We start from the raw sequence: 72,089 nt of genomic DNA, 5'->3' as shown, positions 1-72,089 counted from the left end.
AATTGAGGTCCTGAAAGTGCTCTGTTGTCCTTACTTTACTTCATTTGTTGATAGGTTGAAATAATGTTGTTGAAGAATGAATTTTGAAAATGAGAAAATAATGAAGAAGTGTTCTCGTACGCAAAATAAATAAATAAACTAGATGATACTCCGCATGTTGCTACGCGAATCGGTTGCAACACATTTTAGTGAGATTTGGTTGTGTTGATTGTAAATATTTAGATTAATAACACGTGAACCAAAATTAAAAATACATACAACTTACTATATTTGATTATGCGTAGTTACGAAATATTTATTGAATATAAGTAGAATAATAGAATGAAACATATTTTCACATGCATTGTTGCATGTGGTGGTGGGTCTTTTCCCATTCATGTTGCATGTTTAGGTGGGCCTTATCCATCCATAATTATATAGTGATGTGGCATGCTTGTACGTTGAGATAAATAAGTTAGCGGGGATCACTCTCATATGTATAAAGAATTCTTATATATGAAATAAATTTTTCATAGTGTATTTTAAATGTTTATGTCAAAAAAATATCAATGTATTCAAAAAGTTTGCATTTTTTATACCCATGGATAAAAAAAGCATATATGGAATAAAAATGCTCGCACATATGAATGTGTGTATGTGTGCGTGCGCACGTGAATGCACGCGTGTTTAGGAGTTCATCTTCTATACAAAGTATATAGATTTTAGAAATTTGTATATAAGTGAAATAAAATGTTAATCACATATTTGAAACATGTTCATGTATACAGAAAAATATATTTGTATATTGAAAATGTACATATTTTTATCAACTTCAGGTGTGTAAAACAAAATATTCATCGCATACAAAAAAAACTCTATGTACACAAAAATATATTCATGTTTTAAATTGTTTTCTTAAAATTTTGGATCAATGAAAGGGAAGGGATATAAAAAAATAGATAAAAAATCGAAGGAAGACAAAAAGAAGGAATCAAAAAGAAAAACCGGCGATAAACATGAGGAAATAAAATGCTGGAAAAATCAGAATAGGAAAATAAAAAAGCTGGCCAACCGAGGGAATGGCCCAATCCTATCCTCACTCCGCGTGAGTGTTTTCTCACCCATCCATGGCACTAAGGGTGAAATAGGATTTTCCTAGAGGGAGCGATGCCCCAAAGCTATAAAGGTTAGAGAAAGTGGGTCAGGAAGTGCCCCCTCCCCCGCGTCGCTCCCGTGGAGCGGCTCAGGCGGAAACCTCAGCGGCCACCCACCGCCGCCGGCAGACGTCGTTGGGCAAAGCCCCGGCGGTGGCTGGCGGCAGCGGGTCTCGTTCCTCACGCGGTTGTCGGCTCTCTTGTGCGAGAGCTGTGGCGTTTTGGGCGATCCGGTGGTGGTGCATGCGTGCCAGCCCTTGACTGCTCCCGGCGGTGCTCCGGTTCTTGCGGCCGTCCTGCGTCCATGGTTGCGGGGTGGTCCGGCGTTGGGGGGCTCTTCGCGGTGCGGGAGGTGGTTCCCAGGCGGTGGCGCTCCGCTGGGCTCGCCCCAGATCTGTCACTGCCCGGGCGTGCTTCGGCGCGCGGCGCCGGATCCGGCCGGGTCCGGCGGATCTATTGTGGGGCGCCCCCGTTCCTCTTCTCTGCTAAAGTTCGGGCTTCCCCTGTCGCTTGCCTCGTAGGCGTTGGGTGGTGCTTGATGGGTGGCCTTGGGCTTCCCGGTGTGGTGTTGGCCGGCGTGGTGCCGGGTGACGCCGTTGGTCAGCTCTTCTATCGTCTATCGGCCTGCTGCGTTTGCACCGGTCTGCGGTTCCTGGCAGGCAGATGGCGGCCATGGATGCGGCTTGCTCTCCACGTGGGGTGTAGCCGTGGGCGGTCGGAGAGGTCCCCCTTGTCTTGCTGTCAGTCTGGATGGACGCTTGTCCGTCGGGTTGTCGAGCTTCATGGTTTCCTTGTGGCGGCCATGGATGCGGCTTCCTCCCACCCGGGAGGGCCGTGGCTTGGGGCTGGCCGTCTTTCCTTCCTGACGGGACTTCATTCTCGTTGGTGTTCTTATGGGTCGTGCTCGAGTGCTCCTTCGTGTGTCTCTGCTAGGCGGTGCCCGGCGACCTCACCGGTGGCACACAGGTGCTGTGGCGCCGTCTTATCCTCACGTGACCATTCGACTGTGCCCCACGGCACAGGTGGTGCCGCGGCGTTGTTTAGTCTCGGAAGCGTGTCGTCTTCGATTGTGTCGACGGTACAGTGTCTTGGTTGGGTCTGCCCGGCGATGCCCTTCGACTTCGCCGGCGGCGCACAGGTGCCGTGGCGCCATCTCGGCCTTGCGTGTCCTTTCGAATGTACCCCACGACACAGGTGGTGTCGCGACGTTGTGCAGTCTCAATGCGCGATGCCTTTTGATGGCGTCGATGGTGCAGTGTCTTGGCTTGGTCTCGGTTGGCCAATGTCGTTCGACTACACTGGTGGTGCTTTTGTTTGTGTTGTGTTGTGTTGTGTTTTCCCTCTTTGTCCCCCTGTGAGGTGTTTTGTCGGTGCTTGTTGTTTTCTTTTATCTCTTCTCCTCCCGTGTCTCCTGTATCTCTGGTTCACTTGAACCCATCTTGCAACAGGCTGTAAAGCCCCATAGGCAAATGAATACAATTCAGGTGAGGAGTTCCTACCCCCCCCCCCCCCCCCCCCCCCCCCCCCCCCCCGCGTGAAAATTCAAAAACAAAAAGGTTAGAGAAAGTGCATATTGTGCTCTGAAAGTTGTGGGTGACCCTCAACCAAATCTGAATGAGCCTCCTTCTTCAGAGGCTCCTCAAGATTCTTTTGTGTGTGTGTGTGTGTTTGTGGAGTCGAGTAGATAGTTCTAACTTCTAATAATCTAGAAACGGCATTTGGAAAAAACAGGGACGCCTTTGAATCTAACGGCTCCCCTTACCCAATTATTTGTTTCGGCACACCTACTACACTTCACATGGATGGCCATGGCGCCCGCCATGGCGCCCATGATATGCGGCTCCAGATCCGGATCTCTGAACAGTTTGCACAGAATCTGTTCATCTTTTAAATTACCATTACACCATGCTAATGCCGCCGTGATCCATATTCCGTAGCAAACCATGTGCAGGTCCTGCCCCCATCGGAACGGCAAAGCAAACTGAACCAAACCAAAACTATGGCGTAAGTATTTGAGGTGAGAGGCCTCTGGGAGGAACGAGTTAATTACACAGAAGTATCATAATTGAGGCATTACATGCGGATTTATATCATTTTTCATAATTTTTACTTGTCAGTATCAAGTTTGGTGCTAGCCGTTACAAAAAGGTCTAAATAGTGTATCTGACCGGTGGGGCTTGCCTGTCGGGTGCCAAAGTGGCGTGTTTTTTTCAGAAAACCCCCTTGGTTTATACATAATCACATAAATGCACGTTATTTTGCGGGGAAATGGTTTCCGCTGACTAGTTTGAAAGTTTTCGTCGAATTGAACAAATAAATAACAGAAACTAAAAATCACGTGCAGGGAGGATTCGCACTCTCGACCTTTTCGTAAAAGCGTTGTGCGCGCTAGCCACCACACCACAACGTCGCTGTCGATAGAAGTCAGGCGAAAAGTTTATTATACTAGCTTAGGGAAAGTATCTGGTGCACCGGAGTTTGTGGTGCTACAGGTGCACCGAACTCACATTATGCTTTTAAAATGTTCAAAAAATTCTGGAAAAAAATTAACACACTCATACAACATCAATGTAGGTTGTCACAAAAATTCAAGTTAAAATTCAAAATATAACTCGAAAAACAAAAATGACAAATTCAACACTAAATAGTACGTAACATAATTTGGGCTTTAGATTTGGCCCATTATCACACTGATGTCAAATTTGTCCATTTTGTAGGTCAAAAAAATATTTCAAATTTTTGTATAAATTTTTGTGACATCATATATTGATGTTGCGTTAACGTGCTAGAATTTTTTTCAGAGTCTTTAAAACATTCCATAGCATCCGGTGCACCGGTAGCACCACAAGTGCGGGTGCACCGGATACATACCCTACTAGCTTAGACACGCTGGGCCGGCGGTTAGGCCCAGCGAGGCCTGCAATTTTCTTTTCCCGTTTCGTGTTTTACTAGCGCGCGTGTTGGGGCGTGGTATTTTTCATCTCGTTTATTTATTTCTCCAATTCGGCCAAAACTTTCAAATGAGTCCGTGAAAACTTGCGAACGAAAAAAAAAACTCTCATGGGACCTTTTTCCCGTAAAATAATGAGCATTTATATGATTACGTATAAAGCAAGGGGTGTTTCTGCAAAAAAAAGCATGCCACATAGGCACCTGACAGGCGGGCTCCGCCGGTCAGACACACCGTCAATACGTGTTTATACGTGATTTAGACCTTTTTGTAACGGCTAGTCCTAACTTAGTACGGACATGTAAAAATTACGAAAAGTGGTATCAATCCGCACGTAATGCCTCAATTGTGATACTTCCTTGCAATTAACTCAAGAGAAGCGCCAGTGGTGAAGGATCGATTCGATGCCAGCAAAGACACACGCAAAGCCATAGCAAACGAAACATATATCTACTCCTATAAAAAGCACACTTGATGGTGATGGTGTGCCTGCCTTCTAGCAATTCCGACCGTTTGAACAATATCAGGAGATGCTTGGTCTGCTGCAAAACTTCCCCATTCGGGATCAAAATGACACTTGGCGATTCCCTTCCGGTGTAAGGTCCTATGTTGTGTCAAATACATACAGAATTCTTATGGGGCAATTTCATACCATCCCTGCCATCTCCTGGTTATGGAAAGCTAATTGCTCTCAGTTGAAGTACAAGATTTTCTTCTGGCTTCTCATCAATGACAGACTAAATACTAGAGGGATGCTCCTGAGGAAGAGTTTCTTCATTGACGACTACTCTAGGCACACCCTACTGAACTAATACCAGTGACCCATGTTCATCAAATTGATTTACGCTCTTCTGTATGGGCATGTTTTAGCTTGGACGAAAGGATTTATCATTTGGAAACATTATGTTTGATTGTGCTCTTTATATACCTATCGACAATATAACATCACTTGATCAATGTCTCATACATTTTTTTACCATTTGTTAGCAACATAGACTCCTCACTTTAAACAATGTTTCACCTAATCTCCGATCTTTGTGCTTCCGTAGCGTAGCACGGACATCTTACTAGTATAGACTGAAAAGATGGTGACAGACGCCATAGGAGTACATTACATTAACCAAACATTGATCAGATTTCGCTGCTGCTCACGGTGCTCGGCTACGTCCCCAGCATCGTCTACTCCATCTATGTCATCTTGAAGACGCGGCCGGAGCTGCCGGGTATCGACGGCGACCGCCCCTACTACATCCTCGGCTGACAAGCTCCTCCGTGCATAGACGTACGCACATACATATTGCTCTAGTGTAGCTTGCTGCGCACTGTGTCGACATTGGTTGGATTGGAGACGACATGTAATTAAGTATCGCGTAGCTAGTGGTTTAAGGGGGTTCATTGTGTAGCGGCCGGTGGTTGTACCTGTAGTGCTGTTTCTTGATTAATTGAATGGGGTGATGGCATGCTGTGTAATTGGTTGAGCTGTTGATTCATTAAGGAAACTAGATGATTCCCCGCGCGTTGCTGCGGGAATTTTTTGCTAAATTTCTAATGTTAAGAAAAAAACATGTAAATAAAAGTAGTGACTTTCCTGTGCACCGACACATTTCCCTTCTTGTGAAGAAACAATATCTTTGAAAGGATGTGCATATAATCATTGCTTTCATTGAATGGTAACAGTAGTGTTTATACAAAGAATTTGAAACAGAAGAAGCCTTTCAATGATAACACTTGCATGTTATATACATGAAAATGGTGCATCAGGTTATATACATGAAAATAGTGCATCAGAATCATCATAGTTATAGTCAAATGTAAAAGGAATACTCCCTTTGTTCCTAAATATAAGTCTTTCCAGAGATTCCAATATGGACTACATATAGAGAAAAATGAGTGAATCTACACTCTAAACTACGTACATCCGTATGTAGTCCATATTAAAATCTCTAGAAAGACTTATATTTAGAAACGGAGAGAGTACTTTTTTATGTCAGATCCCTGTATGTGCAGTTATCTTGTTCCCTAAGCTGAATATCATCAAAATGAAAGTAATTCCTTAACTATCTAGAACAAAATAACTATTTGAGACAAAACAAATGTTGCCACACACACGAAAACTTGTAGGGAAAGGCCACCTTGTTTAAATGAACTTAAAATCTACCAATTCAGCAAAGCCAACAATCACTAACCTGCAAGTATCAAGAACAAACAAAGTACCATTTTTAAGATGTGAACTAATGGAAAACAATATAGCACAAATGAAAAGCCAGAGGAAGAAAAATTATTCCAACAGGAACTATGTATGTGTCCAGTGTAACTTCTAATATATGAAGACGAATGCATTCCTGAAAAAGAAGATAGATCATGGAGTCAGCATCAGAAATACTAAAGAAAAGGTAAAAAAAGTCATCCACAAATGAGACTGCAGCCATGATGATTGGCTCAACACCAGCATATCTCAGTTACCATGCAGCAGGGTGGGCTGGGGACGTCAACATTGTTAGAATAAATCCGAGGCATACTGTAGATCATCCGAGGACCAAGCAATCACACGAGGCACGATACCGAGATTTGTTAACGAGGTTCACCGATATGGCTACATCCCCGGAGCTTGACTATGGGCGCTCCTCCCCATGACACCGCTACAATACCGCACCCGGTCGCCCTGGACACCGGCACATGCCGCCGGCTTCCCCTGCGTTCCGGTGCTATTATGTTGGTATAGGTTACATCGTGTGTCTACCCCCACTATATATGAGAGGCCTAGGATACAAGTGTCCTATTAGGACACGACTCCATATCATATGTAAACACAATACTACTCAGAGTCCAACTGTAACCTACCTTGTACACAATATTCGACACAACTCCAACAAACATAAGAGAGGAGTGGCATAAGAAGTCCACTGGACTATAGCTGTCCACACTCGTAAGCTTACCATCGATACAATGGAGCAGCATAGACGACTTCCTCCCTACTGCAGAGGCAGCTCACCAAAAAACACTACCATCACCATGCTAGAAGCTCAACGAAGAGGTCATTTTGAATGCTCACCTCACATACGCCAAGTCAGAGACCTACATACAACCTGACAAAGATTGGGTCTGGATCCAGCACTCCTCTTGATGTCATTTATTTGGCCCCAGAAAGATAGAGCATGAATAAACTGTCCTAAATCACATTATCAATCAAGTAGTAAAAAGTAAACTCACTGATGCACTAACTGTACCTGTACTACATAAAAGATAGTATACTGGAATTCTAATAGGAAGGTACCTGTACTACATAAAAGATAGTGTACTGGAATTCTAATAGGAAGGTCTGTTTCAAATTGCCAAAGAACAAAATAATTCAATTGGACCTGATTATTTGTAAGATAAGAACGTAAACATTTGTAGCTAGTAAGACAACCCACCCTCACGCTCCACCTGAACCCAAAAAAAAATTACAGATATGCAAACCGATCTATGCATGTTTGGAACCAAAACACAAACAGATTTGCCTTGTTTAATTTGACCAGAAAACCAACAGCACCGGCGCGCGCACACACAAAACACGGGATACTCTCAACACTCAACACGCATGTGCGTACCAGCGAGAGTAGGCAAATCAGCTCACCGTGGCTCGGATGTACTCCTCAAAGGACTCACGGTAATCGTCATATAGCTGCTGCGAGTATTCGTGCTGTGTGACAAAAGATACAAACAGGGGCGGGCCGAAACCCTAGATCAATTCATCACCGGATCAGGTCAAATCAGGCCAAGCCTAGGCATGGAAGGAGGGGGACGGGGGAAGCAGATTTTTACTAACTCGTTGCGCGCGCAATGTATATCTGATCCACCCATCCATCCTACACGATCAAATCAACATGCAGCTGGTCCCATGCATGCATGTCAACATCAATAGGCCATATACTCGTACTAAAAATCTGACACAAGGTACAGAAGGCATCCGTGGTGGGCTACTTCACCATATTTGCTAGCAAATTAATATGTCACCATAACTTCTAAATAAACTATGCAAATTTGAATTCGTTTATGTATTTGAGTTTCTCGCGGCTAGCTCTACGAAACAAGTTTAATATTGATATATTTCCAAAAAAGTTTCATAAACATTTCATCAAAGTTCAGACAAGATGTTTACAAAGTTCTTCGGTTCTGGATACATTTTCTAGAAAAGTTCTTTAATATTTCTAACAAAGTGCATATAACCTATTTATAAAGTTCCTCAGCTCCTGGTCATGTTTATTTATCACTTTGGAAATGAAAATGAAAAGTTCTTCACTATGTCAAGCAAAGTTCCTCACTGAAAACACTGATAATCGTCTAAAAAAGCATATTTCAATTCCAGTTAAAAAAATGTGTCAGGAGTTCAAATATATATAAAGTTTCAAAAACAAAATTTGATTAAACTGCTAAAAGACAAGGAAAGTCAACCTACACTAGTAGAAAACATGGCTTTGGTTCGACCAGAAAAAAGCATTAATCCCGGTTGCATTACGAACCGGGACTAATGTGAGCATTAGTCCCGGTTCGAGCGGCTAGGGCACCGTACATACATTAGTCCCGGTTCAAATGGGACCTTTAGTCCCGGTTGGTGCCACGAACCGGGACTAAAGGGTGCGATGCCCATTAGTACCGGTTCGTGGCACCAACCGGTACTAAAGGTTAGACCTTTAGTCCCGGTTCGAGCCACCAACCGGTACTAATGGGGTTTGAGGCATTAGTACCCGGTTCATGGCATGAACCGGTACTAATGGTCCCATTTTCAAACTCTACCCCCCCCCCCCCCCCCCCCCCCCCCCCCCCCGTGGATCGCCTTTTCAGTTTTGTAAAAAGCAAAAGAAAATGATAAAAACTTCAAAAATTAAAATCCTTCTAGATGTAGTTATGTTACTACATGTACTAGTTACAAAAATTTAAAAACTTAAATTTGAACATGTTTTGCAAAAAGTGTAGGGAAAATGTAAAACGGCTATAACTTTTGCATACGATGTCAGAAAAAAACGTATAATATATCAAAATGTTCAGCACGAAAATCCGCATCCGATTTTGACAGCCTACGGCCTATTTGCAAATTTTTAGAATCCTCAAATTCTAAAAGGAAAAAAAGTTATGCTCAAATTTCAGTTTTTTTTGAATTTTTGTTAAATCTGGTCAAACTATGGTCAAACTACTTATTCAAGAAGTATTAGTTTTACTAAATAATTATTCAAGAATATTAGTGTTACTAAATAATTATTTCAGTTTTTTTGAATTTTGGTCAAATCTGGTCAAACTGTGGTCAAACAATGATCAAACTAATTATTCAAGAAATATTAGTGTTACTAAATAATTATTTCAGTTTTTTTGGATTTTGGTCAAATCTGGTCAAACTGTGGTCAAACTACTTATTCAAGAAATATTAGTGTTACTAAATAATTATTGTTTTTTAGAACAATAGTTTCAAACTCAAACAGTGAAATGTGTGACTTCATGCGCAGGCTAAATTCCTGAGGGTTAATAGGATTGGCATCTTACTATTGTCAGGAAAACAACAAGTGCAGACTTGGAAACGAGGGAGAATAGAACCCGGAAGTTAAGCGTGCTCAGGCTGGAGTAGTGAGAGGATGGGTGACCGTCCGGGAAGTTAGATGATTTAGAATGATGAGGGGTGATTAGAGATTAGAGGTTAAATTGAGCAGTGATGAGGGGTGATTAGAGATTAGAACCCGGAAGTTAAGCGTGCTCAGGCTGGAGTAGTGAGAGGATGGGTGACCCCGCCATCGCCGCCGTAGCTGCCAGTCCTCCCCGGCTGCTGTTGCAAACCCTAGAGAAGGCTGGGTTCTGTACCTCTGTTGCGTCTGTCGCTGCGTGGAGTCTGTGTCGTTTGGAAATAGATATATTATGAGGGATTGGAGACCGAGCGACCAACTTATGAGGTGGTCCGTCGTGAAGACGTTTCGACTGGATGAAGGTCCGCTTCCCACTGGTAGAAAATAGGCCTTTAGTCCCGGTTCGCAAAGGCCATTAATCCCGGCTGTGCAACCGGGACTAAATATGCGCGACTAAAGGCCCCCCCTTTAGTCGCGCCTCTTACGAACCGCGACTAAAGGCCCGTCCACGTGGGCACCAGGAGTCCGTCGGGGCGGAGGACCTTTAGTCCCGGTTCTCGTGGCTAACCGGGACTAAAGGCCTCCTCCGCAGATTTAGGGTTTTAGCCCCCCTAAACCTGGTTTCTTTTTAATTTGTAGTGTTTTATTTCTTTTATATTTTATTTTGTGTTTTATTTTAATTTTGATGAAGTTTCAGTACACATATTCTATGCTACTATATACATGCATATGAAATTTCAAACAAGAAGAATTCAAGAGGAATATATAATATATATTCAATCTCGGGTGACCATATACAACTTCGAACAAGTTTCCATACACAATTAGGATGGATGACCATATACAACTTCGAACAAGTTTCAATCTCGGGTATGCATATAAATTTCTTCGTCCTCGGTATAGTGTTCTCCTTTAGGATTGATGACTTCCCTCATGAAAAATCCTGCTAATTCATCTTGAATTGGTCGGAAGCGAGCTTCTGGACTAAGCCTCCTCCGCAAGTTATCCGTCGCCTTCCGCACGCTATCCGATGCCTTCCGCTCAGAGGTGTGTCTCCGGATGTTCTCACAAACATAGTATCCACATAGATTGGTCCCCGGTGGCTGCTTATCCACATTAACTAACCTTCTAAAATCTAGCTCATGTTTGAATTCACCGACAATTTCTTCTGAGAACCGTCTCCAAACCCTACAGGGCAAAGAAAATTAAATGAACAAGGGAGTTATTAGTTACTTGATATTAGGAAATGAACGAAAGAGACCGATCGATATAGAGCTCAAATGATTGAAAATAATTACTTTTGCAGCATTTTTCTCATGTCGGCCCAACGCTTTGAATCCGAATCCATAGAGTCCATGATTAGAACTCTGGAGGTGTGAAGTTCAATATTTAGCAGAATCCAGTGGAACCTGCGGACACGTTACATGCACAGTCATGCATAACTCATCGATTAGACATACCATGCATGGAGTAAACAAAAGAGAATGGGCACAAGAGAGAAACACTCACCCAAAATGGTAAGGAAATAGAATATGACTTTTGAGTTGATGCTTTCTAAGAAACTTGTACAAGTCTTTCTCCACGTCTTCGGGGTGATTTTGTAACACATGTCCATTAACGATATGTGGGTCAATGAACCCAACATCATGGATGTTTCTTATTTTGCATTCCCAAATCTTCAATCTGCATAATAGCGTACGCAACAATATAGTTAGGACAATATATATATATATATATATATATATATATATATATATATATATATATATAGTGCAGGCAATGAAGAACGAGATGAGGTAGAAATAAATCACTTACAGAACGTAGCAACTCAGGATAGATTTGTCGAGCTCGCGCAGATTGAACAGCTGGAACAATTCACTCATATGAACTTGTACAGAGTACCGTTTGGTGTGATGCTCCTCTGTAACATCCGCATAAACATATTCTTTGCCGGCCCATGTTATGAAATGCTTGTACCAACGTAGCAGATTTCGCATTTGTGGTGGTAGACTCTTTTCCCGCGCAGGCTCGACGAGAGGCCCATTCCGCACATATTGTAATGCTATCTCACATACTGGCGCATCCTCAAGGCCTAACGAGGCACGAAGAGTCAAACCCATCTCGGACGCTTGTTTCATGGCACTCGCTACAGTCAATCCAAGTGCTGCCGCAGCTGCTATGATCTCGGGGTCCTCTTCCGGACCGGCTTTCACTATGAGCGGGGGGATCGATTGTTTATTCTGCATCCCGAGCTGGTCAACTTGTTTCCCGCTTTTTTTACTTTCTTCTTTCTCCTCCTTCAATATTTTTGCTTGCCTACGAAGTTCATGTCCATAGTCGTCAGGCATATTCAGCTCGGCTTGGGACGGTGTCGTCAAAAAATCCTTAGCCCACTTCTTTTGCTTCTCAGTGAATACTTGCTTGGGCTCAGGCTCTTTTATCGCCTTCGTATCCGCCTTCCATTTCTCATAATGAGCAGACGCGGCCAATTTGGTTTCAGCTTCACTAAGTTCCCAAGGCCTTGGGAGGAGAGGCTTCAGTGATGGCTCCGGTACCCTTGTGGTCTTAGGTACATAAGGGTCCGGGTTAATAGTCCAGGAGCGGGTTTCCTTGCTGTCCGCCTGCTTCTGCTTCTTCGCCGGAGGTGGATTGGGGGGCGTCGTACCCGCCGGAGGAGGATTGGGGGGCGGCGGCTGCTTACCCGCCGGAGGTTGTGGATCGGGGGACGGCGTCGAATGGCGTGAAGGAGGTGTAGGTGAACCACCACGACCACCACCACCGCCACCACCACCACCACCACCATCGGAGGGGGGTGGACTTGTTAGCCTTGGCGCCTCGCCTGGAAACACTATGTACTTCTTTTTCCATAGAATGATCTGGCGCTTGACATCTCCAAGTCTTCTCTCCCCTTCGGGTGTAGCTTTGTCAATCTCCAGGTCCTCAAACTCTTGGACTATGTCTTCCACCGTGACACGAGCATAGCCATATGCAATGGGGTTGTTGTGGTGGAGTGCTCCAGGTGTACAGGGTAAAGCACTGCCGGTAGCTACCTTCGTGGAAACGTTCCCCACGGGATAATGCAGATCACATTCTTTCATCTCCTTTACATCATCCACGGGGTAGTGAGGCTCCGGTGCACGAATCTCGATCGTCGGTGCATTAGCACCAGGCGGGGCATCCGTGGAAGCCACGCTGCTTCTCCGCTGCTGGCTTCCGCGATCCGCTTCATGATCTTCATGCGGCCCTGCAGCCGATTTTTCTTTTACTAGTTCATGCACGGTCTGCTTCAACTCATGGAGTTCCGATGCAAACTTCGCCAAAAGATCTGCATCCCGGTCCGTCTTTCTCTTACGGCTTCTGTAACAGTACGGGTCATTGTCCTGGGAAAACCCTACTTTCCACGGAATTCTGCCTTTGCCTCGTACATGTCCTCCGTGTTCATCATTCCCGAGGGCTGTTGTCAGTGCGTCTTTCTCTCTGTTGAACTTGATCAAGCCCTCTTGAGCTTGGGTCATTGCGTCAATAAGGGCTTGGGTGGGAGCAAACTTTTTCTTCCGGTGAACACACACCCCTGTCTCCGGGTCTAGCGATCCCCCATGCCCGTACCACCAGCTTTTGGCCCTTGGGTCCCATCCCTCTGTACCTAGAGGGATTCCTCGCACCCTCAGGTCCTCCTCCATCTTCTGCCACTTAGGCTCCGAAAGGCGGTATCCTCCTGGCCCCATAATATGATGGTACTTTTTCTTACTCGCATTATCCTTATTTTTTCGATATTTCCTTGAAATGCTCCGATTTCTTTTGCCTCACAAATTCTGGCCAATCATCTTTCAGTTTCTCATGTTGTCCATTGAAATCCGGAGTCTTGCCCTTGTTGACATAGTCACGGGTTAAATTTTTCTTGAAGTTCCGGAATGCTTCGGCCATCTTCTGAAGAGCGAACTCTTTAACTAGCCTCCTCCTCTCACGTCCACCCGGAACCTCGTTACCGAATTCATCGACTTTGTTGTATTCCGGAGGTAGAATGAAATGTTCCATAAGCTTTCTCCAGCAATCCTTTTTCGTTCTCTTGTCGACAAAACTGAAACCAAGACGTGCCTTCTTTGGCTCCTTCCATTCCTGGACGGTGATCGGGACGTTGTCTCTAACAACGACTCCGCATTGGTTGATAAACTTTGAGGTGTGCTGTAGGGGCTTGCCGGTTTCACTGACAAAATCAATGGTATATGTTTCTCCTGTTTTCATCGCCTTGGATTTGCCACGCTTTGTCGTACTCGATCCGGCCGAGGGCTAAAAAAAGAAAGAGAGTCGCGCGCGTTAATACATATGTATTCACATTTCAGTAAGTTTGTATCACGAGAGGCTCAATGTATATATATACCTCGCCGGAGGTGGTTGCTACTTGCAATTCGAGATCGTCGTTTGTTGACGGTTGACCTCCGTCGACAATGTCCGTTCCTTCACCTTCTTGATCATCGACAATGTCTGTTCCACCGTCAAGGTTCAGAAAAGAAGAGACTACATCCTCTTCTTGCTCATCTTCTGAGCCCGGCACATAAGGAATCTCGTTGTTTATGATGCCCATTAAATAACGTTCAGCCTCCGGATCCCTAAGCGGCTCGGCTCTATCGTCCGCCATATGTCACTCCTGCATGTAGTAAAAATTAATTAAGTATAAAGGAATTAAAAAATAAGATTAAGGGGACATAGAGGAGGAGCAGCGACGGTTGAATGATTAAGAGCTATTAATTTTGGTTTCATTTCAGCCATTTTTGGAAAACAACAAAAACAGAAATACTTTAGATGTCAAACTGCATGTATAAGGTTGAAAACATGTGCCAAATGTTTCACTGAACATTTTGAGGTATTAAACATAATTTTTGGATACTTATTTAATTAGTTATGCCATTTTCTTTTTCCTTTTCTTTTATGACCAGAACAGAAAATTGATTTTTTTGGGTCAAATTTATACAATTATTCCCAAATAAAATACCATTGTGTATATTTTGTTAAGACAAAATTTTAGAGCTCAAGTTTGCTCAATTTGAGTTAACAGAATTCAAGTTATGAATTTTGCAAGTTTCCATTTTTAGTTCCCTCTCTGCTCTCTCTCTCTCTCGCTCGCTGACGGGTGACCACCAGCACGGGTACGCACGGCGGCGTCGTTTCCGCACGCGCGCGAGGCTGGCAAGGCGCGCATCCAGTACGCGGCGACGAGGAGGACGGCAGGCGGCGGAGGACGGCAGGCGGCGGCGGGCGAAAAGGCGGGCGAGAAGACGACGGCGGCGGTCCCCTCTTCTTCTAGGCACGCGAGGAGGACGGCAGGCGGCGGTGGGCACTTACCGGAGACGAGGGCGGCGCGGAGAAGACGAGGGCGGCGGCACGGAGAAGACGAGGGCGGCGCCGCGGAGAAGACGAGGTCCTGGATGCGTTTGGTCCTTAGCGCGGAGAAGACGAGGGCCGCGGAGAATATATAGGGCAAGCCTTTAGTCGCGGTTGGGGACACCAACCGCGACTAAAGGGGTACCTTTAGTCGCGGTTGGTGGTGTCACGACCCGCGACTAAAGGTTCTTTCGCGCCGTTTTCGTTCCCGCGCGGAAAGAGCCTTTATTCGCGGTTCGTGTCACGAACCGCGACTAAAGGTCCTCTTTCAAATACTTTTCATTTTAAATCTTAAAAATACAAATAATAAATCAAAAAATTCAGAAAAATAAAACTAATTCATTTTAAAATCTTAAAAATAGAAATAATATACCAAAAATTCAAAAAAATAAAACTAATTCATTTGAAAATCTTAAAAATACAAATAATATATCAAAAAATTCAGAAAAATAAAACTAATTCATTTGAAAATCTTAAAAATACAAATAATATATCAAAAAATTCAGAAAAATAAAACTAATTCATTTGAAAATCTTAAAAATACAAATAATATATCAAAAAATTCAAAAAATAAAACTAATTCATTTGAAAATCTTAAAAATACAAATAATATATCAAAAAATTCAGAAAAATAAAACTAATTCATTTTAAAATCTTAAAAATACAAATAATATATCGAAAAATCCAGAAAAATAAAACTAATTCATTTTAAAAATTCAGACCGATTGTTTTGTTCTACATCCTCGATCCCTTGAAGGTTTGACAAAAGGTTTGATACATCATTCAGTTCATCGACCAAATACAAATCATCCGGATTCGCCATCATACGTCCTGCCGTGCATTTGGTATGCATATATGCACTCAGTAGCCACGGCAGGGCTGTATGATGGCGATACCGATTGTTTTGTTCTACATCCTCGATCCCTTGAAGGTTTGCCAAAAGGTTTGATACATCATTCAGTTCATCGACCAAATACAAATCATCCGGATTCGCCATCGTACGTTTTAATTCACATGATCCATTCAACAAAGTTTGGTACAATAAATTATTACACATCAATTCTTCCCTTGTGTCCCTGCTTGCTTACGATTGTGCCGTATCCATGGAGCATCCTCATCATTTAACTTAATGCTTGGGTCAGTGTTCACTTTGAAGGGCGGAATTTCACCAAACATATTATAATCTTCTGACATGTCTGTCTTGTCCTCCACTCCCACGATGTTTCTTTTCCCTGAAAGAACAATGTGGCGCTTTGGATCATCGCATGATGTACTGATCGTTTTCTTATCTTTCCGTTTCCTCGGTTTGCTACTCATGTCCTTCAAATAAAAAACCTGAGCGACATCTTTGGCAAGGACGAATGGTTCGTCAAGGTAACCAAGATTGTTGAAATCCACCATTGTCATTCCGTATTGCTCGTCCACCTTTACCCCACCTCCTGTTAGCTTGAACCATTTGCACCGGAACAAAGGGACCTTAAAGGAGGGTCCATAGTCAAGTTCCCATATCTCCTCTATGTAACCATAATATGTGACCTTTTGCCCATTCTCGGTTGCTGCATCAAAGCGGACACCACTGTTTTGGTTGGTGCTCTTTTTATCTTGGGCGATGGTGTAAAATGTATTCCCATTTATCTCGTACCCTTGGAAAGTCGTTATAGTCGAAGATGGTGTCTTGGCCAACATGTACAGCTGATCTCCAACATCATTGTCATTCATTAAATGTTTTCGCAACCAACTGCCGAAAGTCTCCATGTGGGCCTTTCTAATCCAGGATTCAGGCTTCCCCGGGTTGTCCGAGCGTAAAATATTCTTGTGTTGCTCGAAGTACGGAGCCACCAAGCTGGAATTTTGCAGAACTGTGTGGTGTGCTTCAGTCATAGAATGACCGTCCATACATATCGTTGATTTCCTTCCGATCGTGCCTTTTCCACTTAGTCTCCCCTCGTGCCGCGATTGAGGAATACCAATCGGCTTAAGGTCAGGAACATAGTCAATACAGAACTCAATTACCTCCTCATTTCCATAGCCCTTGACGATGCTTCCTTCTGGCCTAGCACGGTTACGAACATATTTCTTTAATACTCCCATGAACCTCTCAAAGGGGAACATATTGTGTAGAAATACAGGACCGAGAATGGAAATCTCTTCGACTAGGTGGAGCAGGAGGTGCGTCATAATATCGAAGAAGGATGGTGGGAACACCAACTCGAAACTGACAAGGCATTGGACCACATCGTTCTGTAACCGTGGTAGATCTTCTGGATTGATTACCTTCTGAGAGATTGCATTGAGGAATGCACATAGCTTCACAATGGCTACTCGAACATTTTCCGGTAGGAGCCCCCTCAAAGCAATCGGAAGCAATTGCGTCATAATCACGTGGCAGTCGTGAGACTTCAGGTTTTGGAACTTTTTGTCCGCCATGTTTATTATTCCCTTTATATTCGACGAGAAGCCAGACGGGACCTTCATACTGCTCAGGCATTCAAAAAAAATGACCTTCTCTTCTTTGGTAAGAGCGTAGCTGGCACGACCTTGAAACCATTCCGGATGCCGGTCATCTGGGTCTTTCAAAAGTTGCTGGTCCTGCCGTGCTTCCTTTGTATCATTTGTCTTCCCATACACGCCCAAGAAGCTTAGCAGGTTCACGCAAATATTCTTCGTAACATGCATCACGTCGATTGCAGAGCGGACATCTAGGACTTTCCAATATTGTAGCTCCCAAAATATAGATTTCTTCTTCCACATGGGTGCGTGCCCGTCAACTCCCCGCGGAACTGATTGTCCGCCAGGACCCTTTCCAAAGATGACTTTCAAATCCTTGACCATATCAAATATCTCAGCACCAGTACGTTCCGCAGGCTTCGGCCGGTGATCTGCCTTGCCGTTGAAATGCTTGCCTTTCTTTCTTACGTTATGATTTCGGGGAAGAAATCGACGATGACCCAGGTACACGTTCTTCTTACAATTACCCAAACGTACACTTTCAGTCTCATGTAAGCAGTGCGTGCATGCATTGTATCCCTTATTTGTCTGTCCCGAAAGGTTACTGAGAGCAGGCCAATCGTTGATGGTTACAAAAAGCAACGCTCGTAGGTCAAATTCCTCTTCTTTGTGCTCATCCCAGACACGTACACCAGGTCTGCCCCACAACTGTAAAAGTTCATCAACTAATGGCCTTAGGTACACATCGATGTCGTTGCCGGGTTGCTTTGGACCTTGGATGAGCACTGGCATCATAATGAACTTCCGCTTCATGCACAACCAAGGAGGAAGGTTGTAGATGCATAGAGTCACGGGCCAGGTGCTATGGCTGGAGCTCTGCTCGCCAAAAGGATTCATGCCATCAGTACTTAGACCAAATCTTATGTTCCTTGCGTCAGCTGCAAAATCTTTGAACTCTCTGTCGATCTTTCTCCATTGCGTTCCATCAGCGGGGTGTCTCAACTCCCCGTCGGACTTACGGTCCTCTTTGTGCCATCGCAACAACTTGGCATGCTCTTTGTTCCTGAACAGACGTTTCAACCGTGGTATTATAGGAGCATACCACATCACCTTGGCGGGAACCCTCTTCCTGGGTTTCTCGCCCTCAACATCGTCACCAGGGTCATCGCCTCTGATCTTATAACGCAATGCAGTGCATACAGGGCATTCATTCAAATTCTCGTATTCACCGCGGTAGAGGATGCAGTCGTTAATGCATGCATGTATCTTCAGAACCTCTAAACCTAGAGGGCAGACAACCTTCTTTGCTTCGTACGTACTGGCGGGCAACTCGTTATTCTTCGGAAACATATTCTTCAACATTTTCAGCAAATTTTCAAATGATGAGTCAGCTACACCTTCCCGTGCCTTCCATTTTAGCAAATCCAGTGTGCAGCCCAGCTTTTTCAGACTATTATCGCATCCTGGGTACAGCGACTTTTTGTGATCCTCTAACATGCGATCCAAATTCTCCCTCTCCTTGTCAGTTTCGCAGCGTCTCCGTGCATCAGCAATGGTCCGACCAAGATCATCAGCGGGCTCATCATGTGCCTCTTCTTCACCTTCACCTAACCCTTCCCCACCTTCAGCATCATCCTCCATGAAAGTATCACCGAAATGATCATGATAGTTGTCATCGATATCATCCCCTTCTTCATCTTCTTCCATTCTAACCCCTCTTTCTCCATGCTTGGTCCAACAATTATAGCTTCGCATGAAACCGTGCCGAAGCAGGTGCATGTGAACGTCTCTTGAGGAGGAGTAACCCTTCTGATTCTTACAGACAGCACATGGACAGATAATAAAACCTCGCTGCTTGTTCGCATTTGCCACTACGAGGAAATCTTTCAAACCCGTAGTGAACTCGCCGGAGAGTCGGGTACCGTACATCCATTGCCGATTCATCTGCATTATTATTATATAAAGTATATAATTAACCATCATGCATTTGTTAAACTAACTAGCTAGAAATAATACAAATTAAACAATGAACTACACACATGCATATTTTATCAATGACACATGAAAGGTTCAAGTTGCTAACCGCGATCGCGGAGGAAAAATAAATGAGAAAGCTCAAGTGTGGCTCGGACACTTCATATCATGTTTGTTTCATGCTCTCGGGCGTTTCATCGAACACCTTATGTGCATAGGAGGAACCAAAAGCAAACCCACCACCCCCCTTCTGAATATTGTGAATAGAAGTGGCACCAATTGTGGCTAAGTGAAGTGAGTTGAGTCCTATATAGGGATGGGCCTTTAGTCCCGGTTGGCCTGGCCAACCGCGACTAAAGGCCTTCGGGCCAGCCTGAGGACCTTTAGTCCCGGTTGGCCAGGCCAACCGGGACTAAAGCCCCTCCCGTCCGCCAGCTGTCGACCGAGCGCATTGGGCCCAGATAGTTGGTCGCGGGTCTCCTCCCGAACCGCGACTAAAGACCCCTTTGGTCGCGGTTCCATTATTTTAGGGACTAATGAGACGTATGGAAGCCTCTTTTTCTACTAGTGTCCGCTTTCGCTTCTGTAGGTAGAGAAGTAGGAGCCAACATGAGGGCCGTGGTGCACCGGCCGGGATGATCAACTCTTGGCTGATCTGAGCCATACGTGGTGAATCAAACAGCTGAAAGAATTTATGATCATGTGGACGCATGAGAAGGCTGGAAAATCAGGTAGTGGGGGGCTCCTATTTAAATATAATACTCCTCTAGTTTAGTCGCTGGATAAGAAGAAAAGGCACCTGCTCAGAAGATGGAGAGATTTACGGGAAATCAATCGGAGTGGGAGTTAATTAGGAAGATAGTAAATGTGATGCCAAACTATTGAGATCCGAAGCTAGCGTGCAAAACGCAGCAACCACCGGTTTTATCTGCCTCGACCATGCGCGTGCATCAGGACACGTGCGGACGTACCGGAAAAATGTGTGCGCGGCACGGCATGCTCTATCGTGGTTGTTTCTTTTCTTTCTGAGAATGCTCTATCGTGGCTGTTGTTCTGTAGGCTAGTCAACCGCTGGTGGGTCCCCATGTAAGCCTGTAAGGAAACGTTGATGTGGCAACGCTGCTGATGTGGATAGGCTGCATGTCAAGAGAAATAGATTAGTGGGGATGAACTATTTAGGTATTATAGATAATCTTGGTGCCGCTAGCTCGCGAGCTAGCTAGCGATCAGACTGCAGGGAGTTGAAAACGTAGAAATAGGGAAGACGTAGGGTCTCTTTGGTACGTTTCCGTGTCTAGAAAATTGTGCCACAATTCAATTCACATTTAAGGGCCTCTATGGATTATTAGTTTTGAATGTAGGGTCTCTTTGGCCTGCAGGGAGTTGAAAACGTAGAAATAGGAAAAACATATAATTAAAATGTCCCCTTGCCGGTATAAAACTACAGTATTTCAAAACTTGAGATTCTGTGACATGTATCTTTGGATGGTGAACGTGAAACAAAGACAGGAATTCTAGACAAATGATGAGAGGGTGTAGATAGACGGAGATCTCGTATGCAAAATTAGGGTACAGTGTTAGAAAATGTTGTTGTGGACATATGCAAAATTAGGGTAATATATGATTTTTGAAATTGGTGTGGAAATACAAATATTACCAAATTAGGTCCATTTTGGGAATTGGATTAGTTTCATTCGAGCTTGGAGAGAGAGAGAGAGGGGGGGGGGGGGGGTTCATAGTACATCATTCTACTAAAGTTCTGACTCTAAATACTCATGGATATTATGTACGTATTTTTGCTACAAATCCAGAGCACACATAGGTCGACTGCTAACTACTACTCCCCCCCCCCCCCCCCCCCCCCCCCAATGTGCCCCCCAATGTGAGAGTGAGATATGATATCTGCGAACAAACTACTGTTGATACTTCATACAATCTAGCTAATAGTTTCACATAAGCTTTGTAGTCTTCTACTCCTTAAACACCTCCAAGTTATTTGTTGGATTCGTGTACTCTAAAACAATTTGCCAAGCTTCATTGATATTTAAGGATACTATTCAAATGTATAACTTGATAATCAGTTTGCCTAGATTACTTGATCCATTATAACAAAAAGGTTTATTAAGAGTCACAAACAAAATAAAAATAATTTTGATGACAAAATAAAATATCAACTTAGTGTTAGAAAATATTGTTTAATAATAAATGTTATAATGCTAATGACTAACATGTCTTTTTTTTAGAATCGACTAACATGTCTCTTAATACACATGAGTATGTATACATTGTTAATTAACCAATTATGCCTAAAATTAGTATTTAATATAGCATACTCAATGATGTATATCATTAAAAGCAATATACATTAATACCAAAATGAGTTACGACAAAGTAAAAAATAGTAATATAAATGCATTAGTGTGAATCGATATTAGTTATTTCTTCATATAAGTTTGTCACCGTGGAAAATATAAATAAATAAGGTTATATATATTCTTTAAACTTACCATTGCAAAACGAAAGAATTTGTGCCAATCAGTTCTAACTGCAACTATACTTTTTTATAATTAAGGTTATAGATTTTTAAAAGAATACTAAATGGTTGATTTTTAGAAAAATAAGTGAGATTTTTTTAAATAATGTTATGGGGCAATATTTTATTGTATTTGGTTTAATAGTGAAGTACAAATAAAATAAAATAAAATAAAGAAGCCCAAATTTTAAGATAACTAAAATTAACCCATAAGACCTATATGTTCTCATGGACGGAAGAAAAATTTTCAGAGTTAATAATTATTCAAACATAAACAAATTATGTTTTATTTTATTTAAGATAATTAAATCATTAATGATCTGTCATGCCTAGATGCATCAGACTCACTAGCATCACTATTTTTCATACCAAATGAATGGACACCTGTGAGTAACTCGCTAGATGAGATTACACTGTTTGTGTCTCAAGTGACATTCGGATGCTTCTAGTCACAAACCTGAGGTTTTTATTTATTTGAATATTTTTATACGTCTAATTAAACTAAATATAATATAAACACGTGTCGTATGGACGCAGCTCCAAGGTATAGCCTAATTCTCCCAAGTAAGCATTTGATGTTGAAACATCAGTACGAAACAATCACCACCCAACATAATAACTGCAATACTGCCTCACACACTCTATATATATACCTTCATATGTGTGATTCTCATTCCCTAGCCCAAAGCCAAATCCAATTGAGGTCGTGGAAGTGCTCAGTTGTCTTTACTTTAATTAATTTGTTAATAGGTTGGAATAATGTTGATAAAGAATGAATTTTGAAAACGGATATTGCAAGAAAATAATGATAAAGTGCTCACGGATGCATAATAAAAAAAATACTAGATGATACTCCATGTGTTGTTGTGGAAATCAGTTGCAATACATTCCAATGAGATTTGATTGTGCTAAATAAAAATATTTAGATTAATAACATGTGAACCAAAACTAAAACCACATACAACTTATTATATTTTATTATGTATAATTGTAAAATATTTATTCAATATAAGCAGAATAATAAAATGAAACATATTTTCTCATGCATGGTTGAATGTGGTGGTGGGACATTTCCCGTGCATGGTTGCATGTTGAGGTGTGCCTTATCCATCCATAACTATATGGTGATGTGGCATTCTTGCATGTTGAGATAAATAAGTTAGTACATATCACTCTCTTAGGTATATAGGATTCTAATATATGAAAAAAAATCATCGTGTATTTTAAAATGTGTATGTACACAAAAATATATATTCATGTATTAAAAAAGTTTGAATTTTTTAAAAACCCATGGATTACAAAAGCATATATGAAACAAAATGCCTGCACATACAAAAGCGTGTATGCATGCGTACACGCGCATGTTTAGGAGTTTATTTTAATAAAAAGTATATAGATTTTAGAAATTTTTATATAAGTGAAATAAAATGTTGATCACATATTTAAAAAATCATGTATATATAAAATATATGTGTATCCTAAAAATTTACATTTTTTATAAACTTCATGTATTTGAAATAAAATAGTCATCAAATATTTAAAAAATTGTATATACACAAAAAATATTCATGTTTTAAATTGTTTTATTGTAATTTTGGATAAAGGAAAAGGAAAGGGATATAACAAACGAGATAAAAATCAAAGGAAAACAAAAAGAAGAAATAAAAAAGAAAAACGGGCCATGAACATGAGGAAATTAAAATACCAGAAAAAAATTAAAAAAAACTGGTAAAAACAGAAAAGTAAAATATAAAAACTTCCAAAACCAGGGGAATAGGCAGGCCACCCTCAGTCCGCGTGAGTGTTTTTTCATCTATTCATCGCACCAAGTGTGGAATAGTTTGCCAAAGAAAAACTAAGGGTCGAATAGGATTTTCCTAGAGGGAACAATTGTCCACAGCAATAAAGGTTAGAGCAAATTGTTTGTGGATGATCCTCAACCAAATCTGAATGTGCCTCCTTCTTCAGCCGAAGCTCCTTAAGATTCTTCATGTTTTGTGTGTGTGTGTGTTTGTGACAGTCAAATACAGAAACGTGGGGGATGGGACCCTTTGAATCTAACGGCCCCCCTTTCCCGATTATTTGTGCCAGCGCACCAACCACTTCATCACATGGATGGCCATGGCATCCACCCATTACATGCGGCTACAGATCCGCATCTCCCAACAGTTTGTATATAATCTGTTTATCTTTTGAGTTACCGTTACACCATGCTCGATACCGCCGCGACCCATATTCCGTAGCAAACCATGTGAAGATCCTGCCTACTGCCCGTGTCCGAACGGCAAAGCAATGCAAACCAAAACAAAAACATAAGTCTGGACTGAAAAGATGCTGACAGACGCTGTGGGATCACATTAACCAAAGCACCGACCAGATTTATTCGCAGTAGATCGCTCTGTTACTGGCATCTCTACCTGACATGTGCGGCTATATACGCGGAATACTCTGATTTGGAATTCGGCATAGCTGTGGTCTGATCGCCGGTGATATAGCCCCTGTGTTGTGCGTGCAGCAGGTTGCAGGCAGCGACACCAAAAACGCTCCTGGTCGTGGATGGTCGTCGTGGGTGTCTGCCATCTTCTCCACGGGGCCATCTTCCGATTCCGCATTGTTAGAATACAACTTATAATAGGATTAGGACTCCTACTTAATTTATAATAGGGCTAGGTTAGATGCGGCTTGCCTCTTATATATATACCTCTTGTACAGCATAATATTACATCAATAATTATCAATACAATTCTACATGGTATTAAACTTTCGATCCTAGAGTATGACTAACCCGCCAGCCCCGCCACCGCCGCCGCCACCCGGCTACTTCGAGCGGCGCGCCGCCATCGTCGCTGCCAAGGTCGTCGCGGCCACGGCCTCCTCCGCCTCTACCTCTACTCTACTCTAGCTTTACCCCCACCAATACCCCCTTCCATCTCCTTCACCGACACCATCTCCGATATTAGCCCCTACATCCCCATTACTCTCGGTGAGTCCAGGGCTAGTCCAGGCGTGGCCTATGCCCTGGTCCGCCCCTACGCCATATGGTGCCCCGCCTGCCTATACAGGTGGCTGGCAGCCCGGTGCTCGCCCCCACACCGGCGCACCCGTCCTCGCGCCCCGACAGCCGACAGCCGCGTACCACGCTGCTCCCGCCTACGCGTCACCGATCTACAACATCAGTCCTTATGCATCCTATGGCGCTCCATCGTCCCCCTACATGCAGCAGTATAATGATGATGCCTCTCTCTTTACGCCGATGTCGGCCCTACTGCCGACGCCACCACACCCGCAAGCTCCCATGACTACACCGGCCTCTACTTCGACTCCGAGCTGGGACCAAGCTGCTTTTCTACAAGCCATGAACAACTTTGCTGCACAAGAGAACTCAGATACGGATTGGATTTTCGATTCTGGTGCATCTCGTCGTATGTTTGCATCAAGTACTTTGCTTTCTTCTTGCTCACCCTCGCCTTTTCCCTCCATTACTCTCGGTGATGGATCCTCTATTCCTATTTACTGTGTCAGTCAGGCTCAAATCCAATCCCCAATTAAGCCTTTGCTTCTTCGTGATATTCTTGTAGTTTCTGCTCTTATTAAAAATCTAATTTCTGTTCGCCAAATCACTACTGATAATCATGTTTCTATTGAGTTTGACCCCTTTGGTTTGTTGTGAAGGACTACATGACCAAGGCCGAGATCGCTCGATTCAATAGCTCCGGTGTTTATATTCTCTCCATGGTGCTCCGGTCGCTGCTCCTCCAACATCTATGGTGGCCTTTGTTGATCTGTGGCACCAACGTCTCGGCCATCCCAATAAAAATGTGTTATCCACACTTCTTAGTGAATTTTCAATACCTTGTAATAGAGATTCTCATAATTCTTCTATGTGTCAGTCATGTCAATTGGGCAAACATGTTCGCCTTTCCTTTAGTTCCTCTCGATCCTCTAGTACTTTCTTTTTGAATTACTTCATTATGATCTCTGGACATCACCAATAGAAAGTGTATCTGGTTTTAAGTATTATCTCGTGATTCTTGATGATTTTACTCATTATGTTTGGACTTTTCCTTTACGAAACAAATCTGACGTTCATAATATATTCCTTAACTTTTAGCGCTATGTCTCGGTCCACTTTTTCCTCCCTATAAGATTCATACAATATGATAATGGTCGTGAATTTGACAACTTTAAAAATCGAAAAAAAATTCTACAATATGGAATTCTCTTACGGTTCTCCTGTCCTTATACCTCCCCTCAAAACGGCAAAGCCGATCGTTCTCTTTGTACTCTTAATGACATCATTCGCACTCTGCTTATTCAATCTTCTATGTCGTCGCTGTTCTGGGCAGAGGCACTCCACACGGCCACATATTTACTCAATATTCGTCCATCTAAAGTTAACCCACAAACTACTCCTTACTTCTCTTTATTTCTCTCTCATCCAAATTACTCCGACATCCGCGTCTTCGGTTGTCTTTGTTTTCCAAACTCCTACTCCATTTCTCCTAACAAACTTTTCCCGCGCTCTATCCCGTGTGTCCATCTAGGTTTTTCTGACGAGCACAAGGGTTATCGTTGTCTAGACCTTGTTAGTGGTCGTGTTCATGTGTCTCGTCATGTAACATTTGCTGAAAACATTTTTCTCTTTTCCGAGCGTCAACAATTAGATTCCAACTCACCCGCACCGTCCACTAGTCCTTCCTCGTCGCAATCATCTTTCCTTCTTTCACCAGCCGACCAATCCAGCGTAACCAGCCGCAGTAGCAGATCCTGCCGCCACCACTTCTGTCATCACCTCTGTCCCGGCAGAGAAAAACACATTACACTCTGACGCGGCAGACCTCCTGCAGCCGCAGTCGTCACCACCATCCCCCACGTCCGCTTCCTCCGTTGCGCCGGACGCGTCCACCACATCTTCTCCCACCCCTCCTGCTCATGCTATTCCCGTTCCAGCTCCTACTAACGATCATACCATGTGCACATATGTCAAGTCCGGGTTTCGTTTACCTGCAAAAGATCGTCTCAATCTTCATGGACTTTATCTCCTTCCTCTCTACCCAAATCTTACAAATCAGCTCTCCTGGATCCTAATTGGGCCGCAGCTATGAAAGATGAATATGATGCCCTTCTATAGAATAATACGTGGCAGTTAGTTCCTCGTCCTTCCAATACAAATATCGTTTCGGGCAAATGGGTTTTTCGCCATATATTTAATTCTGATGGGAGTCTTGCACTTTATAAGGCTCGATGGGTATGTCATGGTTACTCTCAGCAACACGGCATCGATTATGATGAGACTTTCTCTCCAGTTGTCAAGCCCAGCACTATTCGCACTGTCCTTAGCATCGCCGTCTCTTCTTCCTGGCCAATTCATCAACTAGATGTCAAAAATGCTTTCCTTCATGGCTCTCTTCAAGAAACAGTCTATTGTCAACAACCTCTTGGCTTCAAACATTCCTCCTATCCTAATCATGTTTGTCTTTTTCAAAAATCTCTTTATGGTCTTAAATAAGCACCACGTGCCTGGTTCCAACGTTTTTCTACTTATGCTCAAATCATTTGGTTTTACTCCTTCCCGTTCTGACACTTTACTCTTCACCTTTCATCACCACAACAACACTGCTTACCTTCTTTTATATGTTGATGATATTATCCTCATAGCTTCCTCACAACAATTTTTAGATTATATTATCTCTCTTCTTCGCCACGAATTCTCTATGACAGATGTAGGTCTTCTTCACCACTTTTTAGGTATTGCTGTTATGCGTGACTCCTCTGGTCTTTTCTTGTCTCAACGTCAGTACATTCTGGATCTTCTTTCTCGTGTCCCTGTTGATATAGGTTCTAAACTTTCTGCCGACGGTGATCCTTTCTCTGATCCTTCTCTTTATCGTAGTCTTACCGGCGCACTTCAGTATCTTACTCTCACTCGTCCTAAAATTTCTTTTGTTGTCCAACAAGCTTGTTTATACATGCATGATCCTCGTATTCCACACTACAATCATGTCAAACGTATTCTTCGATATCTCAAAGACACACTAGACTTAGGTCTTGATATCAACAAATCCTCTCCCACCTCCTTGACAGCTTACTTTGATGCAGACTGGGCTGGTTGTCCAGATACTCGTAGGTCCACATCCGGATTTTGTGTTTTTCTTGGTAACAATTTGGTTTCTTGGTCTTCAAAAAAGCAAGTTACGGTCTCCCGCTCGTCTGCTGAAGCTGAGTACCGCGTTGTGGCTCATGCGGTTGCTGAAATGGTTTAGTTGCGCCAGTTGCTGTCGGAGCTGCACCGTCCTATTGGGCAAGCTACCATTGTTTACTGTGATAATATTTCAACACCGTCGCACCAAGCATATTGAGATCGACATTCATTTTGTTCGACAGAAGGTGGCTCTCGGTCAAGTTCGCGTTCTCCACGTGCCTACTTCTGCTAAGTTTGCTGATATCTTTACTAAAGGCCTGGCGAATATACTCCGTTTCAAGACAATCGTTTCAGTCTCAACGTCGTCGAGCCTACCGTTGACACTGCGGGGGATGTTAGAATATAACTTGTAATAGGATTAGGACTCCTACTCGGTTTGTAATAGGGCTAGGTTAGGTGCGGCTTGGCTCTTATATATACCTCTTGTACTAGCACAATATTGCATCAACAATTATTCAATACAATTCTACACGCATAATTTCTTCGCACTGGCACCAGGTTTGCTTTGCTTGCTGCCTCCTCTGGTTTAAACTTTAAAGCTACGACACCTTTTTCCTCCAAGGGATCCGACGACTCTGCTTAACCGAACCGCGCAGGGGCAGGGCAGGATGAGCTCCGGCGGCTGCTCAACGTGCCTGGAGATCATCGCCGCCGTGCTCCCGCCGCTCGGCGTCTTCTTCCGGTTCGGCTGCTGCAGCGTAAGCACCCTACTCCTGGTCGATCGACGTGTGCATTAAGCTGCGTCGGTAGTCATGGTGGTGAGTTGGTGACAATCTGCTGAACTTTCTGCCTGCGTGTGTGCACAGTCGGAGTTCTTCATCTCGCTGCTGCTCACGGTGCTGGGCTACGTCCCGGGCATCGTCTACTCCGTCTATGTCGTCTTGAAGACGCCGCCGGAGCTGCCGGGCATCGACGGCGACCGCCCCTACTACATCCTCGCCTGAGAAGCTCCTCCGTGCATACTGTTGTACACTGTGTCGTTGTCGCCATTGGTGGGACTGGAGATCGATGGTTTGTCATTGCGTCGTGGCCGGTGGTTGTACCTGCAGTGCTGTTTCTTATTGAATGGACTGGTGCATGCTGCGTAATTGGTTGGGCTATTATTGATTCATTAAGGAAATAGTCTCGGTGCCGCTGGCTCGCGTGAGCTACTCATCAGTGTCATGTCGATGCCGGAAATTACTGTTATTAGCTAATTACTTACTCATGCGTTGCAATGGATACATACATATATTCTAGGCTTAACACCAGTCGTGTCCGACATATACGTTGCCCATCATATTATAGTCATTTTTGAAGATTTGATTTGATTTGAGTATGTATAGGAAAACCAAGAAAAGTTTTGATTCGGTTGAGATATGATTTGATTTGCGCATAGGGGGAAGAAAGGAAAGTTTTAATTTGCTTATTAAGTTTTTCGGTAAGATTTTATTTGATTTGACTAAGTTTAATGTTGAACATGATTTTGATAAGATTTGAGTAATGCATAATCTCTACTACTTAAAAATCTCTACTACTTAAAAAGAACGTAAGGTTCCCATTTCACATCTCTTTCGTCTAACCTTCCTTATATACGTTCCACTCTTTCCTTCTCCTCTTTGATATTTTCCTTCCATCTCTGATTTTTCTCCCATCTATTCTCCCTAAATTAGAATCAATTAGCTCATGATTTATTAACTTACCAAAATAAAAACATATTTTGTTTGGTAAGTCATTAAATTCTTAAAAATAAGTGATTAACACTAAAATGGCAGGTGGATCATGACAATTGCATACGTGAACTTGCTAAAAATTTAGCGCATCAATATAATAATGGACGTGTAGTCACACTAATCTACTAGAATGTTTATTACTCCTGTTGCAACGCACGGGCAATTGTCTAGTAGGACAAGAAAGGGAAGGCATTGATTCAATTTAGATTATTCCAAACCTGGTTGAGGGGGGGGGGGGGTGAAAACCATATTTGATGATGTAAAAACATCAACTCCACTTAATAGTAGAGACTAATATACTGTAATTTACAATGGATGGAGTGAATCGCATGGTCAGTGTCAGTATCTATGATGTTGATTATGTTCATTAAGTTGATTCGGTCGAAAAAGATGATAAAAAATAGACTGAATTTCATTTGGTTTTGTGTTTGAATTGATTAACTGTGATGAGAGTAGAGGATTCGACCATATTCGACAATTATTCATGATAATTGAATGGCTTAATGTCTAGCTGGTGTTGTGGATCTATTTTGGCCAGAATACGTTGTGGATCTAAAAAACGGGATGATGCCTTGGTTTTGGTTTTTTCTAGTCAAACCGTCTGTTTGGTCTTGTTTTTAAAACTATGGTCAAGGGGGCAGAATCATTGGTTTGACTTTTTTTCACCAAAGTTTAGCACGATTTGAGCCCTTTTGAAAATTAGCACAATTTGATCATTTTTATGATGTCACCAAACCGTGGCGTTTAGGTTTCATGGGAGACATCATGATCCATGGCGTTTACCTCTGGCCCAAACGTTGTGGTCCATGGAACCGAATCCTCTAACATCCTCAAGGGATGCCACGTAAGCTACAGTAACCGTGACATCCCTTCTTCACATCCATATGGTTAAGCCTAAAATGATTATAATTAATTTGCAAATTACAAATCTATTGTATACATTTACAAAAATTACATACAAACAAAATTATGATGCAATAAATTTTTTTTGTACATACTACAGTAAATCCACACAGTAGTTGCTACAGTAACCCTGACATCCCTTCTTCGCTTTACACATGCATTTCACTGTAACTTCGTGACATCCCTTCAGGATGTTAGAGGATCCGCTTCCGTGGTCCATGGTGTTTCGTCCCACGGCAGAGCGCCAAGTCCCCACGGGGGAAACGCCTGTCTATGCAACCAAAACATCACGGTGGATCGTGTTAAATTTTTGAAAAGGGGTCAAATCATGCTAAACTTCGACAAAAGAGTCAAAACAGTGATTTTACCCCTATCAAGGCTACAATTTAAAATGAAAAACTTGCAGTGGGTTCAAAAAAACTCTTGCAGCTGGTTTGACCCTGCATTGATCCTGACCCATACGAATGGAAGAGATCGTTGAGCATCTTGGGTCTGAAAGCAAAAAAGAACGCATTTTGCTCATGCAGTCATAATGAATCTGAAGGGGACAATGCCAAAAAAAGGAACACAACCCTAGCTCGAGGGTTTATGATCAAGAGGGTAATACGACTTCAACAAGAGCTCTTTATCAGACTAGGCATATCGAAGGCACATGCACAAGTGGTACCATAGTAGCGCGCCCAACCATTCTAGTATGAACGTATGTATACAATTTTTGCATGACAATTCATCAAATTAGTGGAAGACTCTTGTCCTATCCCTCATGGAAAGGCGGCTAGAACAAAAGTTGCCCTCCAAGTTTCACCAGCTAGCCCGTAGATTCTCCTCCCCTCTGTCTATCCCTCCAACAATTGGTGACGAGGAGGAGAATCCCGATGCCTCAGCTTCGACTAGTAGTTTAGGTTAGGGTTTTCTAGTTATTGCAAGGCGGTGTTCGTCTTTGAGTTGGTCTTCCAGGCTTCGATCCTTTCCATCCACTAGGGCGGAGTCGACGGAGCTTTGATATAGATTACCGTCGTCTCCTTGGGATGGCGAGGTTAAGGCTTCTTGTTGTGCATGCACATCGGTGAGATATGCATGGTGTCAGGCACTTTAGATCGATTCAAGTGTTCAACAACGACGACGGTGGCTCCAAAGCACTGGTCCTTAGGGCTACGTGCACAAAGACTTCCTGACTATTATCGAGAAGGCCAGGCCGGCTCTGGTGGTTCGGTGGTCCAAGGATCTCGAAGTAATATTTATTATGTTTTTGGTGCTTTGTACTTATTTATAAAAGATCAGGGTATTTGCCAAAAAAGCTCATGAAATTAGTGTGTGAACACACAAATATTATCGGATTGGGTCGTTCTGGGAGGACTAGACCCCCCACCCTCACACACCAAGCTAGAGTGAAAGACGTTGACGAAATAATAGTGAACACTCCATACTATCTACAATTTCTATTGGTTTCACCTAAGATTGATGCTCTTGTACTCTACAAACATATCTAAGATATTTGTCGGGTTTGTTGAATTTAAGGATACCATGGAACACAATTCATACAACACGTAACAAGGTAATATTAGTTTTGCTAGATTTAAGATTGAATGCATCACAAACGAGAGTGTTTATTAAAAAACAAATAAAAGCAATTTTCATGACCAAATAAATTTTTGTTTGGTGCTAGAATTTTGTTTGCAGCAATAAATTTATAAGACATGACTTTTTTTTGCGGGGTTAAAGGGATTTCATTGCTCAACTAGGAGGGAGGTCCTCCATACAAAGTTGTGGTACATTAGTAGGACCCGAACTAATCCAGAGAGTCGTACGGGCTTCAACAAGACCAAAAGTAGCTAGTCTATGACTTGCAACATTTTGGTTCCTGCTAATATGAGAAATTGAGCTATCCCTTTCACCAAGAAGTTTCCTCACTTCATTCACCAACATTGCATTCATCGATCTGTCCATGGATGGAATCTACCGCGACTTTACAATCCATCTCAACATCGATCGGAAAGTCTGACCATTGTAGTGCAAACTTGAGCCCCTCGGCACGCAGCTAACTCAGCTTGCAATGGACTCGCACAGCTCAGGAGATTTCTGCATGCGGAGAAAACTATCCCACCGGTGCTGTTGCGGAGGATCATCCCGGCACCTGCCTCACCCGTCTCCTTGATGTAAGCGCCATATAAGACATGACTTAATATGTACCTTGATATCCATGTGCATGTATATATATTGTTATTTTTATTAATTACGCTTATAAATAAATATAGTCTGTCCAATGGTGTATGGCAAAAAAAAATCGTAACTCCATTCAAAAGATGAGTTATGATTAAGTATAAGTGCTTAGTATAAAGTAGGTAAAATGCCTGTGCGTTGCAACGGACGAAACAAAGGCCACTTGGTGATTGAGGACAAAAATTTTTTTGAACAAGGGAGAGGCGCGCAAGGCGCCAAATTGGGCCAAATTCATTTCAAACCAAGCTTAAGTACATGTTATAGGATAGCTTATAACACCTGGGCAATCAAGCACTAATAGAAGGTGCAAGAAGGGCAGCTAAATTGCCTATGAGCCTGATTGAAACAACTAAAGTCAGGTTCCATAAAGCAAGTCAGAACCTGATGAGCACCATGGAGGAGTACACTGAATTAATCTCTGGCTATGCATAAGATCGCAGAAGAAAAACTGCTGCATGTAGTTAAAGAAATTTGCAGGAAGGATGATCCTGATGAGCCATCTATTTTGAGAAGCAGAGATGCTTTCTAGAGCCGCTACTTTGTCCAACTTCAAGTAGTCTGGGAAGAACATGACTTCGTACAAATTATGACTTGCTGTAAGATAAGCTTCCACCAGATGAGCAAAAAACTTTTAGATCTGAATCTTGCAAGTATGATCTTCCTGGAATTTTAATGTTCTTCCACGAGTCGTCAGAGTAAATCTTTGGACTTGCATTTTCAGCTCAGTAACATCTTACAGCATGAAGAACATAACCCTGAAAATTAGAACTGGAGAGAAGAGAAACTATAGGGCCAGACAAATTCCTATGAGCTGAAGCAAAGCAACTAATATCAGGTTGTGTGGAGGGCCGAAGGTTCTGATGAGCAACATTATGAGCTATACCATTGATCTCTCTAGATATAAGGTACACATGAGCCTGGAGATCAGATGTGAAGGAAAAGAACTCAGCCAATGTATCCCGGATGCTCCAAGGAGTAGAAGCATCTATCTTCCATTTTCTAATGATGTGGTGGTTTCTAACGACAAAGGGAAAAGAAATGTGAATGCGTTTAAAAGTGCGACTGGTCCGGTTGGACATGTGGGGTGGCATCCTCCCCCTACTGATTACATCAAGATCAACAGTTTAGGTGTAGTCATCGTGGAGATTGTTACTAGGAATTCCTCTGATAAAGTTATTCTCTCATCATGAGATTTCATAGGACAATGTTCTTGTGTGAATGAACCTGAGCTTGGGGGCGTGCCTGGCCGATCTCTACACTGGTATAACTCTTCACATGCCTATTAGTTTAGAGACTGGTTGTGCTTTTGTGGGTACCAAATTGTGTTTTATTTCCAATGAGAAGGTCAATGATCCCTTCCACCTTCCTATTTTGAAACCGGAGAATGAATAATTGTAAGTAATATGCTAGATGGAATCACATATATTTTTATTTTTATTTTATATAATATTACAATACTTGAACTAAGGATAATGTAAGCAAGCCATCCATGTGGTCGACTCGTTTACCCTACATTTTGATATATATTTTTGTGAGCACATGGTGTTTTTTTTAGCAAAAGAGAAGCCGCCCCCTCCAATTTCATATAATGAAACCATTTTGTCTTCTTACATCATTCATCACCTACCAGCGAAGCTAAAGAAAGGAGAAAACAACTAAACAAAGCACTGCCAAGTTCTATTACATACCTAGCTAGAAGGGCCAAGATCATCCCATGAAAAGCAACTACTGTGAAGAAACCAGAAACCAAAAGAAAGACTTCCACCAGGGGAGTGTGAAGAAACCAGAAACCAAAAGAAAGACTTCCACCTGGGGAGTGAGCAGAACGACCCTGAAGATTAGTATAGATCGGAAGGATCTAACCTGAAGACACACAAACGTAGACGAATTACGACTAGATCTGAGCAAATCCACCAATAACAGATCCGCCGAAGGCACACCTCCACATGCCCACCGACGATGCTAGACACATCACCGGGACACGGGCTAAATCCTTGACATTTCTTCAAATGCCCCAAGAAAGAATTTCAGATTTCTGGCAGTCACCTCATCATCCTGCAACAAGAAAATGGTGGCATCTGCATATTGCAGCATGTTGACCCCATGTTAAGATTTCCAGTCAAGACCCTTTTAACAAAACTCTCTCTTTTGGCATTATCTAAAATAATAGTCAGATCATCAACTACTATCATTAACTTCAATCCCCACATGCCCCCAATCATGATGTGCATAACCCAGTCACACCGCTTATCAGGATTTTTTTCCCAGTTTCAACATTTTGCAAACAAAAGACTATTTAATCTTATCATAAGTTTCTTCGAAACCAACTTTTAACAGCAGAGCACTTTGTTCGTGAGCACATGATAAAAAACAGAATGTTTGCAAAATGTCAAAAGTGACAAACCTCCATCACGAACAAACTACCATCACGAACAAACCCTCCATTACACATCAGCCTTTGACAAAAGGCAGTTTGTTCGTGAGCACATGGCGTGAATTTCCATTTTTCGAAACCAACTTTTAACAGCAGAGCACTTACTTCAAGTTTGTTCGTGATTTTCCATTTTAGAATTCGCGACAATTTTGCGGGTGCTCCGAACGTGTCAACCAAAGGCTCACTCCTCCTATGAAGCCATCTCGTGTGGTCACATGGACGCGGTGGAGCAACGGGGATGCAAGATGCATTCAGCGATTCAGAAACGCAAATCAAACTCCCAAATTGCATCGGAAGGAAATACAAACCCCCCGAATTCGCGTAGCATTGCACGAAATAACAAGATAGAACTGTCCCAACTCATAAACCAGCAGAGACTTACCGAGGCCGGAACCTTATCCACGCCCAGCCGCCAGGCCCCTCCACGTTTACACAGCTCCAGTCGCGAGGTTGACACAAACTCCCGCCGTCGGATGCCTGCCCGACGCGATCCGACGGCCCCCTCACCCGCCCCACCCTCCAAACCCCCGATATTTTTTTCCCGTCCCCCTTATCACCTTCCCCTTCGGTCTCCTCCCTCCCTCCAAGGTTCTACCGAGGTTTCTCCCCCTCCGCCACCCCCACCTCACCGGCCCCAAATTCCGGCCGCCGGAGCGCAGCCCCTCGGCCCAGGCGGCGGCGCATGCCTCTCCTGCTCGCCCCCATCTCCACGTGCGCGCCCCCGCCGCGGCCCCGCCTGCGCCGCCTCTCGCCGCCGCCGCCCATGGTGGCCGTCCTGCCCGCGCCCGCGCCCCCGCCCCGCCCCGTCACGCTCCTCCCCATCCCCACGCCCCCGCCACTCAACACCGACGCCTTCGACTGGCTCGACCTCTTCGCCTTCCTCAACTCCCCCGCCGACTCCTACCAGATCCCCCACCCGCCTCCCTCCCCCGCCTCCGCCTCGCCGACGGCCGAGGAGGAGCTGGCGGCGCTCCTCGAGAGGGGGAAGGAGCGGGAGCGGGCCAGGCGGGCGGACCACCGGCGGCTGCGGCAGCGCCAGGTCAAGGCGGAGACGGAGGCCTGGGCGCGCGCCGCCGAGGAGTACCGCCAGCTCGAGCGCGAGATGCTCGACCGCCACCTCGCCCCCCAGCTGCCCTACGTCAAGTCGCTCTTCCTCGGCTGGTTCGAGCCGCTGCGCGACGCCGTCGCCCGGGACCAGGACGTGCAGCGCCGCAAGCGGGTCAAGCACGTCTACGCCAAGTACCTGCTCCTGCTCCCCGCCGAGAAGGTCGCCGTCATCGTCATGCACAAGATGATGGGCCTCCTCATGTCCAGCAAGGACGGCTGCGGCAGCGTCCGCGTCGTCCAGGCCGCGCACTCCATTGGCGAGGCCGTCGAGCGCGAGGTAAGTTATTGATAGCTCACTTCTAGGCGAACTTCATGGTGTAGAATTTTTTTCAGTACTACTCCGTATCTGCTATGACTTAGCAAATACTAGCTCCTTTACAACAACGTGAGACTTAGGCCTAGTGATGGTGACCTTAGTGTAATTAATGTAGATGGTTCCTTGTGATTTCCATCTGACTGGTCAACAATTTGACTTGATCGACATGCCCAATTAAAAGTTTGGCAATGCAATGAAGTTGACAAATTGGAGGAGCCGAGGACATTATGCAACTGGTAGATGTGCTATTGGTTATGATATTTTATCTCCAAATTGTGTCGTGGTGTGATAGCTGGATGAAGTTGTTGACCTACTTTGTTAATTAAGATCCAATAGATACATCGTGTGAGTTGTTCAGCAAGTGGAGATGGCATCTATGTTGCCCGTTTGACTATAGGTTTTCTGGCAGTGACAATGTGACATGATGGCAGATTGCCAGATCTGATATCATGTGCGGGGTGTATTTTATTTATGGATGACGAAGCCTTGGATTAGGAATTAATCTTCCCCTGGCTCAGGCCTTGGCTATTCTGCTTGTGCGCTAGAGCTGTATATGTTGTAAAGGACTGGAGTTTGATCCATGTTAATTAGGATGAACTCTGTGCTATTGTAGGAGGTTCTTCACTTTGCCATTCAGTATTCATCACACAATGTTTCCTTGGTGTCAGTTGATTTTTCTGTGTGTTGAAAGCTATTTATTGTTCTGCAGTACAAAGTCCAGGCTTTCTTTCAGAAGACTAGGAGAAAAACTAGGAGCAAAACTGAAAGTGAAAATGATCCAGGGTTAGACAAGGAACAGGCAAAATGCCGGAAACTTGTTAAGAGTTTGGTGAGGAGGCGAAAATTGACTGAAGCACAGAAGCTTGTGCAACAGGAGATTGAATTGGAGGAGTGGGGCACAGAAGCCCAAGTGAAGGTTTGTTTTCCAGATAGCACACCTACAATGACAGAATTTTGTCTCATATGTTATGGAAGGTAATCCTCCTTTTGTGACTGCAGCTAGGAACTCGCCTGATTGAATTGTTGTTGGATTCGGCATTTGTGCAGTCACCAGCCGACCAAACACCCGACAGTTCTCCTGATTTTCGACCCGCATTTAAGCATGTATTGCGAAAGCCTATTGTAGAAAATGGGTATGGCGGCACATTTTCCTAGTGTTTGCCTTCATTGCATGCTTTGCGTTCGCATTGACACGCACTGCTGTGTCAGTATCATGTGCTTGCTTAGATTGGTTAGATCTGTTCTGACATTTCTGTTCAATGAGCAGGAGACTAAAGAAGAAGCACTTCGTGATAGAGTGTGATCCTCTTGTGCATGAGGGGTTTGAAAGCACTGTAAGTTTGTTTTGCACTGCTATGCTGTTCTTTTCTTTATGGATATAGACGCTTGACCTACAAAAAATGACCATCCACTTGTTTTCTTTTCTTTATTATAATCTAGATTCCCATCGAGTTTGTTCAAAAATTTACTTGCAATGCTTGCTGCATTGCAGATTCCATTTTCTTGTTTTTTTGTCTGTTCAATGGAAATGCTTCACACGTATTTAGAAGTTTGAATGTTTTGCAGGCTAGACACGTGGAGATACCCTATCTTCCTATGCTGGTACCTCCTACAAAATGGAAGGGGTATGCTTGTGATTCATGCATTTGTCCCTTTTCAGTTAATTGTGTTGGGTGTTTACTAGTTCATCAATATTTAAAGTAGCTATGTATGGTTAATTAGATGATATAATTGATTATTGTATCTTCTGTCTGGTGATCATTTTCCAACTATGTATTGTTTCAGCTATGATAAAGGTGGACACCTTTTTCTGCCTTCATATGTTATGCGGACACATGGTGTGAAGGATCAGAAGGAAGCCATCAAGAGTGTTCCAAGAAAACAGCTGAGAAAAGTATTCGAGGTTAGCTGACCAGTCATCTTTGACACAGCCTGCATTTATATTCTTAAACTCGTTTCCCTTGGCATAGTGGCATGTCATCAACACTCGTTTCCTTAGTAGTGAGTGTTAGTTTCATAATATCATGGTCTAGATATTCTTCTTGCTTTAATGATTATTTCTGATGTTTATTCATTTGTGCTTTGTGCTTGCTTATTTTTATTGATTCATGAAAGCAGTCTGAGGCATTGTCATATTGGCAGGCATTAGATATCCTTGGGGGTACTAAATGGAGAGTGAATAGACGAGTACATGACGTTGTTGAGACTATTTGGAGTCGTGGTGGGGGTATTGCAGGACTTGTTGATAAGGGAAATGTGAGTCAACTGCATATGGTCAATTCTGACATTGTGAATACTTTGTTTCTTTCAGTTTTCATAATACGCTCTAGTGGCCACACATGTTTTTTTAACAACCTGTTCGCGCTTCTGTTTTGTGTATAGATTCCTCTACCTGAACAACCTGAAACAGAAGACCCAGATGAAATCCAGAAATGGAAGTGGAGCGTAAAGAAGACAAAGAAAGCTAACCGCGAACTGCATGCTGAGCGATGCGATACAGAACTAAAACTCTCTGTATGTGTTATAAAGAAGCGCTCTTACTTTCTTAGATATCACGGTCTACCTTTTTTGGTATGGTATGCCGTTACTGAAGCTATACCGTTTCCACCTTTGTGAATAGGTTGCTCGTAAAATGAGAGAGGAGGATGGCTTCTATTATCCTCATAATCTAGATTTCCGTGGTCGTGCATACCCTATGCATCCACATCTGAGTCACCTAGGTTCAGATCTATGCCGAGGTGTTCTAGAGTATGCTGAAGGGCGGCCACTCGGAAAATCTGGTCTACGCTGGTTGAAGATACATTTGGCTAACAAATATGGCGGAGGCATTGAAAAGCTTTCTCATGAGAGCAAATTAACGTTTGTGGAGGATCATTTGCCTGATATATTTGATTCAGCAGCAAATCCTGTCGATGGGAACTGTTGGTGGATTAATGCTGAGGATCCATTTCAATGTCTAGCTGCATGCATGGATCTTTCTAATGCCTTAGAAAGTTCATCACCTCATGGTGCTGTCTCTCACCTACCTATTCATCAGGTATTTTCTTCGTTGAGAACGAGGCACACTCGCATGGGTTTCGACATTGCTTAAATCATCACCTGTAAATAGAGAATAGAGAAAGGTCAAATATCCTAGGATTGATCAAGGTTAATAACTCAATATTATATGTGCACCGAGGTGTTACTCATGCTTTTGAATGAAAGCATTTGAGATATCTCTGCCCAGTCAGCATTTGTCACGACATTACTAATTACCGGTCACATTTTTCATCTTTCAGGATGGTTCATGCAATGGGTTACAACACTATGCCGCTCTTGGAAGAGACTACGTAAGTTCTTCCTGCTATACCAACTAAGCATCACTTGGCCTGATCTTTATTTTATGTACTTGTGATATCGTAAAATAAAGCTAGCACTTTGTGCTTAATATGTAATTATATAGTCAAGTGTACTGTTATTTTTTTATTTTACATGAATTTTCTTTACTGTCTGGAATTTATCAGTACTCAACTGGGTCGCAAAACTTCTGTTTTCATTTGCATGCTTTATCTCATGACATTCTATAGTGGAACTATCCGGATATAAATAGTTGACAATTGTCTTTGTACAGATGGGCGCGGCAGCTGTCAACTTGGTTCCTGGAGAGAAACCTGCAGATATCTACTCAGAAATAGCTGCTAGGTGCCTCCCCCCCCCCCCCCCCCCCCCCACTCTGCGTGGATCAACCAACATCTCTTACATCTTCCAGTTTTTGAAAACAGCTCGAAATGTCTATTTTGATTATATTTCTGAGCCGAATTTATGTAAGTTGTTATCATAATTCATAACTTTTACCTTTACCATTAAGTTATCTTCTTTTATTAGATCAGGCGACAAAATATTTCCCTACATTAAAACTCAAGCAGTGACAATTGTGCGTGAAGAAAAACAAATCCATGAAGTTATATGTTTTACTTCTTGAAATAAATGTAGCTGGCTGTGACTAAGGAACCTTTCTGTAATTGCTAAAAAGAAAACAACAAGCTCTAGCAACATCTTGTTTTTATTTGGAATGAACACTGAGGTACCTTAGGGAGGGCAGGCCTTGAACCTGAACGACCGCTGAGGCTGTTGCCACACCAAGTTCTCCTTTTCCAATTATTAATTTGCCTTAATAGATTATAGTATTTAGCTTATTTGTCATCTAACTGTTAACTCAGTTTTTAGATTATTTATTTCATAATGCCTTTCCCTAGTGCCTAGTGGCATTCAGCAATTAATAATGGTTTGGCAAACTTGACTGAAGGGTACTGGATGTTGTACGGGAAGACTCAATGAAAGATCCTGCTACTGACCCAAGTGTTCCATTAGCAAAGGTTTTAGTTGATGAGGTTAGCCTTCTCCCTGCCCCGCTCTGCCTCAATCAAGAAATATTCTTCTTCGTGTACCTTTTTTTTAACAAAACAGTTGAGGACCTGGACATTGGTAGCTTACAGGTGGATAGGAAGCTGGTCAAGCAGACAGTGATGACGTCAGTTTATGGTGTCACATTTATCGGTGCTCGCCAGCAAATTATGAAGAGGCTTCAAGAGAAAGGGCACATTACAGATGACAAATTGCTCTATGATGTGTCCTGCTATGCTACCAGGGTAAGTACTTCATTTGCATCTGACAGACTGGCGATTTTTGTGACTCCCTATAATTGTTAAAGAAGGCATGCCTAGGCTCTAGGTGATAGCAAAACGCGTAGAGCTTAATCGTGCTAGGTGTGCACAGTGTGTGCTTTGGTGAGAAAAGCACAAGGAGGTGGTAAAATACACAATTAATGCCTAGCGCATTTTTTTCCTTGCTCCCTATTGATTGCATTGGAGAGACAAGGACATGCTGTAACTGTTGTATCTCTGATGAAGGTAACTTTGGATGCACTAGGACAAATGTTCCAATCTGCCCGTGCTATAATGGCATGGCTTGGTGACTGTGCAAAGGTATACGATATATTCTGTTCTGAATCATAGTTTTTTCAATTGATTTAAAATTTGACAGGCATCCCAATGTAAAGTGTGGCACTGCATTTTCCTTTGTACAATAATCTTGGTAGTTGAGTTGAGTTATCAAAAGGCTCTGACAGTGTTTCAATTCTTCATAGATGATTGCTTCAAAAAATCAACCAGTCAGATGGACGAGTCCTGTTGGTCTTCCAGTTGTGCAGCCATACAAGAAATATAAAAACTATATGGTAAGCTACTTATCAACTATTGCACATATATGTGCATTTTTTTTGTATATCTACACTAAACAAGCAGTACACATGGACACTCGATTTGTTTTGGTTATGCTGCTCACTTTTCTTCGAGGGATCATATTTGCTCATTTGTGTAAATGTCATGTTAGTTATGCACCTTTCGAAACATCACTGCAGTGTGAGTTGAAGAGCACTATTGGTTCGTACATGAAAATAAACATGAGCTAATTGTATGATCTGGACCATATTTTTTTGACTGAATCTGGACCATATTTGTTTTAATTCTCATAATCCTTGAAGTCCAACGTGTGGAAGGAGCATTCTAGGAAGGATTGAGATGCATTCAAGTTAAAATATTTAATTGCCGCGAGACAATGCTCTACTATTTTGTCTTCGTTGCCACTTTATGAACACTATGTGTGTTATTTATTTCAATATCGCCATTATCGTGCAGATACGAACTTCTTTGCAATGTCTGGCTTTACGACGGGAGGGTGATGCAGTAAGTAACTTTATTCACTTACTCCTTGCTTATTCCAACTATCATGGTTAATTTTTACTGTCATTAAATTTTAGATTGCAACCCAACGGCAAAAGGCAGCTTTTCCACCGAATTTTGTGCATTCTCTTGATAGTTCACATATGATGATGACGGCAATTACCTGCAAGGAGGCTGGTCTTCATTTTGCAGGTATTTTCTGATTCTGGTTCCATTGCTAGCACAAATATTTTAGTAGCAAACCTCCTCCCAGTACCAACCAACCTTAAGCTTTCACTTCAGTGGAAGTGGAATGAACTGGATTGTTGTCTTTGATCTACTACGTTTAGCCTTATTTTTTGAAAGGATACATTTAGCTAAAATTTGACATTTCCGCCTTTACCAGCCCTTTGGAAAAATGTTATACCTGCTACTGGGTTTACATCCCAGCAGCAGCAGCTACCTTTTACATTTTTGGTTGTTCCATGCTTCATATATAATATATCAGATAGGAATAAGCTTGATGTAAAACAAAGTTTCTGGTGAATCATGGATGTCGGCTTCCTTTTCTTGCTGTTGGGTAATGTGCTATGATCTACTCTCTCTGTATCAAAATATAAGATGTTTTTTGGTTTAAATCTAAACCACGTCTTATGTTTTCGTACAAAGGGAGTACTTGTTTATATCCTCATAGTATTCAGTTAGTAGTGCTAATTGTTGGTTCCCGTATATTTGCGCAAATCAAATAGCATAGGATTGTGCTAAAATGGGCCCACAATCCTCAAATACACTTGCTTGCCTATTATTCACACAACAAGAATAAGGTCCTGTTAGGGTCGAAATATGCCGAGTTGACCAGGAGCCAAGCTCTCTTGAGAGCATATGGTGTAATTTAGTGTGAAAGAATCTAGTCACAATCCCTTTGTATCAAACAGCCAATAGATAATGCAAATTAAGTCGATTTTGGATGTTGACATCAAAAGTTTTGTGCTTTCGTTACTTGTGCTTATGATGCTTGTCTGTAAGCAATTTATGTTGCCTTTTGCTGACGTGTTTTGGCTGCAGGAGTGCACGACTCATTTTGGGTGCATGCATGTGATGTCGATAAAATGAATCAGATCTTGAGAGAGCAATTCGTGGAGCTGTACAGCATGCCAATCCTTGAAAACGTATGCTGTCAGACTGTACCCTGTGTCTTTTAAGCAAGCAATACTTTGTTCAACTGTATCAGTAGACTATTCCCTAATGCTCTCTCTCTCTTATATTCAATCCAGCTATTGGAAGAGTTTCAGACATTATTCCCGACAGTAGAGTTTCCTCCCTGCCCAGCACAGGGGAATTTTGATGTGAGAGAAGTTCTCACATCTACCTATTTCTTCAACTAAGCTCACCGGGAGAGTTATATGTAACATGTCACGAGCTCTGCGTGGTTGGATAGCTGAATTGCCTGATCATTATTCACAAATCACAACATGATGGTTGTGCGGCGGCCAGCGGCTGATGGGCCAAGAAGCTGAGTTTTTCAAAATCTTTGGCGTGAGAAGCAATTACAGCAGCAAGCCATTGCAACTCAGCCTTATTGGCACACCAGCAATAGAAGCGTGAATGGTGTTTTGGCATCGGCAAATCAACTCGCTGGACTCTGGACCCAGGAGCATGCCAAATGGTTAGCCGAAGCCTGATCTGAACGAGCCTCAAGTAGTTGATGCTGATGATTTTTTGGTTGACGCAAGATCTACGAGGATGTGAAGTTCAGTTCAGGCGCTGGTTACCATTACTCAGGCCAAGAAGGTAAATTATGAAATATCAAGTTATCAATTGCTGAAGAGTCCAGTCTTGCTGATGCTGCTGATTGAATTTTACCATAGATGAGAGTTTGAACCCTAATTTTACTGTCTATACGTTTTTTGATCTCTTAGGATTTTTGTAGCCGATGGCTCTGCATGCGCTGCACCATCACCATGTAATAATGTGTAGAATTTGGGCACCGAATAGAAACCTGAAAAGTGTATATGAGATTCATATAGATGTTGACATGGAATAAAATTGTACATGAGAAAAGTTTTGACTTGACTATTTTCACTGATCTTTTGTTTTATCATGGGATGTCTGATGGTACATATAGTTTGAACTTTACTACAAGCATGCCAGTGGAAGTTTGAACGAATTCTGATCAAATTATTTTTGAGCGCCTCACTGTTCTTTTTTCTGGGAGGACTAATGAACCGAACACTTAACACACACGACGCACGCGCGCCTACTCTTCAGTCGAACACGACAAGCTTCTCGTACATGGGCCCGGAGATGGCCTTGTCCATGACGGCCCTGGGCGACGGGGTGTAGTCGCCGCCGAGGAACAGCTCGAGCATGTTCTTGGAGAAGCCGCTCACCAGCGCCACCCCCTTCTGCTCCGCCGTCACCGGCACCGAGCGTGAGGCCCGAAGGTTCCAGAACACCACCTGCGGCACGGCGTCGCCGTACCCGGCCTCGGCGTACTTCCTCGTGATCGCCTCGTAGTCCGTCTCCCACGGCCTGGCCGACGCCTGGTCGAACTCCATGTCGCTGAACACGAACACCTTCTTCACCATGCGCTCCGGAGGGACCTTGCCGGCGACGGCCACGCGCAGGAGCTGGTCGAACACGGCCTGGAAGTCGGTGTTCATGCCCCACTCCATCTCGCAGATGAACTCCGCCTTCTCCGACAGGGTCTCGCCGCGGATGCGGTGCAGCTGCGGCGCTGCGCTGAAGGTGATCACGCGGTGGCGCCACGGCTCGTCGCAGAGCTCCGACAGGAGGAGCCCGAGCGCGACGCAGACGTCCATGGGGACGCCGTGCATGCTGCCCGACACGTCGCACACGGCGAGGCAGTTGTTGAGCTTGCCCAGCGCCAGCAGGTCGTCCACCATGCGCTTCCACTGCAGGTCGGCGACCTCGTCCTCGCCGTCGACGGCCGACTCCAGGATCTTGTGCGGCAGCAGGGCGCCCGCCGCGATCTTCTTCTTGCCCGGCTTGACGTCGGCGAGGTAGCCGTTGAAGCGCTCTTCGTCGTAATAGATGAAGTGGTCCTTGTAGTTCTTCATGGCGACGGACGCCACGCGCGTGTACACCACTTTCCCCCACTCGCCCGCCGACATGAAGGTCTCGGGGAGCTTGAGGGCATGGCGGAGCGGCACGTAGGCCTCCTTGCGGAGGCGCTCCCGCGCGCGGAAGGCGTAGTGCGCGTCCGGCAGGTCCTCGGGCAGGTCCAGCGCCGAGCCCTTGGGGAAGAGGCGGCGCGCGATGGCCTCGCAGATGAGCGTGGAGCGGTCGTAGCAGCTGTCCACCGACGGGCACCATTTCCCGGCCAGCGAGAGGTTGATCTTGCCCTCCGCGAGCTTCTTCATGTCCTCGGCGAGGAGGTCGGCGAACACCTCCGCCGTCATGTCATGGAGGAGGCGGTAGTTCTGGTCCGGGAGTACCTCTGGACGGCCGTCGCCGCGGCGTCCGCGCGCTTCTTCCGGCGCTCGACGGTGGCCTGGGCGGCCTCCTCCAGATCACGCTTCTGGCTAGCAGCAACGCGCGCCTTCCTTGTGCGCTTCTTCTCGTGGCGCTCGAGCTCCGGCACCTCCTTCCTCGGCTCGCTGTGCGCCATACGCAATCGAAGGCGGGCGATGAATCCTCTTCCCTCGGCGGCGAGGCGGGCCTGCTTCCCCGGGGTCCTGGTGGAGGCGCCGCCATGGATGATGCGGTGGAGGATCTCGGGGAGGTCCTTGAGGTACCCGAAGTCGGCGACGGGGCGCGCGTTGAGGGCGAGCGTGGCGGGGTGGGAGCCGTGCATCCAGAGCGCGGCGGCGTAGAACCCCTCGCGGTCGGCCTTGCCGGTGCCGCGCACGCCGCGGAGGTTGCAGGCGAGGCGGAGCGCGGTGGTCGGCTCGGCGGCCCAGGCGCTGGCGATGAGGGACGACACGGTGTCGGCCGGGGTGCCGGGGACGACGTGGAAGAAGAAGTCGAGGCAGGGGTCGCCCGAGGTGGCGAACGTCGGGGAGTTGTTCTCCGTGCGCGTCTTGGGCGGCGGCGGCGGGGCCGGCTTGTTGAAGTTGGCGTCGAGCAGGTCCACGAACGGGTCGCCGGTGGTGGGCTTCGCCGCCTTTGCCGCGCTCGCGACCGCCGCGGCGAGGCTCTCGCCCGGCGGGCCGCGCAGGGTGTAGGAGACGGCCCTGCGGCACGCCGCCGCCGCGGCGGCCATGGGTGATCGATGGGTTTGGTCTGCGTGAGGGTTTTGGCTCTGGGTTTTGGGGGGATTTTGATCGTAAATAGCGTGGTTTGTTGGGGAGAGACGGATTTTGCGGGGGATCGCGCGCCATTTGCTATGGAAGGTTTCGTTTTGCTAATTAAACCTGCTCATCCTTATCTTTTTTCCAGGTTTAACGTTGCCGCTTTATTTAAGAAACGTAGCTCGGAATGTCATTCGAAATTACATCCCACACAAGCTCTTGGGGATCCCCAGCCAAACACTACAAAGTTCATCGCCTACTTCAACTTTAGCTAATTTGTGCGCGGCAACATTCGAAGAACGACTAACCCGGGAAACCTTGAAATCGCTTCTTGTACTCAACATCTGCTTGATCTCTCTGATCCAAGGGCTTGACCTGTGCGTGTAAGCATCTGTACCACGGCCAAACTATCCAGCTGAACATGCACTTTTTCGACATTCATGTCGATTGCCAGTTGCAGACCCCTCCCGCAAGCCAGAATCTCCGTTGCCTCAGGGTCATCGATATTAGGGAAATGATGGCTCAGACTCGCAAGGAACGCTCCATTGTGATCCCATAGGACCGCACCCCCCCCCTTTGCCACCAAACTCGGCTACAACCCCATCAGAGTTCAATTTAATCCACCCCTCCGGCGCCACCCACCTCTGAGCTTGTCTGGAGAACGTTGGTCGCTCCTTTGGCAGATGAACGTTCCTCCATTCCTGCATGTGGAACATGACATATTCCATTATTTCATGTGGAGGGGCGATCCTCTTCCCATCTCTCGCCTCATTTCTGGCTAGCCATAAACCATAGGTAGCCTGGATCATTTCTTCTTTCTTGTCATCAGCCGCGCCCGCAAACCACTCCAGCAACCAACGAGTGAGGGCGCCCTGGGTTTCCATAGTGATCGGTGGAGCAACCACCGTGACACCCTTCTCCGAGCGCAACAGGCACCCAAAAAGGGTTGAGTGTTGGCATGTCCAGAACCTGCGCAAGATTGATTCCTCTCTCCCGCAAGCAACACAAAAAACGCCCGGCTTGATCTGTCTTCTATGAAGCTCGGCACCTACTGCAAGGCCATTTCTGATCATCCTCCACATGTGAATTTTCACTTTCCCTGAGCGTTAGTATCCCACAGCGCCATATACGCCTTATGCTTATCAACTGAAGATGAAGCTTCGGCCTACCCTGATCTTGCTTTTCTCATAGACATCCGCAGATGATACGCGGACCGGACACTGAAGACCCCAGTTTTGGTGTAATTCCACGGCAGGTAGTCATCAGACCCGGGACCTATCCCAAAAAAGCATCACAACCTGAGAAAAATCTCAGCCCTCTACATCTAAAAAACTCTGATGTCAGCAGCTAACCATCTGACTACTACTGCATTTCATCAAAATCACATTTCAAAATGTAAAAGCATGATTTGGTACCGCCTATACTTAGCCACAAAAAGCATCACAACTCAGAAATATGGGCCCCGAACCTCTAAAATCTCACCCCCTACCACTAAAATCTCGACTATAAAACCCTAGCTACAACTGCGACCCAAATTCATCCGATCAAACTACAAACCCTAGCTCAAATGGGGACGAAATGGGGAAGATGAAGGGTGTGGCAGCTCAAGTGAAACCCTTAAACAAAACAAAAACTCCGGATGAAGGCGATTTCGTCGTGGATCTACTCATCCACCGCTAAGAACTGCGCGAATTAACACCCAAAATTATGTTCTACATGGAGGTCACTCCGGCGGGGGACAAAAAATGATGCGAATCGCTGGAGACCATACCCGTCGTTCGCCGTCGCAACTACAGAGGGGTCGTGCCGAATGGCGCCATGGCCGACGACGCTCGCCGTCGCCCGAGCCTCTAATTCCCCTGCCGCCACTGTAGCATACAATTTACCCGCCCCCGCCACAATTTCTGGATCTCGCCCGCGTCATCGCCACAAAGAGGGAAGGGGAAGGAAGCCGATGCAAGCAACAAAGCTGAGGGGTGGGGGAGGGAGGGGGTGGTGGTGGTGGTGGTGGTGGTGGTGGAAGCAGAAAAAAGAAAGAGCTACAGTCCACCTGGTGCGACGCCTGGTACCACCTGGTCTAACAACTGGTAAGAGTGCTGTGGACCGTGAGATTAAGAGCGGTCATAAGGCGCAGGAGATGGTCGCTCACGAGGCTGCCGGCATCTGGATGAAAGAGGCGTTTTCCTAACTTGTGGTATGATCCTTACGATATAAATAAGACAGTACACCATGCCAAAAAAAGAACCTTATATATATAAAAAAAACTAAGTTTCCCTAAAAAAAGATAATGAGGCCGGTTCGGAGAGCAGACCCGACTCCGACCGTGGCGGGTTCGCCCTGGATAGGCTATATATATATCCAGTCGCCACCAGCCTCCTCCAGTTCGTTTTCTTTAGATCCAGCGAGAGAGGCAGAGAAATCCCCAGTGCACCAAATCCCAACCTTAGCACACCAAAGGAGAGTTGTTTTCCCTTCACCATGACACAGGGAGAGAAGGAGAAGGAGGCGATCCTCAAGGCCAGGGCGGAGGCGGAGAAGGAGGCGCCGATCCACAAGGCCAAGGCGGCGGAGGAGAGGGAGGCGGCGTTCCTCAAGGCCAAGGCGGAGACGGAGAAGGAGGAGGGGATCATCGAGGCCTACTACGACACGGAGGAAAACGATGTGCCGTACGAGAAGCTGTGCAACGGCTACAACTCGGACGAAGACCCGGAGGCGTTCATGGCCAGGATGGAAGCGCGGTGGGACGCCTTTATCAAGGACGAGGAGGCTCGCTTTCCTGGCATCGGGTACCGGGAGTACTCCATTGGGGAATACAGCGTAGATGATTCTTCCGATTCGGATGACGAGCAGGAGTACTACCTCCGCAAGCTGGAGGCTTCCCATGGTGTTGATGGGTGTGAGATTGCTGCTCTTGTAATTTGACTGGGATGGGATGAAGGAGGTTTACCAACGCTGTCTGTCTATACTAGTAGTCGATCAAATCTGGAGGACATCCATGTTAGCGATCCACCTAATCTCACTGTGTGTGTGTGTGATCTTAGTATCCCATCAACCAATGGCAGTGGCATGTATCTATTATATATTAGTACCATCATCACCTTAACTAACTATGCTATCCTGGAGTTGTCTGTGATATTTGATTGTCTCTCTGCCTGGGTTTCATCTATGCTGGTTGCCATGTGCTGATGTGCATGTGTATTTTGTTTCAGATTCGCCATTCATGCTTGCATGTAGCAAATGTTGTTCTTCATGTTGATGTATGAGTTTGAGACTTTCCTGTAATAGTTTGCTTCTTGCTATGTAGATGGTTGCTGGACGGTGGACGCCCACTCTTGTTGTGTTTCTCACTGTTATTAAAGATTTGACACCCATCATCGTCCTGCTGTTTCATTGGCCTTGGCATATAACAACAGAGGGATCTTTACTTCTGTATCTTTATTAGTTGTTGAACCAGAATCATTCCTCCTATTGTATCAGTTTTCACGACTTGTGGATTGAAAGCAAAACACGTTTCTCAAGCATCAATCCTTGTATTGTATGCAATTTTCATCACTTGGTAGCGCTGTGGCAAACTTATTTTCATCTAGTTTTTCCTCTTTGCTCAGCTGGTTACCTTTAACTAGATGGTACGTGGCCATTCTTGTATCATTCCCATCACAAACTTTTTCTGGTCTAAATAGGGGATAAAAGGAGGCTGGTATGATCGGGCAAGCATTGTTTTTGCTGTAGTACTCCTTGTTCTTCTTACAAGTATGTCACCGCAGGCTGGTATGTCGTGGATAGAAGAAATGGGAGGTATTTTTATAGGGCAGCGCTAGGCGCCGGCGCACCGGCCCAACTTTGAGCTGGTCAGCCCCTAGCCGTCAGATGTATTTCACGTGAGCCGTCTGATCTTTATCTTCCTCCCATCCAATCGTCCTCTACCTTCCTCCAAATACAGAGAGACACAACGCGTTGATTTTGAGCCGCCGCCGGCTGCCCCCGCTCGGCTGTGCTATAGGTGGCTCGCCGTTCGCGTCCTGCGACTCACGACGCCGCGCCGCGCTCCCACGGTGGCAGCACCCCGACCATGCTGCACCCTCGCAGTGCATCGTTCCGCCGCCCCAAGGTTGTAGCTCGCTGCAGCCGCCATTGTTGCTCCATCCCGACCTGTTGGCTACAGCTCTCCCCATGCTGATTGCAACACCGTGCCGCCCGTCCAGTACACACAAGATTCTCGTTGTTCGTAGTACCTCCAGCAACCTCGCCATGCTTCTCAGTTTGCTTGTAGCACCATGGCAGCTATGAAAATGGGTTGTAGCAAATTACAACGCCGGTTGTAGCAAAAAACGAAGACATTTGAAGCAAAACGTCATCATTGTTATCGCGGGTCGCAACTAAGACATCAGTGTTGTAGCTTTTGTTACAGCCGGTTGCAGCTTTTCATAGTAGTCCATAGCTTCTGTCATCTATGGTTGGAACTTTTTCCATCGCCCGTTGAAGCATTTTTCTCGCTAGATGAAGATTTTTTGGTCACCGGTTGTAACTTTTCTTGCTCGCCCATAGCTTCCGTCGTATACGGGTTGAAGCTTTTTTCATAGCCGGTTGAAGCTTTTGTCATCACCGGTTGTAGCTTTTTTGGGCATCGGTTGTTTGTAGCACCGGGCATCTCTCTGATTCCAGCACACAAAAATGGCTTCGCCGTCGCCATCCCGCATCAGCCCCCATGGCCACCAGCGCCTCCGCCTGCAGCACCAACTCGAGGGCCTCCCGGCAATGCGGCACCACCGGCGGAACCATGCAGCATCCGCTGGCGTGAGGGAGGGCTCAATTCCATCTAAAATCACAAATATGAACGCCACATGAACCAACTATGCATATCGCATCCGAAAGCACAAGCACAAGTACTCACCGGCGGCTCGGGGCGGTGGCTCTGCGGCGGTCAGTCACGGGGCGGCGACGGCGACTCGGGCGGCTAGGCTCGGCGGATCCGGGGAGCCGGTGAAGCGGCTAGGTGGAACCGGGTGAGGGGCACCCCGGCGATGTGATTCCTCTGCAGATATGGCCTGAATCGCCTGCGGAGGGCGGGCGGCTGCGGAAGGGGGTGGGGAACGCACGCGGGCTGAATGTCCCTCCCGCCAACCGCTTTTCTAAGATGGGTCGAGGGGGAAACCTGTGTTTTCGCGAGTTGGAGGTGGGATTTTACCGCGCGCCTCAAAATTTTTTACGGGTCCGACGCGTTTACAGCATCGGATCAGACAGTTTCTTTTCGCGCGGGCCCATATTTTGGGGTTATTTTATGGATCGGGGCATTATACGGGGTCTGCTAGAGATGCTTGAGGCTCACAAGCAGTCCAATGTACAGGTTGCAGTGTCTTGTCCAAAGAGGAAAAAAGAAATACAGGTTGCAATTCATTCCTCTCCACTAGAAGTTTCCTGTCTGCAAAAATGTGATTCTCGTGTCGAGGACGTTTGAATAAACCCAAATGCTTATTAGTGCAGCTGCACTAATTGGAGCTCTTGAGCGCATGCATCGGAGCTGTACGATGCATGCATGTACCGCATGTGATTATTTAGGACAGCGGATGGTGATAGTGTATGGGGACCACACCCACGTGCATTTGAATAACCAATGCTAGTGTGCATGCATGTGTTGCCATCATCTATTTATTCTGTTTCAATTTTTTCAAAAAGCTACAACTTATGAACCGAGTGTTAGAACGAAGAACCGTTTTCATCGTTGGGTTCCTCGTGACGAGCTCGTCGAAAATAGACCTCTTATGGATATGTTTTGATGTGTTTTTTTTTGCAAAAACAACTTTGATGCTGGATGAGGCAACTTTAGTGCTAAACATGAGCAACTTTGATGCTCTATGTAACAGGTGGATACCATGGTGGCTAACTTGTATACATCATAAACTAAGTTGTAGATAGTTTAGTTGTCTATAATACCGTGAAAGTTGCCTACCATCGAGTGCAAATGTTTCTAACATGGCTTCTAAGTTGTCTACACCAAGTTGTCTATGTTTTTACAAAGTTTTCTATGAGTGATTCTCAATTGCCTACAATACTATGGAAGTTGTCCATCAACGGACCTAAGTTGCCTACAATGTTGAATTTTTTTTGTGGGATTTAATTTGTCAATCATGATTCCAAAGTTTAAAACTGTGTTGGGTTGGTTTTTTTATGAGAACCTTGTGCTTTCGTTTTGCGGGGAGTTTGCCCACCAAAGGTACTGAGCACTAGTGTTGGCTAGCCAGGTTGCGACTACCTCTTTAAAACTAAACCCCACATGGATATGTTTCTATGATTTTTTTCCCAAAAGCAACTTTAATTTTAGATGAGACAAGTTTGTTCTAAACAGAAGCATCTTCGCTCCATTGAAAGTAACTAATTAACAACAATAAGTAACTAACTAGTAATAGAGAACAACTTCGAAAAGAGGTAGATAAAATCACATCACCTTTATAAGCAACTTTCCTTATATTAGAGGCAACGTTAGTGCTAAAAATAGGCAACTTCACTACATTTTGGGTCCTAATTAATTTTATCTAACATTCTTCTAACTTCCTCACCAGTACTCCTAAGTTGTCTTTTATTCATGCTCAAATGTCATTGTTTCTAAATTGCCTACTACTATTAAGTCGTCCAGCTGATGCTCTTGTGTCTTCTATTGCAATTTATGGTAGGCAACTTGGAGGTAAATCTATGCAACTTCAGACTGTTTGTACGCAGATTTTTATTAAAAACAATGGTAAACAACTTCACAATATTGTAGGCAACTATGTTCATAAAGTTAGGAAATTGAGCAACAATGACAGGCAACTAATTACGAATAACAGACAACTGAGCATCAATGATAGGCAACACTACAAAAAATACACTTCCATGATGATACGTGTTTGTCACAGTAGGTCACGTTTTCTGTCATGCATGTACATCCATGACGATTTTATGACATAATCAAGATAGTCATACCTGTGCTGTCGTAGAAGTGTTCCATGACATTACCAAAATTATCATCACGGAAGTGTCCACTTCTATGACGATAAATGGCGTGTCATGGAAGTGTTTTCGTCAAGGGTAACCGACACGTGGCATCCACTGTAACGGGTCACCGTTAAGCTATCGGGTCCGGTTTTGGATCTGATAACCCGTTAATAGCCCGGACCAATGGGGATTTTTCACGTGTAAAATTCTCATTGGCCGGAGGAAACACGTGTTGGCTCACCGTTGGGACATATGTCATCCACTCATTGGACAGGAGGCGCTTATGATACGTCGACACGTGGCACGACCCAACAGAGGCCCATTCCAGTGAAAAGGCCGGCCCATTTGACTTGGTCAAAAGGTAACGGCCGGCCCACGGAAAGCCTGTTAACGGCCTGTTCGTATATAGCCCATTTACGGCCCGCTAACTCTCGGCCTGTTACGGCCTATCAGAATTCACTAGTAGAAAAAGACCCATTTGTCCCGATTCTCGAGGGCCTTTAGTCCCGATTCTGAAACCGGGACTAAAGGGTCGTTACTAAAGCCCCCCCTTAGTCCCGGTTCTTATACAAACCGGGACTAAAGGCCCTCCACGTGGCCGCTGCCTGGAGGTTCACCTTTAGTCCCGGTTGGTAACACCGACCGGTACTAAAGGAAAATTTATGATTTTTTTGAATTTTTTTGAAATTTTTCCCGATTTTCAAATTTCTGAATTATTTTAACCTCTAATCTTTAATCACCCCTCATCACTACTCAAATTAACCTCTAATCTCTAATCACCCCTCATCATTCCAAATCATCTAACTTCCTGGACGGTCACCCATCCTCTCACTACCCCAGCCTGTGCACGCTTAACTTCCGGGTTGTATTCTCCCTCGTTTCCAAGTCTGCACTTGTTGTTTTCCTGACAATAGTAAGATGTCAATCCTATTAACCCTAGGAGTTTAGCTTGAGCATGAAGTCACACATTTCACTGTTTGAGTTTGAAACTATTGTTCTAAAAAACAATAATTATTTAGTAACACTAATATTTCTTGAATAAGCAGTTTGACCACAGTTTGACCATAGTTTGACCAAATTTGACCAAAATTTAAAAAACTGAAATAATTATTTAGTAACACTAATATTTCTTGAATAAGTAGTTTGACCATTGTTTAACCACAATTTGACTACATTTTGACCAGATTTGACAAAAATTGAAAAATCTGAAATAATTATTTAGTAACACTAATATTCTTGAATAATTATTTAGTAACACTAATACTTCTTGAATAAGTAGTTTGACCATAGTTTGACGAAAATTCAAAAAAACTGAAATTTGAGCATAACTTTTTTTCCTTTTAGAATTTGAGGATTCTAAAAATTTGCAAACCGGCCGTAGGCCGTCAAAATCGGATGCGGATTTTCGTGCTGAACATTTTGATATATTATACGTTTTTTTCCAGACATCATATGCAAAAGTTACCGCCGTTTTAGATTTTCCCTACACTTTTTGCAAAACATGTCCAAATTTAAGTTTTTAAATTTTCCTAACTAGTAGATGTAGTAACATAACTACATCTCGAAGTATTTTAATTTTTGAAGTTTTTATCATTTTCTTTTGCTTTTTACAAAACTAAAAAGGCGATCCACGGGGACCGGGGGGGGGGGGGGGCAGAGTTTGAAAATTGGACCTTTAGTCCCGGTTTGAGACACGAACCGGGACTAAAGGGCATTGTACCCTTTAGTCCTGGTTCGTGTCTCAAACCGGGACTAAAGGTCTAATCTTTAGTCCCGGTTTGAGATACGAATCGGGACTAAAGGGCATCACACCCTTTAGTCCCGGTTCGTGTCTTAAACCGGGACTAAAGGGCTCATTTGAACCGGGACTAATGCCTTTAGCCACACGAACCGGGACTAATGCCTTTAGCCACACGAACCGGGACCAATGCTCACATTAGTCCCGGTTCGTGACTGAACCGGGACTAATGGGCTTATCTGGCCCGAACGAAATCCCTGTTTTCTACTAGTGATTAAGCCCAGTAGCTTCATCTGGGCCGTCCAATATGATTCCAGCCCGTTGTAACTTCCGGCCCATGTATGGCCCATGATGTCTTCCGACCCATATGAGGCCCTTTCTAACTCTTGGCCCATTAACGACCTGTGGTGAATCTAGCCCATAATGAACAGTGTACCGCTTTATACCCATTAAAGGCCCATTATTCCATTGGGCCGTTTCCAACCCGTGTTATCTTTTGGCCTTCTCAGGGCCCATTTATTCTTGGGCTCATTTCATCATTCGGTTACTTAAGGCCTGTTACTGGCCTTTTCTGCTTGTGGGCCAAATTCAGCCCGTGGTTACAATCGGCCCGTTTGCGGCTCGTTAATCCGGTGGGCCGTTTTCATATATAGCGTCATCAAATACGTCCGATTAACGACGGCCCGTTATGGTCGGCCCATGAACGGACAATTCCAAATCTAGCCCGTTTACGGCCCATAATGCGGTCTGTTATTGGCCCATGTTTGGCCGATCGATCATACGGCCCGTAGAAGGCCCATTGATTCCATGTCCGTAGAAGGCCCATTGTTTCTACGACCCTTAGAAGGCCCATTGTTTCTACGGCCCGTAGGAGGCCCATGGTAAGTACAGTAAATATGTAGCTCATGGTTATTGTGGCCTAGTTTTAAAAAAATAGGTTATTGCGGCCACTAGCAAACCGCGGAAAAAGAACTGCACTGACTACAAGCAAACAAATAAACAAGACAACAAGGAAATAAATAAGCAAGCAACTTACGCTAGGCTATTGATACGTCTCCATCGTATCTACTTTTCCAAACACTTTTGCCCTTGTTTTGGACCCTAACTTGCATGATTTGAATGGAACTAACCCGGACTGACGCTGTTTGCAGCAGAATTGCCATGGTGTTATTTTTGTGCAGAAATAAAAGTTCTCGGAATGACCTGAAATTTCACAGAGAATATTTTTGGAATTAATAAAAAATATTGGCGAAAGAATCAAGGTTAGGGGGCCCACACCCTGTCCACGAGGGTGGGGCGCGCCTACCCCCTGGGCGCGCCCCCTGCCCCGTGGGCCCCCTGGTGCTCCACCGACCTCAACTCCAACTCCATATATTCATGTTCGGTGAGAAAAAAATCAGAGAGAAGGATTCATCGCGTTTTACGATACGGAGCCGCCGCCAAGCCCTAAACTCTCTCGGGAGGGCTGATCTGGAGTCCGTTTGGGGCTCCGGAGAGGGGAATCCGTCGCCGTCGTCATCATCAACCTTCCTCCATCACCAATTTCATGATGCTCACCGCCGTGCGTGAGTAATTCCATCGTAGGCTTGCTGGACGGTGATGGGTTGGATGAGATTTACCATGTAATCGAGTTAGTTTTGTTAGGGTTTGATCCCTAGTATCCACTATGTTCTGAGATTGATGTTGCTATGACTTTGCTATGCTTAATGCTTGTCACTAGGGCCCAAGTGCCATGATTTCAGATCCGAACCTATTATGTTTTCATGAATATATATGAGTTCTTGATCCTATCTTGCAAGTCTATAGTCACCTATTATGTGTTATGATCCGTTAACCCCGAAGTGACAAAAATCGGAATACTTACCGGTGATGACCGTAGTTTGAGGAGTTCATGTATTCACTAAGTGTTAATGCTTTGGTCCGGTACTCTATTAAAAGGAGGCCTTAATATCCCTTAGTTTCCAATAGGACCCCTGTGACACCCCAAAATTTGGACCTTATTTTATTAATTAAAATTTTGCCAGGAAATAAAACTTTTCCTTTTGTCAAGGTTTACCCTTTTGATATTGTGGATTTTTACCTCAAGTAAAAAAAAACTTTCAAAAGGTATTGTTGGACTTATATGCCCTCTTTATAAAAACAATTCTTTATCAGTGGATTTATTTGCATAATTGTTTCTCAGGGCTTTATTCTTTTAAAATGATCTTCCATAAAATTTGAAGTTTCTGTTGCACTGCAACCATTTGATAAATACCTTTAAAAATTTCACCAAAATTTGGGGATGTCATGTGATGTTTCCACATCACTTTTATACAAAAATATCTTTTGGTTATTGAAGATTTTGAGCTCTACATCAACTTTGCAAATCTGGTCTAGTGGGTACCTTTGCACTACAACCTATTTAAATATTTCTTAAAAAATTCTTCCAAGTGTTTGGAGATGTCAATAGATGCATACATTTCAACTTCATGCAAAAACCCAGTGATGATCTTTGAAAAATTTGAGTGGATCAACCTGTTTTTCATTCTGGTCCAGTTTGGTGATTTGTACTGCAACCCTATTTTATTTTGCTCTAGTGACCCTGAGCTTTTTCCTGCTTGTAGCCCTCCCTGCCAAACCCTTAAGTCCAGGATAATGGACCCATTGGAGGATCTTATGTGCATGCAATGAGATCTTCTTCTCTCTGTCCAAAACTGTAGTTTTGCAAAACTTGCACTAGCAAGTTTCTGGTTTTGCCCAAGTGATCTTACCATCATCACCTACATCCAGGGAGACCCTGATCTGGAGTTTGCGGCCACTCCAAGAGTTGCCTAGATGCATTTGGCATTCTGTCGAACACTTGGTGTGCACAGCCAGTTTTGGGCATGTTTCCTAGTTTACACTATGATCTTGTTCCACTGACCCAGCAACCTTGTCCACTAAGCTCCTAGCCATCCCTACCCTAGTCCTGTTAATTGCCAGCCTCACTCTCGCACTCTAGGCTGCCCTGGCATTTCGTCGAGCATGTCCCGTGCGTGCTCTGGGCGCGCGCAGAGCGCAAGTTTTGCACGCGCGCGCACTGAGCCGCCGCGTCGCACTGCCGCCCTCGTCGCGTCCCGTCCCTGGCCCCTGCTCGCCTGCTGAACCGCGCACTACGCTCGCCCACTCCCCACGCCACCCCTGGCACCCTACAGCGCCGCTGGCAGAGCTTTTGGCGGCACGCCGGCGTCGGCAGCGAGCCTCTGCCATGGACGGCGCCGCCCAAACCACACCAGCGCGCCAGCTGCCCCTATGAACAACTCGAGCTTATCCCGAAGCCCGTCGGCACGCGCTCGTCGCCGCCATGTCGCCCTGCACCTACAGCATCGCGGTCGCCGGCGTTCTTATCCACAGCCGCCGCGGTCCAGCCTCGAGCGCCTATTTAAGGAGGCCCCGAGCCCCTCCGAGCACTCAGGCGACCTCAGGCTTTCCCCCTAGTGCTCCCCTAGCCTGGTATTGGCCGGGAGAGACCATCTTCCCCAACTCCGGCCGGTTCGGCCGCCGCTGCCTTCCGGTGCCATTCGTCGCAACCAGCCACTCCCCCGCCTATCCAACGCCACCAATCGCTTCCCCTTGATCTTGCGGAGCTGCCCAGCGCATCAGCCTCGATCGGAGACCACCGGAGCCCAAAACTCACTTCCCTCCCGTAGCCCTCTCCGCCGCGGAGCTCGCCGCCGGTGACTCCTCCCACCACCGTCGACCCAGCGACCACCAAGAGGACCGCCCCGGTCTGGCCGGTCCATCCCCGCCCTCGGATGCCCGTGGGGAGCCGCCGTTCGTCGACGGCGATCGCCGGAGCCTCGCTCCGTTCGGGCAGAGGAAGAGGAGGGAGGAGAGGACTAGTCAAACCTGACCAGTGGGCCCCCTGGACCCACTGTCAGTGACCCGCACGCCGTCCACTCTGGTTAAGTGAAGGCGCAGAAGTCCTGAGTACGTTTCCTCTGCTGCGAAAGCGTATTCTCTCCCGAACGTTTTCTTTTTCTGGTTTTTATTAAAAACAGAGATTTGACCAGACTTTGACCAGCTAGATCTTTTAAAATAAAACTCCAAATGAGTTGATTCTTTTTCCTACCTCTCTCAAATTTCATCTAGTTTATTTTAAGATTTATTTCAAAAATATTTGAGACAACTTTTTGTACTGTGTTTGAAATATTTGTTATTTGAATATTTTTCAAAATAGGAAATGGAGAGAAGAGAAACTTTCAAAAAAAGTGCTAGGCAAGCATTTCTGAACTCTGGCATAATATTTTGTGTGGTGTTCTGATGCGGTTACAACACCACTTTGACTTGGAGCATACGTTATTCTTATGCAACGGTATAGTCACATTGCATGAATGCATATTGGAGATTTCCTTGCTGTTATAAATGGATATGCTGTGTTAGTGATCATCCTCGTGGACTTTTCATGCATACTGGCAGGAAGCCGGGAGAGTCGTGGTCTTGGGTAGACACGAGCTTGTCCCTAGTTCCTCGTCGGGACAAGTGTGTCCGGTATGGCATGATGAGTTTTGATGAGCAGTGACTCTGCCTGTTAATGGAAATATTTGGTTGTGTTAGTCATTTGGTGAATTCTTGGACCACCTTAGTCGGTCGTAGGTCGAGTCTTGATCAGTAACTTCCCTATTTGTTTTGTACTACCACTTGTCCCTGTCGCAGATAGGGTACGGTTCAGTAGGTTGTCAACCCCTTACCAAGGCACACACCGTACAGAGAGGCCGTGGTGGAAGATACCGGATGCATCCGGTAGGCATGCCACCTGGTCCGGGGGCATGGGTGTTTCCGGTTGGGACCGAGAGGGGGGCACCCCTTAGAGCGCGCGAATATAAATTTGATCCCATGCTACGTCGAGGTTGTAGCCTCCCCACTTAGAGTTTTGCTTGACAGGTGTCGTGGGTGATTCCAGACACCGGTAAGTTAAGCTGGTGTGTGCAGGTCAGGCGTGTTTTCAATTAAAAGGCCGTAGAAGGAATTAGTCCAGATGGGCTAAGTAAATCCGTTACTCGTGGGAAAATAGTACACCCTCTGCAGAGGATATATCCATTCGGATAGCCATGTTCATGAGTAAGGACTTCAGTCTGAGATGGGTCTAGTAACGGTATTCGGATGGAGACACGGTTAAACTAGATCATAGTAACGGTATTCGGATGGAGACACGGTTAAACTAGAGCACAATGACGGTCTTCGGATGGAGAAACGGATATACCAGAACTTTGTTTATGACCTCTGTCATATGAGGATTATGATTATTATTATTGTGGACTAACCAGTTCCTTTATTTGCATTATTGAGTATCCCTGGGACGGTTCTACCTCCTGGATACTCACTGTGATTATTCTTATACAAGCCCTTTATGTGGTGTCGCTCAGACGCCTGACTGCGGCATGTTTGTTATTTATTTATCCCTTATAAGCCCTTTACGTGGTGTCGCTCAGACGCCCGACTGCGGCATGTTTGTTATTTATTTATTCTTTATAAGCCCTTTATGTGGTGTCGCTCAGACGCCCGACTGCGGCATGCTTATTATTTAATTATTCTTTATAAGCCCTTTATGTGGTGTCGCTCAGACGCCCGACTGAGGCATTGTTAATTTATTTGCAACCTTTCGAGGAGTCATTTCAGACACTCGGTCTATGCATTCTTTTTCTACTCCCGTATTACATGTTCATATATTTTCCTGCATGCGTGCATCACAGAGTTTCGTTTAATTCGTGACTGACGTTATGATCATGAATATTTCGGAGTATGATTACCCTTTGTTATATTATACCCGTGTTCTTAATGTTTGCGAGTACATTCAAACGTACTCACTGGCTTGTCCCTGGCTATCGTCTTGGCCAGATTTCTTGCGTGGAGAGAGCTTTGCGACGACAGCCTCGGAACCCATGTAAAGGTGATAGCAGCCTCGCGAAGATAGGAGTTATCCTGGTCAGCTGTTCTTGTGGGAAATGGAGTCCCATAGACGTAGATGAACCACAAACCGCTTCCGCCATCAACCACTAGAAACCAAGTGTTGCACTCCTAGGCCACAATGGTCTTGTACTACATATTTTGTACTCTGCTTGGAGATTCTTGTATCAAGTTGGTGCTTCATCAGCTAACAGAAATCCTGGGGCTGGTGAGCATAAAGGCCATTTTTTTGGGAAATTTATATCCCGAAAATCCGGTCGTGACAACCCCGCTGCCACGGGAGGGTAGGGCAAAAGATGTCATGCAAGTTCTTTTCCATAAGCACGTATGACTATATTCAGAATACATGCCTACATTACATTGATGAACTTGAGCTAGTTCTGTGTCACCCTATGTTATAACTATTGCATGAGGAATCGCATCCGACATAATTATCCATCACTGATCCAATGCCTACGAGCTTTTCACATATTGATCTTTGCTTAGTTACTTTACCGTTGCCACTGTTACAATTACTACAAAACTACTACTGTTACTTTTGCCACCGTTATCGTTACTTCCATACTACTTTGCTACTAAATACTTTGCTACAGATATTAAGTTATCCAGGTGTGGTTGAATTGACAACTCAACTGCTAATACTTGAGAATATTCTTTGGCTCCCCTTGTGTCGAATCAATAAATTTGGGTTGAATACTCTACCCTCGAAAACTGTTGCGACCCCCTATACTTGTGGGTTATCAAGACTATTTTTTGGCGCCGTTACCGGGGAGTGTAGCTCTATTCTTTGAGTCACTTGGGATTTATATCCGCTGGTCACTATGAGGAACTTGAAAGACGAGAAAACCAAAATTTATCCCTCAACTACGAGGAGAGGTAAGGAACTGCCATCTAGCTCTGCACTTGATTCACCTTCTGTTTTGAGTAAGCTTGCAACACCTAAACCTGCTTCTGCTATTAATTCTGATATCTCGCATGTTATTGATGATGCCACTTCTGCTATGCATGATACTTATGATGGAACTACCTCTATGCTTGATAATACTGTGCCATTAGGTGAATTTCTTGATGAACAACTTGCTAGGGCTAGAGAGAATGAAATTGTTGAAACTGATAATATTGATGAAAGTGATGATGAAGATTCTCCCCCTAGATATGAATTGCCTGTTGTGCCTGAGGGTTATGCTATGGATGAAGAAACTGCTAGAGACTTTTTTGCTTGCAATGATAGAAATGATCTTAAGAAATTGCTAGCTAAGCTGAAAGAAAAATCTTTGAATGCTAGAATGAAATATGACCCTGCTTTTGCTACTTCACCTATCTGTGTTACTGATAAGGATTATGATTTCTCTGTTGACCCTGAGATAATTACTTTGATTGAATCTGATCCTTTTTATGGCTATGAATCTAAAACTGTTGTGGCACATCTTACTAAATTAAATGATCTAGCCACCGTATTCACTAATGATGAGAAAACTCATTACTACTATATCCTTAAATTATTTTCGTTCTCATTAAAGGGTGATGCTAAAACATGGTTTAATTCTCTTGATCCTGGTTGTGTGCATAGTCCCCAGGATATGATTTATTACTTCTCTGCTAAATATTTCCCCGCTCATAAGAAACAAGCTGCCTTAAGGGAAATATATAATTTTGTGCAAATTGAAGAAGAGAGTATCCCACAAGCTTGGGGGAGGCTTCTTCGGTTACTTAATGCTTTGCCTGATCATCCTCTCAAGAAAAATGAAATACTTGATATCTTCTATAATGGACTAATCGATGCTTCCAGAGACCACCTGGATAGTTGTGCTGGTTGTGTTTTCAGGGAAAGAATAGTTGATCAAGCTGAATTGCTATTGAATAATATGTTGAGTAATGAAAATAATTAGACACTTCCTGAACCAACTCCCAAGCCAACTCTTAAGAAAAGGGGTATTCTATTTCTCAGTCCTGAAGATATGCAAGAGGCAAAGAAATCTATGAAAGAAAAGGGTATTAATGCTGAACATGTTAAGAATTTACCACCTATTGAAGAAATATATGGTCTTGATAACCCAACACAGGTAGTAAAGGTAAATTCTCTCTATAGATTTGATGAAGGCGATATTCCTCGTTATAAGTCTGCTAGCCAATGCTTGGATGAGTTTGATAATTTTATTGTTAAACAAGAAAACTTCAATGCTTATGTTGGTAGACAATTGAAACGAAATGCTTATATGATTTATCACTTGAGTGATTATATGTCTAGAGTTAAAGGTGAACTTAAACTCATTAGTAAACATGCTTCTATGGTTACCACTCAAGTAGAACAAGTGCTTAAAGCTCAAAATGATTTGCTCAATGAATTAAATAATAAGAAAAAGGATAATGCTGTTAGAGTTATGACTAGAGGGGGTAAAATGACTCAGGAACCTTTGTATCCTGAGGGCCACCCTAAGAGAATTGAGCAAGATTCTCAGAGAACTAATGTTGATGCACCTAGACCTTCTAAAAAGAAGAAAAAGAAAAATGATAGGACTTTGCAAGCTTCTAGTGAACCTGTTGTAGACACACATGAGAATCCCAATGATATTTCTATTTCTGATGCTGAAACACAATCCGGTGATGAACATGAACCTAGTAATAACGTTAATGATAATGTATATGTTGATGCTCAACCTAGCAATAACAATGATGTAAAAATTGAACCTGCTGTTGATCTTGATAACCCACAATTAAAGAATCAATGTTATGATAAGAGAGACTTTGTTGCTAGGAAGCACGCTAAAGAAAGAGAACCTTGGGTTCAGAAACCCATGCCTTTTCCTCCCAAACCATCCAAGAAAAAGGATGATGACGATTTTGAGCGCTTTGCTGAAATGATTAGACCTATCTTTTTGCGTATGGGTTTGAATGATGTGCTTAAAATGAATCCTTATGGTAAGTATATGAAGGATATTGTTACAAATAAAAGAAAGATACCGGAAGCTGAAATTTCCACCATGCTTGCTAATTATACTTTTAAAGGTGGAATACCTAAGAAACTTGGAGATCCAAGAGTACCAACTATACCATGCTCCATTAAAAGAAACTATGTTAAAACTGCTTTATGTGATCTTGGAGCCGGTGTTAGTGTTATGCCTCTCTCTTTATATCGTAGACTTGATTTGAATAAGTTGACACCTACTGAAATATCTTTGCAAATGGCCGATAAATCAACTGCTATACCTGTCGGTATTCGAAGGGAATATGCCCTAGAGGCAATAATAAAGTTGTTATTTATATTTCCTTATATCATGATACATGTTTATTATTCATGCTAGAATTGTATTAACCGTAAACTTAGTACATGTGTGAATACATAGACAAATAGAGTGTCACTAGTATGCCTCTACTTGACTAGCTCGTTGATCAAAGATGGTTATGTTTCCTAACCATAGACATGAGTTGTCATTTGATAAATGGGATCACATCATTAGGAGAATGATGTGATTGACTTGACCCATTCCGTTAGCTTAGCACTTGATCATTTAGTATGTTGCTATTGCTTTCTTCATGACTTATACATGTTCCTATGACTATGAGATTATGCAACTCCCGAATACCGGAGGAACACTTTGTGTGCTACCAAACGTCACAACGTAACTGGGTGATTATAAAGGTGCTGTACAAGTGTCTCTGAAGGTACTTGTTGAGTTGGCATATATCGAGATTAGGATTTGTCACTCCGATTGTCGGAGAGGTATCTCTGGGCCCACTCGGTAATGCACATCACTATAAGCCTTGTGAGCATTGTAACTAATGAGTTAGTTGCGGGATGATGTATTACAGAACGAGTAAAGAGACTTGTCGGTAACGAGATTGAACTAGGTATTGAGATACCGACGATCGAATCTCGGGCAAGTAACATACCGATGACAAAGGGAACAACGTATGTTGTTATGCGGTTTGATCGATGAAGATCTTCGTAGAATATGTAGGAACCAATATGAGCATCCAGGTTTCGCTATTGGTTATTGACCGGAGACGTGTCTCGGTCATGTCTACATTGTTCTCGAACCCGTAGGGTCCGCACGCTTAAAGTTCGGTGACGATCGATATTATGAGTTTTAGTGTTTTGATGTACCGAAGGTAGTTCTGAGTCCCGGATATGATCACGGACATGACGAGGAGTCTCGAAATGGTCGAGATGTAAAGATCGATATGTTGGTCGAATATGTTTGGACACCGGAAGGGTTCCGGGAGGTTTCGGGCATATACCGGAGTACCGGGGGGGGGGGGGGGTTACCGGAACCCCCCGGGAAGTTAATTGGGCCTCATGGGCCTTAGTGGGAGAAGAGGAGGGGCGGCCAGGGCAGCCGCGCGCCCCCTTCCCCTCTAGTCCGAATTGGACAAGGAGGGGGGGGGGCGCCCCCCTTTTTCCTTCTCTTCCTCTCTCCCTTCCTTCCCTTCTCCTACTCCTACTTGGAAGGGGGGAGTCCTACTCCCGGTGGGAGTAGGAATCCTCATGGGGCGCGCCTAGGGAGGCCGGCCTCCTCCCCCTCCTCAACTCCTTTATATACGGGGAGGGGGTACCCCTTGGAGACACAACAATTGATCATTGATCTCTTAGCCGTGTGCGGTGCCCCCCTCCACCATAATCCACCTCGATAATATCGTAGAAGTGCTTAGGCAAAGCCCTGCGTCGGTGGCATCATCATCACCGTCATCACGCCGTCGTGCTGACGAAACTCTCCGGCGAAGCTCTGCTGGATCGGAGCTCGTGGGACGTCATCGAGTTGAACGTGTGCTGAACTCGGAGGTGCCACCGTGCTTTGCAGACAGGTGACTAGCAGGTGTTAGTCTCTCCAACTTTAGTTGAATCGAGTGTGGCTATGCCTGGTCCTTGAGAAGGTTAAAACAACACTAACTTGACAAACTATCGTTGTGGTTTTGATGCGTAGGTAAGAACGGTTCTTGCTCAGCCCGTAGCAGCTACGTAAAACTTGCAACAACAAAGTAGTGGATGTCTAACTTGTTTTTGGAGGGCATGTTGTGATGTGATATGGTCAAGACATGATGCTATATTCTATTGTATGAGATGATCATGTTTTGTAACCGAGTTATCGGCAACTGGCAGGAGCCATATGGTTGTCGCTTTATTCTATGCAATGCAATCGCCCTGTAATTGCTTTACTTTATCACTAAGCGGTAGCGATAGTCGTAGAAGCAATAGTTGGCGAGACGACAACGATGCTACGATGGAGATCAAGGTGTCGCGCCGGTGACGATGGTGATCATGACGGTGCTTCGGAGATGGAGATCATAAGCACAAGATGATGATGGCCATAGCATATCACTTATATTGATTGCATGTGATGTTTATCTTTTATGCATCTTATTTTGCTTAGATCAATGGTAGCATTATAAGATGATCTCTCACTAAATTTCAAGGTACAAGTGTTCTCCCTGAGTATGCACCGTTGCAAAAGTTCTTCGTGCCGAGACACCACGTGATGATCGGGTGTGATAAGCTCTACGTTCACATACAACGGGTGCAAGCCAGTTTTGCACACGTAGAATACTCGGGTTAAACTTGACGAGCCTGGCATATGCAGATATGGCCTCGGAACACTGGAGACCGAAAGGTCGAGCGTGAATCATATAGTAGATATGATCAACATAGTGATGTTCACCATTGAAAACTACTCCATCTCACGTGATGATCGGACATGGTTTAGTTGATTTGGATCACGTGATCATTTAGATGACTAGAGGGATGTCTATCTAAGTGGGAGTTCTTAAGTAATATGATTAAATTGAACTTTAATTTATCATGAACTTAGTCCTGATAGTATTTGCATAACTATGTTGTAGATCAATAGCTCGCGATGTTGCTCCCCGTTTATTTTGATATGTTCCTAGAGAAAAAACTATGTTGAAAGATGTTAGTAGCAATGATGCGGACTTGGTCCGTGATCTGAGGATTATCCTCATTGCTGCACAGAAGAATTAAGTCCTTGATGCACCGCTAGGTGACAGACCGATTGCAGGAGCAAATGCAGACGTTATGAACATTTGGCAAGCTCAATATGATGACTCCTTGATAGTTTAGTGCACCATGCTTTATGGCTTAGAATCGGGGCTTCAAAGACGTTTTTGAAGCGCCATGGAACATATGAGATGTTCCAAGAGTTGAAATTAGTATTTCAGACTCATGCCCATGTCGAAAGGTATGAGACCTTTGACAAGTACTTTGCTTACAAGATGGAGGAGAATAGCTCAGCTAGTGAGCATGTGCACAAAATGTCTGAGTACTACAATCACTTAATTCAACTGGGAGTTAATCTTCCGGATGATAGTGTTATTGACAGAATTCTTCAATCACTGTCACCAAGCTACAAGAGCTTCGTGATGAACTATAACATGCAAGGGATGGATAAGACGATTCCCGAGCTCTTCGCAATGCTAAAGGCTGCGGAGGTAGAAATCAAGAAGGAGCATCAAGTATTGATGGTCAACAAGACCACCAGTTTCAAGAAAAAGGGCAAAGGGAAGAAGAAGGGGAACTTCAAGAAGAACGACAAACAAGTTGCTGTTCAGGAGAAGAAACCCAAGTCTGGACCCAAGCCTGAGACTGAGTGCTTCTACTGCAAGCAGACTGGTCACTGGAAGCGGAACTGCCCCAAGTATTTGGCGGATAAGAAGGATGGCAAGGTGAACAAAGGTATATGTGATATACATGTTATTGATGTGTACCTTACTAATTCTTGCAGTAGTGCCTGGGTATTTGATACTGGTTCTGTTGCTAATATTTGCAACTCGAAACAGGGACTACGGATTAAGCGAAGATTGGCAAAGGACCAGGTGACGATGCGCGTAGGAAATGGTTCCAAAGTCGATGTGATCGCGGTCGGCACGCTACCTCTACATCTAACTTCGGGATTAGTATTAGACCTGAGTAATTGTTATTTGGTGCCAGCGTTGAGCATGAACATTATATCTGGATCTTGTTTGATGCAAGACGGTTATTCATTTAAATCAGAGAATAATGGTTGTTCTATTTATATGAGTAATATTTTTTATGGTCATGCACCCTTGAAGAGTGGTCTATTCTTTTTGAATCTCGACAGTGGAGATACACATATTCATAGTATTGAAGCTAAAAGATGCAGAGTTGATAATGATAGTGCAACTTATTTGTGGCACTGCCATTTGGGTCATATTGGTGTAAAGTACATGAAGAAACTCCATTCTGATGGGCTTTTGGAATCACTTGATTATGAATCACTTGGTACTTGCGAACCATGCCTCATGGGCAAGATGACTAAAACGCCGTTCTCTGGAAGAATGGAGCGAGCAACAGATTTGTTGGAGATCATACATACTGATGTATGTGGTCTGATGAATGTTGAGGCTCGCGGCGGATATTGTTATTCTCTCACCTTCACAGATGATTTGAGCAGATATGGGTATATCTACTTGATGAAACATAAGTCTGAAACATTTGAAAAGTTCAAAGAATTTCAGAGTGAAGTGGAAAATCATCGTAACAAGAATATAAAGTTTCTACGATCTGATCGTGGAGGAGAATATTTGAGTTACGAGTTAGTCTTCATTTGAAACATTGTGGAATAGTTTCGCAACTCACGCCACCTGGAACACCACAACGTAATAGTGTGCCCGAACGTCATATCGTACTTTACTAGATATGGTGCGATCTATGATGTCTCTTACAGATTTACCGCTATCGTTTTGGGGTTATGCTTTAGAGACGGCTGCATTCACGTTAAATGGGGCACCATCTAAATCCGTTGAGAGGACTCCTTATGAACTGTGGTTTGGCAAGAAACCAAAGTTGTCGTTTCTTAAAGTTTGGGGCTGCGATGCTTATGTGAAAAAGCTTCAACCTGATAAGCTCGAACCCAAATCGGAGAAATGTGTCTTCATAGGATACCCAAAAGAGACAGTTGGGTACACCTTCTATCACAGATCCGAAGGCAAGACTTTTGTTGCTAAGAATGGATCCTTTCTAGAGAAGGAGTTTCTCTCGAAAGAAGTGAGTGGGAGGAAAGTAGAACTTGATGAGGTAATTGTACCTACTCCCTTATTGGAAAGTAGTTCATCACAGAAATCGGTTCCTGTGACATCTACATCAATTAGTGAGGAAGCTAATGATGATGATCATGAAACTTCAGATCAAGTTACTATCGAACCTCATAGGTCAACCAGAGTAAGATCCGCACCAGAATGGTACGGTAATCCTGTTCTGGAGGTCATGTTACTTGACCATGACGAACCTACGAACTATGAGGAAGCGATGATGAGCCCAGATTCCGCGAAATGGCTTGAGGCCATGAAATCTGAGATGGGATCCATGTATAAGAACAAAGTGTGGACTTTGGTTGACTTGCCCGATGATCGGCAAGCCATCACTACTAGGGAAAACCTTATACACATAATTTTAGCAGCAACGTGGTTTAAAAACAAACGCTACTGCTAATTAGCAGTAGCGAGCTTCAGGAAACCGTGCTACTAATATCTCAGTAGCAGTAGCGCTCTAGGTGAAACGAGCGCTACTACTATAATTTCCACGGCGTTGCCTCCATGCTAGATATAGTAGTAGCACCCTTCCCCTGAACGCGCTACTGCTAAAGTACTTAGTAGTAGCATTTTTCTTCAAAACTCACTGCTGCTAAGTGTAACCGCAACTAATTAAGTTTAGTCCCATACTGCTAAGCGAACAAGGTGTTTACAACCTTAAATATGTTACTTCTCAAACTATCTCGAGCACTTGGTCTTCATTGAACTATATGTGTAGGATTTGTGGCTGCAATATGAATCCTCGCCTGTACCTATATAGGTACAGTGAGGATTCATGTTGAATATTTAGATTCTACACAAAAAGATCAATGATGACCAATGTATATTTTTGATGTTTTTACATTGCTTAGACTTATAGCGTTTTTCCAGGACAAAGCGCTACTCATATTGGGATAAGCAAAAGAAATAACTGCTTCCATTAGAAGTAGCGTTTTTCTCTAAAACACAGTATAGCTAAGTTAGCTATAGCGCGTTTCCTAGTGAGCGCTACTGCTAGTTCGACTTAACCACCCGCACGGGCACAAAATTTTGCTAAGTCCCTCCTTTCTCCCCCTGTTCCCCTACTCCTCTGTCGCCGCCGCCCGAGCCCGAGCCTGCCCTCACCGCCGCCGCCCGAGGCCGCCCTCAACCTCACCGCCGCCGCCCGTCGCCGCTCTCGACCTCACCGTCGCCACCCTCGACCTCACCGCCGCCGCCCGAGCCCGCCCAGGACCGGCGCCTCCCGATCCCGAGCCCGCCCTCGCCGCCCCTACCTCCGTCGCCGAGCACCTCCCCGCCACCGTCTCTTCCCTCTCTGTAAGCCCCCCACCCCTCCCCCACCCCCTCTCTCTGCTTAGTTAGATGTTTTTTAGTAGTAGTAGATGTTAATTTAGGGTTCATAAATAATGATTTTTAGTACTAGTAGATGTTAATTAGTAGTAGTGATGGTACTAGTTAACTAGGGCAGTATGGTTAATAGTAGATGTTTTTTACTATTGTATTATGTAGTTTTTTTTACTGTTTTTAGTAAGTGTCTAAAATAATTAGTAAGTAAATTAATAAACTAGTTGAAATAGTTTAGTTTTAGTTGAACTAGTTTAGTAAGTAAATTAATAAACTAGTTGAACTAGTTGAATTAATAGAACTAATGTATTTTTAGTATGGAAATTAATATAACTAGTTGAACTACTTTATTTTTAGAAAGAACTAGTTTTTTTTTCTATTTATAGTAAGTTTATATTTAGTAAGAACTAGTTGAATTAATAGAACTAGTTGAACATGTCATATTTGTTGTTATTTTTTTAGTTTAAGCAATTATTCGGGATGTATTAGTGATAACTTATAGGGTTTTTGTTTTTGCAGAAATCAAGGAGCCCCTCCATCATCCCCGCCGTCGTCCCCGTCACCGACCCCCCTCTGAGCTCGAGGTGAGACCAACCAAATCTCCATGTCAATATGAGTCCTATAAGATATGATGTAGGTAAAAACATGTATATCTTGTGTTGCTCAAATAGGATATGTGGTTGCCCAAGTGGCTGGTCATGTTCAGGTTACACCTCCGAGTGGCCTATGTTTTGCCGGAGTGTTGATTAATTTCCGTTCCAGCAAATTTTAGGCGCTCGATATGTCCCTTTTTAGCAAAGGTCATGCTGGAATTTTCCGAGAATTTTGGCATGACTTGTGCTAGAATATGTAGGAAATATCGAGTGGCCTGGCTTTTCTCGAAAAATAATTAAACGACATTTCGGGTTGACTTTAAGTCTGTCGAGGCCGAAGAATCCCGACTGTTGTCGTGGGGGTCGTTTCTCCTTCTTCTCCTTGTGCTAGACCTTTGTTATGCTGAGAGTTTTCAAGAAAAGACTCGACAGACCGATAGTCAACCCGTGATGAATAATAATGATATAATTTAGGTTTTTTAGTACATATATTTAATTGTACAAGTTTAATCTTTGAATTATGAACGTAGGAAATGTCATACTCGGACGACGAAAGTCTCCCGGGGGAGTGCAGCTGGTGCCACGACGATCGAGGTCTGTGCGACAGGCCTCACGTGGACGAAGAT

The 72,089-nt window shown here is 44.2% G+C and overlaps 2 protein-coding genes and 1 pseudogene across 2 annotated transcripts; 2 read left to right on the top strand and 1 right to left on the bottom strand.

Annotated features, from left to right (window-relative positions):
- Positions 1-28,674: 28,674 nt before the first annotated feature.
- Positions 28,675-29,732, top strand: LOC123169463 (hydrophobic protein RCI2A-like). The gene is made up of 3 exons (XM_044587346.1): positions 28,675-28,708; positions 28,807-28,908; positions 29,017-29,732. Exons 2-3 carry the CDS (start codon positions 28,819-28,821, stop codon positions 29,152-29,154), a joined length of 228 nt encoding a protein of 75 aa, XP_044443281.1. The 5' UTR covers positions 28,675-28,708; positions 28,807-28,818; the 3' UTR covers positions 29,155-29,732.
- Positions 29,733-36,071: 6,339 nt separating this feature from the next.
- Positions 36,072-44,677, top strand: LOC543236 (DNA-directed RNA polymerase 3B, chloroplastic). The gene is made up of 19 exons (XM_044581898.1): positions 36,072-36,863; positions 37,612-37,818; positions 37,902-38,035; positions 38,170-38,236; positions 38,469-38,527; positions 38,688-38,805; positions 39,045-39,158; positions 39,285-39,416; positions 39,523-39,939; positions 40,181-40,231; positions 40,513-40,583; positions 41,188-41,272; positions 41,378-41,530; positions 41,792-41,866; positions 42,028-42,117; positions 42,578-42,625; positions 42,700-42,814; positions 43,667-43,770; positions 43,876-44,677. The coding sequence occupies exons 1-19, from the start codon at positions 36,162-36,164 to the stop codon at positions 43,984-43,986; spliced, it is 2,853 nt and encodes a 950-aa protein (XP_044437833.1). The 5' UTR covers positions 36,072-36,161; the 3' UTR covers positions 43,987-44,677.
- Positions 44,678-44,753: 76 nt separating this feature from the next.
- LOC123164429 (uncharacterized) lies at positions 44,754-46,840 on the bottom strand (annotated as a pseudogene).
- Between the last annotated feature and the right edge of the window lie 25,249 nt (positions 46,841-72,089).

The sequence above is a fragment of the Triticum aestivum genome, chromosome 7D (genome assembly GCF_018294505.1).
Source record: "Triticum aestivum cultivar Chinese Spring chromosome 7D, IWGSC CS RefSeq v2.1, whole genome shotgun sequence".
Classification (NCBI taxonomy): domain Eukaryota; kingdom Viridiplantae; phylum Streptophyta; class Magnoliopsida; order Poales; family Poaceae; genus Triticum; species Triticum aestivum.
Note: the sequence above shows the minus strand (reverse complement) of the source record. Positions and strands in the feature narration are given on the sequence as shown.

Excerpts from the sequence above, each read along its gene's own strand:
- LOC123169463 (XM_044587346.1), top strand. The coding sequence starts at position 28,819 with ATGAGCTCCGGCGGCTGCTCAACGTGCCTGGAGATCATCGCCGCCGTG. Across the intron at positions 28,909-29,016 it reads TCCGGTTCGGCTGCTGCAGC|TCGGAGTTCTTCATCTCGCT; the intron begins GTAAGCACCCTA and ends GTGTGTGCACAG.
- LOC543236 (XM_044581898.1), top strand. The coding sequence starts at position 36,162 with ATGCCTCTCCTGCTCGCCCCCATCTCCACGTGCGCGCCCCCGCCGCGG. Across the intron at positions 37,819-37,901 it reads GCACAGAAGCCCAAGTGAAG|CTAGGAACTCGCCTGATTGA; the intron begins GTTTGTTTTCCA and ends TTGTGACTGCAG. Across the intron at positions 38,528-38,687 it reads CCTCCTACAAAATGGAAGGG|CTATGATAAAGGTGGACACC; the intron begins GTATGCTTGTGA and ends GTATTGTTTCAG.